This window comes from Denticeps clupeoides, chromosome 9 (assembly GCF_900700375.1).
Source record: "Denticeps clupeoides chromosome 9, fDenClu1.1, whole genome shotgun sequence".
NCBI lineage: Eukaryota > Metazoa > Chordata > Actinopteri > Clupeiformes > Denticipitidae > Denticeps > Denticeps clupeoides.
Window position 1 is genome coordinate 18,530,344 of NC_041715.1, and position 69,231 is coordinate 18,599,574.

The 69,231-nt window shown below is 42.9% G+C and overlaps 6 protein-coding genes across 13 annotated transcripts; 3 read left to right on the plus strand and 3 right to left on the minus strand.

The window, feature by feature from the left end:
• Positions 1-8,196: 8,196 nt before the first annotated feature.
• dnajb11 (DnaJ heat shock protein family (Hsp40) member B11) lies at positions 8,197-12,515 on the minus strand. Of its 3 annotated transcripts, none has more exons than XM_028991157.1 (10): positions 12,253-12,515; positions 11,398-11,554; positions 10,981-11,078; positions 10,566-10,698; positions 10,353-10,495; positions 10,190-10,272; positions 9,968-10,025; positions 9,673-9,784; positions 9,297-9,456; positions 8,197-8,881 (listed from the first exon to the last, which is right to left on the minus strand). In XM_028991157.1, exons 1-10 carry the CDS (start codon positions 12,360-12,362, stop codon positions 8,817-8,819), a joined length of 1,119 nt encoding a protein of 372 aa, XP_028846990.1. In that variant the 5' UTR covers positions 12,363-12,515; the 3' UTR covers positions 8,197-8,816. The 3 variants fall into 3 exon arrangements, with proteins under 3 accessions (XP_028846990.1, XP_028846991.1, XP_028846992.1); XM_028991158.1 differs by lacking the exon at positions 12,253-12,515 and adding an exon at positions 11,868-12,175; XM_028991159.1 differs by lacking the exon at positions 12,253-12,515 and adding an exon at positions 11,650-11,749.
• tbccd1 (TBCC domain containing 1) lies at positions 12,075-18,056 on the plus strand. Of its 3 annotated transcripts, none has more exons than XM_028991156.1 (7): positions 12,075-12,457; positions 13,187-13,518; positions 13,963-14,067; positions 14,766-15,132; positions 15,201-15,387; positions 16,051-16,554; positions 17,672-18,056. In XM_028991156.1, the coding sequence occupies exons 2-7, from the start codon at positions 13,189-13,191 to the stop codon at positions 17,871-17,873; spliced, it is 1,695 nt and encodes a 564-aa protein (XP_028846989.1). In that variant the 5' UTR covers positions 12,075-12,457; positions 13,187-13,188; the 3' UTR covers positions 17,874-18,056. The 3 variants fall into 3 exon arrangements, with proteins under 3 accessions (XP_028846989.1, XP_028846988.1, XP_028846987.1); XM_028991155.1 differs by having other exon boundaries at positions 12,075-12,477; positions 13,915-14,067; positions 17,672-18,055; XM_028991154.1 differs by having other exon boundaries at positions 13,915-14,067; positions 17,672-18,055.
• lcmt2 (leucine carboxyl methyltransferase 2) lies at positions 17,111-30,681 on the minus strand. 2 transcript variants are annotated; one of them, XM_028991152.1, is made up of 14 exons: positions 30,432-30,681; positions 29,785-29,909; positions 29,630-29,711; positions 28,081-28,270; positions 27,844-28,000; positions 25,454-25,643; positions 25,260-25,367; positions 25,096-25,183; positions 24,186-24,419; positions 23,675-23,902; positions 23,412-23,509; positions 23,041-23,228; positions 20,566-20,691; positions 17,111-20,476 (listed from the first exon to the last, which is right to left on the minus strand). In XM_028991152.1, exons 1-14 carry the CDS (start codon positions 30,489-30,491, stop codon positions 20,329-20,331), a joined length of 2,022 nt encoding a protein of 673 aa, XP_028846985.1. In that variant the 5' UTR covers positions 30,492-30,681; the 3' UTR covers positions 17,111-20,328. The 2 variants fall into 2 exon arrangements, with proteins under 2 accessions (XP_028846985.1, XP_028846984.1); XM_028991151.1 differs by having other exon boundaries at positions 20,556-20,691.
• Positions 18,442-20,160, plus strand: LOC114796714 (gamma-crystallin S-like). The gene is made up of 3 exons (XM_028991160.1): positions 18,442-18,595; positions 18,945-19,187; positions 19,760-20,160. The coding sequence occupies exons 1-3, from the start codon at positions 18,497-18,499 to the stop codon at positions 20,030-20,032; spliced, it is 615 nt and encodes a 204-aa protein (XP_028846993.1). The 5' UTR covers positions 18,442-18,496; the 3' UTR covers positions 20,033-20,160.
• A 383-nt stretch (positions 30,682-31,064) lies between the features above and the next one.
• Positions 31,065-43,453, plus strand: parp14rs3 (poly(ADP-ribose) polymerase family member 14-related sequence 3). Of its 2 annotated transcripts, XM_028991150.1 has the most exons (27): positions 31,065-31,294; positions 31,380-31,510; positions 31,685-31,715; positions 31,821-31,892; positions 32,015-32,173; positions 32,257-32,493; positions 33,570-33,806; positions 34,127-35,628; positions 35,702-35,765; positions 35,852-35,956; positions 36,156-36,218; positions 36,312-36,488; positions 36,567-36,733; positions 36,830-36,860; positions 36,939-37,043; positions 37,147-37,209; positions 37,291-37,467; positions 37,548-37,720; positions 38,281-38,365; positions 38,563-38,682; positions 38,772-38,834; positions 38,914-39,090; positions 39,885-40,064; positions 40,156-40,788; positions 41,520-41,683; positions 41,754-41,928; positions 42,580-43,453. In XM_028991150.1, the coding sequence occupies exons 1-27, from the start codon at positions 31,123-31,125 to the stop codon at positions 42,873-42,875; spliced, it is 5,559 nt and encodes a 1,852-aa protein (XP_028846983.1). In that variant the 5' UTR covers positions 31,065-31,122; the 3' UTR covers positions 42,876-43,453. The 2 variants fall into 2 exon arrangements, with proteins under 2 accessions (XP_028846983.1, XP_028846982.1); XM_028991149.1 differs by having other exon boundaries at positions 31,380-31,715.
• Positions 43,454-43,457: 4 nt separating this feature from the next.
• On the minus strand, positions 43,458-51,665 carry ubxn4 (UBX domain protein 4). 2 transcript variants are annotated; one of them, XM_028991161.1, is made up of 13 exons: positions 51,403-51,665; positions 50,751-50,853; positions 50,652-50,680; positions 49,751-49,869; positions 49,411-49,537; positions 48,571-48,709; positions 47,962-48,016; positions 47,408-47,572; positions 46,274-46,401; positions 45,684-45,786; positions 45,463-45,594; positions 44,925-45,154; positions 43,458-44,130 (listed from the first exon to the last, which is right to left on the minus strand). In XM_028991161.1, the coding sequence occupies exons 1-13, from the start codon at positions 51,482-51,484 to the stop codon at positions 43,992-43,994; spliced, it is 1,551 nt and encodes a 516-aa protein (XP_028846994.1). In that variant the 5' UTR covers positions 51,485-51,665; the 3' UTR covers positions 43,458-43,991. The 2 variants fall into 2 exon arrangements, with proteins under 2 accessions (XP_028846994.1, XP_028846995.1); XM_028991162.1 differs by having other exon boundaries at positions 48,571-48,706; positions 51,403-51,646.
• Between the last annotated feature and the right edge of the window lie 17,566 nt (positions 51,666-69,231).

Below are 69,231 nucleotides of genomic sequence, written 5' to 3' on the forward strand. Positions count from 1 at the left end.
TGAACTTGGCAGGTTTTATTGCTTCCGTAATCAATGCAACAGTTTTCTAATAACCAACGAGGCTTTTAAAGTGACAGACGTGGGTTAACAAACGCAACTTTCCCTTCATCCTCAGATCTAATAGTTGCAGGTAAAGTTCTGCAGACTCTTCCAGCAACCAGAGTCACTTACAACATCAACAATGTCTGGACTGGAGTTTTCACCAAGTTGATGTTTTTTTAATGACCTGAACTATAGTTTCCCATCATTCTCAGTTTTTTTAATGGTAATCTAAACATATGTGTGTGTATGTGCAGTAGGTTAATGTATATGACGGTGTCATCAGGGACCAGGGACACCCAGCAGTCACCCAGCGGTTCTCCTGGTAGACGACACGGCACCGCTGCTGCATGAGCTGGTAAAAGTTTTCGCCACCGAGCCGCCAAACTTTTCAATTCATAAATCTCTACCCAGTATGATTTTTTATTTATATATATATATATATATATATATATATATATATATATATATATATATATATATATATATATATATATATATATATATATATATATTAAAAAAAAAAAAAAAAATACATACATGGTCTACAACCATGACAGATGCACAATGCTGTTTAACACTCCCATCTCATGACCTTTACATTTCAAAACCTTTTTGGTCTTGTGCTTTCATACATGTGGTGTTGCACTCGGTTGTATTTTGTAGTGTCTCCATCTAGTGGATGAAAGGATCCGCACAGCCAAGCCTCAACCCTCTGGCTGAGTTCGAATTCTTCATCTAAAGCCTGCAGAACCAGAGCCGTGGTGCTGGAGACCAAGCAGTAACCGGCAAGGAAGAGCTACTGATAAAAATAAATAAATAAACTCTCGCAATATATATAGATTTTTGGGGTTTTGAGTTCTCTGGGTTTCTAATTCTCCCCAAGCCGAGGAACGTTAATAGACAATCAGTCTAAACACACATGAAACTGCAGTTAAGATGTTATCAGCAGTGACAAGAGGGGCTCCTGCCTCGGGCCTGATGGGCCGGGACTCCTACTAAACGTCTAACCTGGTGAAGGAGGCCGTCGCTCTCAAGGCCCCTCAGAGTGACGCTTTCGGTTTACATTTCAGCTCAAGTTCGGAACACACACATTAAGAATCAGACGGGAGCGCGGCGCACGCTCGTTCTGCGTCTGCGGGACCCGCGCAGCAGATCGGAGAAGACAAGGGCGAGCAGGTTTCAGGTTCCCCCCGGCGATGGTTCATAAAGCAACAAAAATACAGAAACGCCATCGTTTCTCAACGTTTTCCATGGCTGTTAAAAAAAAACGTTCACGGCCGTTGTTGATTTGATTGTTGCCTGTGTTACGGGCGGGGGGGGTGACTTTGAGGCTGACTCTGTTGATAAAGAGGTCAGAGGTCATGGTAAGGCTGTGATGCCGTGTTTGCTTTTGCTATGTTGCCCTTGGACAGGTTAACACAGCAGCCTGCTTGTCGGTGGTTTTGGAGGAGAGGTGGGGGGTGGGGGGTTCCGGCACCCACCCCAACCAAACCCTACCTCGCCCACCACTGCTGCCCCCTACAGGACATTGTGTCTACAGACGAGGGATTTTTGCAGAATCAAACATAAAATCAAACATAAAAAGCATCCGCTTCATAATCATTATTTGTACAGTCAGCAGCTTGAAACTGGGTTTCCGTGGCATCTGTCTTTCACGTTCACCTTCCCTTCAGAATCATGCGCAGTAATGCGAACAAGGAAAAAACGGCCTGAAATCTAAGCATAAGTGTTTGGGAATATTTTAAAGCTTTTATGTATGATGCTCCGGATAAATGCTGTAAATGTAAATGTAATGTGACTTCCGTTAATCGCTCGAAGACCCTCTCTGCCGAGTTCCCTGGTGATAAACCCATAGGTGCTGAGTCCAAATGGCAGCAGCAGGAGACCGAAAGAGGCACGTTTACATACATTTGTGTGTAATTGAAGAGTACAGACAGGCCAGTTACTCGAGACGTCTGCTGGCTCCCGAATCCTGACATTTTGATCTGTTAGATACTTTCACCGGGGGCTTTGCGTGTCCCACGGGAGGCCGGCCTGTGCCCCCCAGCAACGTGGCTCCCCACAGGAACCCTAATGCAGAACACATTGAGGCCGATGGCCTGGGCCGGGCTGGATGGAGAGCAGGCCAGGCTCTTAATCAGACATTATTTATGGCACTGGTTGCTTTAAATCAACAAGGGCAGGAACTGGGGCCAGCCTTTATGGGTTTATAACTGCTGTCAAAATAATCACATACAGATATATTCATCAGGCCCCGCAGACCCACCCCCACCCGCCACTTCAGCTTTATTCTTTCCCGCGACTTGTTCTCGGCTTACTGGAACCAGTTCGGCCCGGTCAGGTCGTGATCTGTGATCTGGGCGGCTGTTGGGAAGATTTTGCATGGTGAAGTGATAAAAAAGCCTTTCATGACTATTAGATAAACTCTGTATGTACCCCCAAAAAAGCGATGTCCAGCGTCTCCAGTTCAGAGTGAACAGTGTGCTCCTGTATTGAATAAAGGGACTGTTGGTCAGATGAACATGTGGTGTGTTGTTATTGTTCATGGTACACGTGTTTAACATGAAAGAGCTCAGGCTCCATTAACTGAAATAAAGCAGAAAATGTGAGAATTCTGACCAAATTCAACTTCATTCTGCCCCTGGAAGAAGATGAGTTTCTCAGACTCGAAGTCTTCAGAGCGCAGAATGAATCAAATGATGTTACATTACATTCACTTGGCAGAAGAACGACCCTCAACTGCTGGTGGTCAAGCAGGAGGTGAGAGCAAGTTCAAAATTTTGGTCTACCAGTCGTGGGTCAAAGAAAGAGCTGTTGAAAGAGGTCCATGATACCTGGAGATGTGGGGTAATGAGTGGTAATGAGTGAACAGAACTGGAAATCGGAGTAAAGAACCCGGTGGTTCTCTCGACCGTTTTCTCTTTTTACAGACACCTGACTGTCTCATGCTGGGTCAGACAGGCACTGACAACAGAGCAAACATGCAGCTTCACTGCCTTCTGACCAGTTTATCTAATCTCGGCCAGACGATGAGCTGGACTTTGGGTCGTCCTCCGTCCACCTGTCCCCTTTGTTTGAATGGAAATAAAACCTTTTGAAATGGGGCAGGAGGAGAAGATAGAGACTTATGACCTCACTGCATTTATTACAACTTAAAGGCAGAGGCATCATTCACGACTGAGTGGACAGTCCAAGTCAACACAACCGAGAACTTCTCAAACATTTCTACCTCTGCCTACACACACTAATGCAGACACACAAAAACACACACACACAGGCGTAACCAGAGGGAGCCCTGTTTTTAGGGCCTGCCTGCCCACTGTCAGTCTAAGTGGTCCTGACAGCCGACCACACAGTTATTAACTGTGATCCGTCACCACAGGGCCTGGACACAGCCACAAAGTGTGTGTGTTTGTGTGTGTGCACAGTGTGTACATGTGTGTGTTTATGTTTACTGTGTGTGTGTGTGTGGGGGGGGTGTCTATGTGCATTATGTTAGTATATGTATGTCTGTGTGAGTGTGTGTGTGTGTGCGCAGTGTATAAATACATGAATATGTTTGTATAACTTGTGCAGTGTGTATATGTGTGTGTATGATGAAACACACAAAGGCTGCTTTCACCACCCTGTTCTCCTTCCTGCTCTGCAGCATGCCTGTGCTGGGTTTTATATGCGCATATTTTAATATTCCCATTCCGACAGAGGGCTGGAAAGCCCTGCTGGACCATGTGGAAGCCTCAGCCAGGCAGCAGGCAGAGCGTGGCACTGCGAGTCAGTCGTACAGATGTTGTGGTGACCTCAGAGCCTCTGACCGATGTTGGACAGATGGACCGAGTCAGACACCATCCAAGTGTTCGGCCTGGACTGACCTGGTGGAACCGTGCCCCGCACTTCCCATCATCTGAGGTCCAGCTCACTGTTAGATCTGAAGCTTTCATTGATACTGTAGAAGGCAGAGTCCCCGGCGTGCCAGGGGACCGTGCCGGTTCTCCGCAGACGTCCTCAGAGCCAGAGCTCGGCTGAGACACGGCTGACATGCATTATTTCACACAAGGGCTGCCTTTTGTTTGCTTCACGCTCCAAGCAACAAAATTGCTGGATTTGTCCATCAAGTTTTTTCTTGTTTTCTTCCTCTGTGCCGCTGCTGGTGTGCTGATAATCACACACAGATAAACCGGATCTGTCTGCAGTCGCAATAAATGGTGAACGCTGAGAAGGAAAAATCAACATATCCACCACATAAAACACATTAACAGAAAAATATGTCCAATTTGTTCCATTTTAAGTTACCTTTCAAAACTATGATCACAAAATAATCAAAAGAGTGTTCAAAGCATTTACACTTAACGGGAATGTTTTGGAGCAGCTTTCTGAGCTGTAGCAGGTAAGGAGCATTTGCCAATGTCACATTCATTATTTCTCCGACTATATCAAGTTTGTGGTGTGTTTTATGAATAAAGGGAGGGAAATCAAGAACAATATGACAGGACCTCAGTTTATTAACAGGGAAACAATGTCCTTTTTTAATCCCTCCACCACTTACTAGAACAACAAGAACTGAAGAAAATCAGTGACACGTTTATCATTACTTGGCTGTTCAGTTCCTTGTTTCTTACTGCAGCGTTGATATTTCAAGCTGTATAAAAAATAAACTGGATGGCCAGAATGAACTCATCTTACACCTCTCCTTCATTTCACTAGGCAGGTTCTGCAGCACTGGGGAATGAGCAATCCCCATTTAAACCAGACTGGACCCATAATTATTATATTGAAAGACAATATAATCACATGTTGAAGAAAACAATGCATTGAAATAGAATAAAACCATTGTTATGTTTTTATTTTATATATATATATATATATATATATATATATATATATATATATATATATATTTTTTTTTTTTTTTTTTTTTTTTTTTTTTTTTTTTTTAACTCACTGAATATATTTTTTGATATATCTTTACTTACTGAACTGGTTAAATGATATCGATTCAGTTTGGATCTTTCATATATGACACAATACCTGCATATATTATTAAGCTCTTGGTGAATTCTCTTTTTAAAATCTTATTGAATTACAAAATAGATTGGTAGTGACAAAAGTGTAATGAACCTTTTTACAATATAAACCATCAAATTATATTATATACATGTGTACAAAAGAGATACTGTCTAAATAGAGTGCAAAATAAAAAAATGTGTGCAGAAGGTGTGGTCTAGTGGTCAGAGATCTGTGAACAGTTGAAAGCAATGCACCAAAAGCAAAGACGATTCCCATACTCGTGTGTGTGTGTGGGTTTGTGACCCCAGCTCTCCTTCATCTGAGCTACTCACTTCACATCATGGCACAAGTATCTGCTAAAAGAAGGTGACGCAAGGTCAACTATGCGGGAAAGAGTAAATCACCAGACATCTGTGACCGGAGGAAAGTGAGGCTGACTGGTGAAGACGCTGCTCTGTGAGGCCAGCGGCGCGTCAGCAGCTATTCACTCCCAGGAGCAGTGACACAAATGACATCATGACCGATGAACAGGAAATATGAGGAAGAGGGAGAGAGATTGCTGATAGAGACCCCCCAAACACACAAGGGTGACTCTCTTTCACAGTCAAAGATAACCACACTGTAAAGGTTGCTGCCTCTGGACCGCCCCTGGACCACCCCTGGGGTTGGGGGGGGGCGTTCAGTCTCGCGGGCGTACCTTCAGGCGGAGCTTCAGATGTAGTCTGATGGCTTTTGAGTGTAAATGAAACCACCTGGGTCACACACAGACTCAGAGTGTGTGGGGCAGTGAGCTCAGAGTCACTGAGACCAGCACACAACACGCAATTCATAAAGTACCACATACAACCCATTCACATTCATAAACGCACTCAGATCCTTATATTACCACAAACATTCATAAAGAACACACACACAATTCTACATTTCCACACAGACACAGTGGGTACGGAAAGTATTCAGAGACCCCCTTTTCACTTTGTTATATTGCAGCCATTTGCTAAAATCATTTAACTTAATTTTCTTTCCTTCATTAACATGCAAGAAAAACTGAAATATCACATGGCCCTAAGTATTCAGGCCCTTTACTGTGACACTCATTTATTTAACTCAGGTTCTCTCCATTTCTTCTGATCATCCTTGAGATGGTTCTACACCTTCATTTGAGTCCAGCTGTGTTTGATTATACTGGTTGGACTTGAGTATAAAGCCACACCCCTGTATATATAAGACCTTACAGCTCACGATGCATGTCAGAGCAAATGAGAATCATGAGGTCAAAAGAACTGCCTGAAGAGCTCAGATACAGAATTGTGGCAAGACACAGATCTGGCCAAGGTTATAAAAAAGTTTCTGCTGCACTGATGGTTCCTAAGAGCACAGTGGCCTCCATAATCCTTAAACGGAATGTGTTAGGGGAGAAGAGCCTTGGTGAGAGAGGTAAAGAAGAACCCAAAGATCACTGTGGCTGAGCTTCAGAGATGCAGTCGGGTAGAAAGTCAACAATCACTGTAGCCCTCCACCAATCGGGCTTTATGGCAGAGTGGCCTGACAGAAGCCTCTCCTCAGTGCAAGACATATGAAAGCCCACATGGAGTTTTCTATTAAAAAAAAAAACCCAAATAAGAAGATTCTCTGGTCTGATGAGCCCAAGATAACTTTTTGGCCTTAATTCTAAATGGTATGTGCTCATAACACTGTCCCAACAGCATGGTGGTGGCAGCATCATGCTGTGGGGGTGTGTTGCAGCTGAAGGGACAGGACGACTGGTTTCAATCGACGGAAAGATGAATGAGCCCATGTACAGGGATATCCTGGACTACAACCTTCTCCAGAGTGCTCAGGACCTCAGACTGGGCCAAAGGCTTACCTTCCAACAGAACAGCACACGGCTAAAATAATGGAGTGGCTTCTCAACAACACTTTTGACGCTTCTTGATTGGCCCAGCCAGAGCCCTGATCTCTGGAGAGACCTAAAAATGGCTGCCCACCACGTTTACCATCCAACCTGCCAGAATTTGAGAGGATCCCCAAATCCAGGTGTGAAAAATGTGTCCCAAGACTTATGGCTGTATAAGATCAAAAGGGAGCTTCTAATTAATTCTTGTGATTATTTCAGTTTTTCTTTGTTAATAAGTCAGCAAAAATGTCAACAATTCTGTGTTTTTCTATCAATATTGGGTGCTGTGTGTACATTTAGGGGGAAAAAGAACTTAGAATTTAGCAAATGGCTGCAATATAACAAAGAGTGAAATTTAAGGGGGTCGGAATACTTTCCAGGTTCACTGTACACATTCAAACACACTTGTGAACATTTCATTGTTAACATACTGCTATCTAGTGGACAAAGTGTCTGGCTTTATGTCTGATTTTCAGTATTTTGGGACTTACAAAATTGACAATCAATTAGATCCTGTGTGGGGAAAAAAAAGTGAATGTTAATACATTTTCATTGAAACAATCTGTTAACATTGCTGTGGGAAAATTGTTAAATTTTCTGTTAAATTGACACCATTTTTTTTTATTTATTCTTGATGATAATTATGTCTTATCACACAAAGCTTTATGCAAAAACCAGGTTCATGTGTGACCAGGTAGTGAAATGGTATCTGTGTTCTGGCAGAAAAGCAATTTTTCATATGGTATCAGATACTGATCTTATTCCAAGAATGAGGCTGCCCACAGGTTCCTTTCAGAACACAGTGTCTAAATAGTAACTGGTGACTTGATTCCATTCAAATGATTTTATGGAATTTTCTTTTTTAATTTTCATGTTAAATCACTAAATTAAATAAATATTAAGCACATAAGAACACAATGGTCAACAAAATCTCATTATTATCTCAAGTATTTTTGTTGTAAAGCAGGGTTCATTTCAGTCTTATCTTGAGTAACCCCAAACTCAGTGTGTGCAGTCTAATTTAAATTATTCTATCCACATCCAGCTTTGTCTTGTGACATTTGGTACCTGATGCAGAAACCAGATTTGACTGTGTGCACTGGGTCCTGTGCTGTGGTGTGTCACATGTGATAACTAATCTCTTTCACCTCATTAACCAACCTGCCACCTATAAACACAATAAACATAGAATATAAAAAATATAAGTAAATAAAAATGATGTCAAATGGTAGCAGGATCAGACATCTCTGGGCTGGGCATTATAAACATTTAATCAAGTTTTTCCATTTGAAAAATTACATTAATTGCCCCGCCCTCCCCCACACACTCAAAATGAGTGTCCCGCTGCTCTTTCTGTGCGGACAGTTCAGGCAGAAGAGGAATCCTTCAGGGAACAGGGACCGGGCCAGAGAGAGACGAGAGAGTGTCAGTCCATCCACCCAGCAACAGCCACTGAGGGAAGGAGGCGTCCAAAACACTCCCTTCCAGTCGGACCAATCAACTGAGTGAAAATCTGATGTGTTCAAGGATGTAAAATCCTTCAGAATAAATTCACATTCCAAATGTTTTCCAACGTGATCTCCAGAGGCAGACTTTGGCTGCTATTCACTGGTGCTGAAACAAATTAGCAGGTTAACAACTGAATGGCTGCTGATGTGGGGCCAGAAGGTGATAAAAACAGAGGTCAAGAGGAAAGAAAGAGTACACTACAACAAAATACTAACTGAAGATGAGGTGGGACACAAATAAAAATGTAAAAAAAAAAAAAAATGCAACCACTATAACCAAATGTCAGCCAATCCTGAAGAGAGTCTAAAAGTAATAAATATGGCCCGATGTTCTGAGTGTGAGCATTTGAGATCCTTTCGGTGCCTCAGTAGCCCTGCAGTCCATTATAAACTTTCTGTACTGGCATCTGGTTTAGCAGGTTCCTGATTCCTGTAAACAAATGATAAACAAAGTCACAGTGAACAAGAAAAAGCAGCAATATTCATTTAAAGCAGGGAAAACCCTGGATTGTCATTGGACAATTTTAATGTTTCATTAAAGCTCACTTGAGAAACAGATAAATCATCTACATGGAGCTGCCCAATATGGTTGTCCCATGGTATGATTTTTCATATGACATTTCAGTACTGGTGAGTGCTGGTAGTAGCCTAGTGTATAAAACACTCATCTCTGAACCAGAAGACCACAAAGACCCAGGTTAAAACCCCACTTACTACCATTGTGCCCCTGAGCAAAACACTTAACCCTGAGTGTCTCCTGGGGGACTGTCCCTGTCACTACTGATTGTAAGGTGCTCTTGATAAGGGTGTCTGACAAATGTTGTAAATGTAAATATAGGACTTACCTTCTTTCTGACGTTCGTCCAGCGTTTCCCGTGGGAAGTCAACGTCAAAGGTAACAATAAGTGAGCCACGGATGTTCACATTGTCAAAGTTGGGCAGCCCCTCGCCCTTTTTCCACAGACGAGCCCCTGGCTTAGTGATCTTGTCCCTTGCAATGTGAACCTTTCAGACAAACAAAAGGCAGTGAGTCGTACAATTTTTAAAACTACACCATACATTGATATATTTGTGTGTATGTACACATATCTGTAAAAAAAATCTGTATAGGGACAGGATTGCTATGTATAACTGTGCCTTGTGTGTGTGGATGATTATGTGACTAAATAAGCTACTCGAAGCTTAAATTTCCCTTAAGACCAATTAAAGAAAAAGAAATGCCTTGTGTCCATCCAGATGCACAACGTCCATCTCAAATCCAACCAGTGCCTCCACAAGTGAAATGGTGACGTTGGTGTACAGGTCATCCCCTCGCCGTTCAAACACTGGGTGTCTAAAACCAGAGGAAAAAAATAACCACTGATGAGGAACATTCTCCTATGTCAAAATGCGAGACACTTCAGTAGAAATCAGCTTCACGTGTTGATATCTGGTAAAAAGTTACAAGAAATATGCTAAATACTACAGTAAAATAAATACACCTGATTAACTAAAATACTCTGAATTCAGAACTCACTTCAGAACTTTAATGCGGAAACGCAAATCTCCAGGTTCTCCGTCAACGTGAGGTTCACCTACATGTGGAAGTGCAATACTGAATCATTTCGAAAAAATTGTAGAGAGTAAACAAAAATGTCAAATTAATGAACCATTTCTAATCTTACATCACAGCCTTCAATTGGCATTTATGTTGTGTTTTCCATAAATACTACAAAGTAAAAAATGAAAATAGAGAGACCTTCTCCGATGAATGGATACTCCATGTCATCCCTCACTCCTTGCTCAATCTCCACCTCCAGCGTGCGCTCTTCATTCACTAATCTGCGGAGCAAACAGGAGCCTGTTAAAGGTGAACGGCTGCCAACCTGCTTCACACCGATAAAATGCGAGGAAGACTTTACCGAATATTGGCGCACTCATCACAGACCACTTCCTGGGTCATCTGGAAGCGCCCAGGGCCCAGCTGTGTTGTTCTCATTTCCTGCCTGCAGTTGCATTTCCTTTTCCCCGGAGCCTCTTTGGCTACTGGCTTGTTTCTTATCACCTGGGACAGGAGCAAAATATCAGCTGCTGGAGCAACAAGCAGGGTTTTGAACATTGCCATCTATTCATACCTCAACAAAATTTCCAGAATAAACTTCTTCAAGGGTCACTTCAAGGTCCAAAACAATGTCATTGCCCCTTGGAATATTCCGGTCTTGCTGTGGACGTTGACCTCCAAACATGAACCCAAAATCCCCGAAAAAGCTGCAATAAACAAAGCAGGAGAGATCTGGGCACCAATAATTCAGAAATGCACCGCCCTGTAAAGTTCAAATCTTACAGTCTTTCATTTCTTCAATTGCAATTTCATCATCTCTCTCTGGTTTCAGCTCTGAACATAAATCCTGGAGATCCAGTTTTAGACGAATATATTAAAAACATATTACATAAGTCAGACCTCAAGAGAGGGCAATTCTTCAATTGTTAATTTATAATACACATAAACGTCCCAACAATAATGATAATGACTGTGATTCTCTTACTGACCTGGAGAAGATGTCTCCATGAGAGCTGTGATGACCCTCCTTCAGACCCTCCTCACCGTAAGCATCATACTGCTTCCGCTTCTCTTCATCTGACAGCACCTGGGCCAGACAAAATATCCAACACCAGTCACGACACTAGACTACCACAAAAGACGAACTTCATCCTAAACACACCTACACATTCAAAAAGCCGCACCTTTCAAGATCTGTTGCTGTCAACCTACACCTATTGATGAACCAGGAGGAGTGACGTAGAGGCGGCGACTGGCCAATCAGCATCAGCCACATGATCATCGCGTCCAATCATACGCTTCTCACATTTCCCCACAACAAGCCCCGTGCCGCCGGACACATTTCATATATGTTGCACTGGGCCGCATATAAAGCATCCCGAAAGCCACAAGTCAGACCAGCCTACCTCATACGCAGCCCCCAGGTCTGCAAACTTGTCCTGGGCGCTCGGGTCGTCCTGGTTTCTGTCGGGGTGGAGCTGCAGGGCCAGTTTTCTGTAAGCTTTTTTGATGTCTTTGACAGAAGCGGACTTGCTGACGCCCAGAATCTTGTAAAAGTCTCTCCTGCATATAAACATTAATGAGAAATTACTGATTAATGTGTGTGTGTGTGTGTGTGTGTGTGTGACAGCTCAGGCGCATGCTGCTGGTGCTTTTACTCTCGGCTCATGTCGTGTCCTTTTAAAGTAGCCCAAAATGCGGAGAAATAAATTAGACGAAGTGTTTCGCGCACGCACACACACACACACACACACACACACACACACACACACACACACACACACACACACACACATACACGCATACACGCGCACACGGACACGCAGACCAATCACCGAGGAACATGTGTACAGCCGCACCGGCACGACCCACTTACCCCGCGCACACCGCCGCCACCAAGTACAAGAGTAGGCAGCACACGCCGGACACTTTCATTCGTCTGGACGCCATGTTCCCCCGAAATTAATTTAAAAAGCACACAAGCCCGGCTTTCTGTCAGTGAGCGGTACCGGTTAACAGCAGGAAAAGCTCGGCGTCTAAGCCCCGCCTCTTCCGGTTCTGAAGCAGAAGTCCCGCCCCTTCAACCGTCCAGGGCGAAGAGCAGCGACGTCTTAAAGAAACATTCCCTTTTTCAGATTTACGTGTATTAGTTGGCTAAGCAGCGTTCCAAATTAGTGTATGCGTAGCTTTTGTATTAATAGAGACCTAACTGAAACCAAAACTCAATAAACCCGCATCCGGAAGAAAAAAAACCTCGTTACATCACGCTCGGCGTCCCTGTCGCAGGTGCGCGCGCACGCTGTAGTCCAGGGCGATGGGTCCCGCGCGCGCGCTCACGAGCCGCGACAGGAAAGTTTTCTTCTGGTTTCATGAACTGATGATGATGATGATGATGATGGTCTGACGAAGCCGCGTCCTTCCCGGGGCATCGGGCGCCAGAGCGGCGGAGTAGATGGTAACGCAGAGGTAACGTCCAGCAGCTCCGGGTAAAGCGGAACGGGACATTTCTGTCGATTTCAATTGAACCCCCTCTGCCATTAATACAACATCCAGACAACGTTTTACTTCAGGAACGTCTTTTCTCTGGTGTGAGGCGTGGCGAATTCGCCAAATAAATAATGTCCAGCTAGAATCGCTTTGCGACTGATGTTGGCAGATGGCATTTTAGTTTAGGCCTTTTCATGAGTCAGAACACCACAAGACAAGATTTATTCGTTAGCTGAAGCCATGCTTGTCCTCTTATTAAACAGTCATATTTTATGTCCAAGGTCCCAGTTGGATAACTGGACAGTCAGATCATCTGATTTTGGAGTTTTTGTAAATGTGGCCCCTGTGTGTGTTACAGGTGTATGTCATGTTAATGTTGGTGAAGTGAAAGTGAAGTGATTGTCATTGTGAAACACTGCAACACAGCACACGGAGTCACAACGAAATGTGTCCTCTGCTTTTAACCATCACCCTTGGTGAGCAGTGGGCAGCCATGACAGGCGCCTGGGGAGCAGCGTGTGTGGACGGTGCTTTGTTCAGTGGCACCTTGATGGTTCAGGATTCGAACCTGCAACCTTCTGATTAGGTGTCCGATTCCTGCTAGGCCACCACTGCCACAATATCTCTGAGATGGTAGATGGATGGATTGTATTGTCTGTCAGTGTATAATATGAGTAGTGTTCCGACCGCCGTGCTTCCTCTGTGCAGAAATGGAGCAGAGCGGTGTGTCGGTGTGGCCCCGGCTGGAGCCCTTCCTGCTGGGGACTCTGCAGGTGACCCCCTCGACCAAGCTGAGCGCACACTACCTTCGCAAGATGGCGGCGTACGTGCGCACGCGGGACGGCTGCTACCCGCGCCTGGGCTGGCCCATGTGGCGGCACATCGCCTGCGGGAAGCTGCTCCTGCCGGAGGAGCTGGCCTGGCTCTACTTTGAGACGTTCGAGCTGCTGGTGGCCCGCAGCCCAGAGGAGAGGCTGGAGCGCGCCGAGGCGCTGTCCCAGTGCTCCTCTCCAAAGGAGCTGGACCGACAGCGCAGCAAGGTCAGTCGCCCAGCAAGAGCCCCAGTACATGCCACATCGAGCAGGCGACCTCTGAACTCCCTAGTCGAGGGAATCTGGCTTCAAGTAGGTTATACACAGGAAACGGGAGAAATTTTGAATTGGATTTTTGCAATGACAAAGGTCACGTCAATATCAGGCACAATGTTTAGCACTTCTTGAGGCATCACAAATTGATTATCAAACCTGAATTACCATGAATACCACTTTTATTCAAAATGATAAGAAAAATGTAATACAATTATTTGCATTCTATTCACATTAAACATTCATAAATGTTTCATTTATGGCCATAAACATTTTTAAACTGGAACCGGGCCGTGTCATCCGTTCCCTAGTCCTCCTCTCACATTGTCCCTGTTTCTCGTCTTCCTCCAGCTGTCTGTCAACACAGTGCAGTTCCTCCTCTTCTTGTACCTGCAGCAGTTCAACCACATCTCTCTCCGCACCTCTCTGATTGGTGAGGAGTGGCCAAGCCAGCGCTCTCGGTGGCTTTCTGACCGAGAGACCAAGACCAGCTCCCAGAACAAGGTGAACCTCATCTCCATCGTAAGCGTTTATTTTAGAGCTGGATCATAAATCCATGATATAGATTTTTCTTCTCTGCACTCATGTCTTTTTTTATTCACAAATAAAGGACATTTTATTGCATAAGATGGCTTACAGATATTAGATAGAGAGAATATGCCGACCGTAAAAAGTTCACTATATAAATAAATAGTCTGGAAAAGGCAGTGAAAAACCATTTAGAGTATTAAAAATATCTATATACATAAACATATATTTGTGTGTGTCAGAATATATGTAAGTGTACATTTACAGAGAGGATCAATATACACATATTGCGCATAAGAACAATGGAAACGCTGTATTGGATGCGTGTGTGGGACATCGTGGGGGACTTCTTGTGGGGTCTCCTGCATGGGGTGGGACATGTTGTCCAACAGGGATGACCGTGTGAGAGTATGAGAGGTTATTGGTAATATTACACCCATGCTCTGTACTGCAGAAACTGTATGTTGTTCCCATTTTGCTAACTGGAGGGAACAGGATGAACTAGGACAGTTAGGTCTTATTCAGTTTCCTTGTTTAGTCAGATTTAGCTCATGTATTGTGTTATTCAGATTTTGGGGCCAGCTTGCCCCACCCGACTCCTGCATAAAAACAGGTTTGGCGTGAAAATGCGGCTGGAGCTTTGCAGTAATTTTTGAACGCCCCCCTCCCAACAGAACTGGGATGACCAGGCCCACCTCACCTTCGTCCAGACTCACCTGTCTGAGCTGCTGGTTCTGCTCCTGGAGCCTGAGCAGTTGACCAGCTTGGGCCAGAAGCTCTGTGAGACCCAGCTATCCCAGGATTCACTGCAGGGACTCAGCCTGCTGTTGGAGGGCGCCACAGGCCACGGCCGCCCAGTACAGCCCCTCCATCGTCTGCTGTCCCACTCCCCTCTGCAGGCACAGGCTGGCTTCTCCAAACTGAGCCGCGGCTACGTCCTGCACCGCCTCAAAGCTTGGCTGCGTCAGACGCTCCGAGTGAACCCCTTTGGCGTCTTGGCCTGCCTGCGCTCCGGGAAGAAGATGTACTGGACCCAGCAAGGTACCTTCACGCCCCCTGCACCCGAGAGATGCCTCAGCGCGGTTAAACAATGTGTCTCTTCTGTTCAGTGGAAGGTGCTGTGAAAAGGGCTAAAATCGTCCAGAACGTGGACATGGTGCCTCCCGGCAACAAGATTGTACTCTGGTCTCAGGTCTACAGACAGACCCTGGCGAAGGACTCTGAGACGTTGTCTGGGGCCAATGTGAAGCTGCAGAGCTGCAACGAGGCCTTCATCTACCTCCTGTCTCCTCTCAAGTAAATCCTCCTCTCCAAACGTATCAGCTACATGCAGATAGCTCACATATGTCATAGTTAACATAGTTAGCAGCAAAGGAAGCAGACTCAAAACCGAAAGGTTGTGGGTTCGAATCCCGAATCACCAAGGTGTCAGTGGGCAAAGTACCATCCCCACACACTGCTCCCCGGGCACCTGTGATGGCTGCACACTGCTCACCAAGGCCTCGTCCACACAAACCAGGCGTTTTTCTGGCATTCTTGACATCAGGTGAGAGAGGGCAAATAAAAAGTGTCCACACGGGCGTTCAGCACCAGCGTTCAGCCTTCTGCGCATTCAAACGGCATCAAATAAACGCTGTTAAACAGCACATTTACATTTACAGCATTTATCAGACGCCCTTATCCAGAGCGACTTACAATCAGTAGTTACAGGGGACAGTCTCCCTGGAGCAATTTAGGGTTAAGTGTCTTGCTCAGGGACACAATGGTAGTAAGTGGGATTCGAACCCGGGTCTTCTGGTTCATAGGCGAGTGTGTGACCCACTAGGCTACTACCTACTACCAGCACCAGACCTAAGGGTGGCCTAAGGGTGACTGGTTAAATGCAGAGGACACATTTCGTTGTGTGCCATCACAATGACTAAAACACTCACTTTGACTTCCATTGCTGATGTGTTGCAGGTCCGTGACCGTGGACAAGTGTCGAAACTGCACTGTGGTTCTGGGCGCAGTGGAAAGCCTTGTGCACGTCCAGAGCTGCGAGAACGTACGTCTGGTGTGCGTGGCAGGACGACTGACTGTAGGGGCGTCCACCCGCTGCACCTTCCACATCCTCACGCCAATGCGACCACTGCTTCTACCCAGCAACAGCTCCCTCACGCTTGGGCCCTTTCATGCACACTATCCTTTACTGGAGGACCACATGGCCAGCGTTGGCCTGGCCGTAGTACCAAACTTGTGGGACCAGCCACTGCTGCTGGGGACGGAGGGCAGCACCCCTGATGCCGGCTGCTACCGTATTCTGCCTCCTGCAGAGCTCTGGCCCCTGGCGGTGCCGTTCCAGATGGAGGGGGACACCTGCGAGGTGCCTGGTGGGCTTCCCCCGTCTTACCAGAAGGTCGTGGAGACACGGAAGTGCCGGGTGCAGGAGTGGTACAGGAGTGTGAATGAGGCTCATCTGAGCAGGTGAGAGGTCTTGAAGTGTTTAAAACATAGTAGAGTTCTTCATTCCTAAACCCAATGAAATAAAGTCGAACGAGAAGCTGCAGGCTTAAGATTTTTGTCTTAAAAGTGACCGAGTTAAATAAACATTTATTTCTCTGAACCGCCATGGCACAAGCGGTTATGAGAGTGAACAGGAAGTTGGCAGGAGAATCTCAGCAGATTTACAGCAGATACAGCAGAGCAGATACAGCAGAAGCAGGACCTCGGTATACATTTTCCAGGGTCTGTGGAATGTGGACAGGGATTCTCAAGAGTTACCTCTCTATTCTAACTGAACAGCGGTTTGGAAAGGTGTTTTTATAATATATTTTACTAATTAGGTTAAGTTTAGAGTTAAATGGTTTTTAAAATACTGCAGACCCAATAAATCCAATAAAACAAGCCTCCAATCCGTCAATAATCCGCCGATTGCTGCGCACTTCCAGCTTTACTAAGTGCAGCGTTCATGGAAATGACCAGGGGCAGTCCGAGCCTCTTTGGTGCCCTGTGCAAAAAAAGTCATTATAAATTAGAAAAATCACACAATACTATTTTTTTAATGTTAACTCTACAGCTGAATACAGAAAATCCAACTATTTAATATAATCACTCACATCACACAAATACCTGGTATTTCACTGGCCTTATGAGTGTGGCAGAAAGTCCACTTTCAGTAGAATTGCCCAGATATCGTTTTATCTCGTATATGGTTATAAGATATGCTGTTTATTATACAATTTCCTGCTGCAGCGCCTTTGCAATGGACACGTTACCTTTTCACAGTTACATATAAATTTACTTATCAAATTATATTCTGCAATATATACTGTCTATGGTTACATATATATCGCAATATGAATTTTATGTCATATCGCACAGCCCTAATGTAACAGAGCATGCTGCAGTCCCTGTACCATTGACATATATTTTTCATAAATAGGTTGAAATATAGTAATTATTACAAATGTATTGAATTTAAACTGTTTTAACACAAATTACTTGAATAAAGGCTTTAAAGGCCTCATCACTTTTAAGCACTTTAGAAACGGAAATGAGAAATGCATTCTGGGTTGTCTCCTAAACTCTGCTGGTCTTTCAGGGCGCAGAAGCAGCAAATCCAGGTCCTGGTGGAACAGAAGTTTTACGAGTGGCTGTCAGAGACAGGTCATCGTCTGGAGCTGGACACCCTCACGCCCACAAGCCCCTCTGATGTCAGCTCCATCTCTGACCGGTCCTGGGACGCCACTCTCACCAAGGCACAGCCCAACAGTCAGAGCAGGGGGGCAACAGCAGCTTTTTAGAGCCGAAGCACTTTCTGTTTAGTGTGGCGTACCTCAGCATTTCAGTCATCTGGTCCAAGTTCTTCTCCTTGATAACTTTTATCTGATACGTTTAGAAATGTATAATGGTCCTATTCCCTCCACAATTTTTCATTTTGCTCTGTTTGAAGCCTTTTGTCTATTTAGTTGATGCAAATAAATATCTATATTTGGAAACTGAATTCTTTGTGGTGCATCTGAATTATTGGCTGTGTTCCGATCGGTGTTCTGCACACCAACGTCTTTAGACGTTCCATGGCTGGACCGCTGTCTCCAGCCTTGGTCAGCTGCACATCTTCACTAAAAGACCTTGATGGAGGGGATTGGGGAAAAGAGCTGAGGTAGGAGGTCCGAGTGCTGGAGCAGAAACATCCAGCGCATCGGGGCCACTGTGGCTGGCACCACCCTTGGCGCCAGGCGGACGTGCCCGGGTGCGTGCATTTCAGCTCGGCAGCAGCGCGTGGGTGAATGGCTGGACTCTCTGGTTGACAATCATGCTGTAATCCTGCTTTGTGTTTCTGAAAAAGCTCAATAGCGCCAGAATCACTGACTCAATTTTTGGATCTCATTTTCATGACAAAGCGATTGTCACCACCTCTGCCACAATGCCAGAGGGACAGGTATATAAAAAAGCTTCAGTGATGGGTTCCCACTCATCCGGACTTCGGCGGCAACCCCACATGTCCATGTCCAAAATGGGAAAAGTGAGTACTAAGCCGGACGTGGACATTTAACTGGCACGACCAGTCAGAAGAAGGAGAAATCTGGGCCGTGCTGACTGAGATGTTTCTCTTCAGATGTCTATTAGATCATTATGATTTGTGATTCAGGCTTGATCTTTAGTTTGTTGGTTGGTTAGTTTGAGTTCTATGGCGTCATGGTAATCTGGAAGGTCGGCATGGCTCATGCAGAGTTGCCTTCCAACATTGCCTTATTTGGTTGGACCTAGCAGAAGGCATGGAATGTGCCGTAACAGGTCTGCACGGTGTAAATCCTGATGGCTCCATTCCCAGCCTTCCCTGTTGACGTTTCTTTGCGGCCCTGATCTTCCAGATCATCTTCTACGAGGACAAGAACTTCCAGGGGCGCCGGTATGAGTGCGACAGCGACTGCTCCGACTTCCACGCCTACCTGAGCCGCTGCAACTCCATCCGAGTGGAGAGTGGGGCTTGGGTGGTTTATGAGCGCCCCAACTACATGGGCTACCAGTACGTGCTGACCAGGGGGGAGTACCCGGAGTACCTGCGCTGGATGGGACTCAATGATCGCCTGAGCTCCTGCAAGATCGTTCACTTCGTAAGTTACATCGGCGCAGCTCCATACAGGCGTGACATACCCAGAATTTCTCCGAATGCCCTTGAACCTTGATTGGGTAAAGCTCAATGACCCTGCTTTCCTATCGACCAACCAAGAGCCTCAGGGCTCAGCCGAAACATCAATACCGGCGCTGACTGTACGAGGGTACAGTCGGGCCAACACCTGCCCAAATGTGGCTACAAATTCCCTGAATGTGAACCAGTTAATGCAAGAAATGAAAACGATGAAAGTATACAGTCAATCATTCGTATACATGGATGAAGAACACTTTTTTTTTTTTTTAGATTGTCTAGTAAACATCTACAGCTAAACATGTGGCAGCTTCACTTTTTACAGTCAACGCACTGGTGTCAGAATGTCTGATTAAATGTGGTCCAACCGGTGTCGGTGTTAAGCATTCAACACCAGTGCAGTTAGAACAGTACAGTTTTGTTCTTTAGCAGGGATGGGGAACCTCATCCAACGACCCTTTCAATCCGTTAATAATAATAAACTCCCACGTTGTCGGTCGAGAGGTCATTCCAGAAACCACTCCCCTCTCCTTTCTGCAGGCCAGTGGGACCCAGTATAAGATCCAGCTATTTGACAAGGCGGAGTTTGGGGGACAGGCTTTCGAAGCGGCCGAGGACTGTCCATCAGTCCTAGAACGTTTCCGCCTGCGGGAGGTGCATTCCTGCAAGGTCCTCGAGGGTTTCTGGGTCTTCTATGAACACCCCAACTACCGTGGGCGCCAGTACTTCCTGGAGAAGGGGGAGTACAGGAAGCCAGTGGACTGGGGCGCTGTTTGTCCCACCGTGCAGTCCTTCCGACGCCTCACAGAGTGACCACTGCCATCCACACCAAAACTCTATGGACAAAAAACAAAGCTATAGGGCCATATATCAATGTTTTCTCTCATGCTGTGAATCAAGCTGAGGTCTTATTTGGAATAAATCCCATATGACGAACTAAATTGTGGTGAATGAATTTGGTGAATTTCATACAGAAACATTTCATACAGATAAATATAAATCTCTCTCTTAATGATCTCAAAACCCCAACGACTTCTCTTCAGGGTGGCTCTGAAACAGGAACACACCACACCTAGAACATCAGGAATGAGTGTTGGGGAAGGCAGGGCTCAAGTCCACAGTGACGGGATGGAGGTTAAAGTGAGTCCCAAAGGAGAAGCAGTTTCCTCCTCCTCCCAGCAGGGTAACTTCTGGCTTGTCAGGGTCCACCAGCTCAGAGCAGAATGAATGTAGCATGACGGGCCACTGTAAAGAAGACTGGAGTGGGAAAAAGGGAGGAGCCTTTAGGAACTCATAGTATTTACATGAGGAAATTGAGCTGAGATGAGCATCTAACCGTGTCTAACCGAAACTCCGCAGAAACCCCACTCGTCAGATTTATGACTGCAACGCCAGGCACACTTTCAGCCTGTATCCAAACTCCACCCATCACCACAAGGTTCTGACCAATCACATGGGCAGTATGGGAATATCTGTCAAAAGACAAACACACATTCACAAATTTTTTAAAAAAAAATAGCCTATCCTTCATAAACCATTAACGCCCAAGCATAATATAGGCTGGAGTTTTTAAAAAATCTAGCCTTTGACCCTTTTTCCTGTCAAAAACTTTTTGATTCAAGAATGGACTCTTCACTTGAGATCATTTGATTGTATTGAACATTAGATGGTATTGCATTGGACAATTTAAGAGACATTTAAGAGAAGAGGAGTGATAATCTTTGAGTGGTTCAGTGAGTTTAAAAAAAGAAAAGAAAAAGAAAATCACAATTTATGTTGCCTCGAGGCTTCTATTAATCAGTCCACCTATTATCGTATCACTTTCTAGACTACTGCGCAGCACAGTTTTAAGGCAGTTTGATTTATTTTATGCTCTATGGCAATGGCAGAAAATTAAGATATGTGTGTGTGAAAGGTTGCAGCACCTGAAACAAAAGCATCCTCACGTGAAATGCACTTCTTCAAGCGGACTCGGAGCTTCTACAAGGAATCATATTTTTATGATTGCTAACTGATTTGTAGATTGTGTTATTGGGCAGGGCATTTCTTCACGATCAATAAAATGGCAGAAATTAGCATCTTTTTACGTTAAAGTGAGACACTGTATCCAAACTTCCTGGAATCTACCACATATTGATGTGCGCAAATTACATAAAATATTCCAAAAACTAGAGCAAGCAAACAAGATCATGCACGCGAGACACTATTGTGCACATCACACACTCACACGCCCGAATGAGAGAGATAGCGAGAGAGAGCGTGAGTACGTGTGGACCCCTGTGTATGATTCTGATTCTACAAATAGCATCTGATTGGCTTATTTTGCAAAGCAAACTCATCAGATTTCAGTGTGGGCGGGCTTTTATTTAACTTCTCGAGATGGTTGTGATGAACTGATAACTTATCAGTACAGTGGAGCATCATGGGCCTGAATTTCACAAGTTGAATTTGACCAAGCTGAATAATATTATTTAAAATTTTGTTGCTTATTGGCATTGGAAATTATACACTGAAATTATTTTCAGCAAAATTGTAGAGGCAAAATATTCAGAAACATTGGTTTTCTATTGGTATTGAAACAATTCAAAGGCTGATACAATTTCAAAATCTGAAAAGTTGGATTATTAGTATTAATTGAATTGTTCATTTATATTTTCTTTTTACAATTTTGTACCTTTGTACTCATGTCTATAGTAGAAGGTACACAACTTTTTCTTTTTTATTAAAATAAAACTAAGGACAAATAGGTTAACCTATGTTTTTCATGTACATCTGTTACGTCCTGGTATATTTGGTGTGTTTCTGTTCGGTGTGCCCACCTGTTCCTGCTGTGGACAGACAGAATAAAAGGAGCTTCATTTTCCTTTTTCGGGGCTGCGCTTGCCATGCCATCCACCCCGCCCGACTTCCTAGTATTTCTCTTTTGCATCACTTCCGGTTTCCACTACGCTTCACCTAGGAGGCCAGCGTCGATGTTTGTTTTTCTGTTTTCCGGTTTTGTTTGTCGTTATTTGTTGTAATTTGTTTCGTATGTATTTCTTCTTTATTTATATACTTATTTGTTAATAAAATACTTGTTCATTTTCTCTGTTTCATCTTAGTAGATTTTCGTTGCACTTTGCACGAAACCTGCGCTTTTTACTTTGCACAAAATCTCTGCTCCTTTTGCACACCTTCTACCTACCTGTTACACATATTTTATGTTAAAGACATAAAAGTGTAATATTTGGTTATGTTTGCAATATTTGCATATTGGTTTTCATTGTATACTTGCAACATTTGCAATACTGTGGTCTGTAGCCGTCGCAAAAAGCATTTCACTGCATATAATACTGTGTATGACTGTGTATGTGACAAATAAAATTGAATTTGAATTTTTGTCATTTCTTTTTCATAGGCCGGAACCCCTAGACTGGCTCGTAACATCATAAACATTTCACAGAAAGGTTGATTAAATGGCTTAGTTCTGGAGATATTAACCCTCAGCTTTTAATATAATGAAAGAGTTGAGGTTGAATAAACTCTTTGTTGGGAATAACAGCAAATTACTTGCTCATTTAAGAGGCCTTTCACGTTGCACAACACACTTTTGATATAGTACCCAATAAAAAATAGACAGACCGAGTACTCAAACACAAAAATATTAGATAGTTGCAGCCCTACACAATATTTCCAACTTAATTTGTTTTCCCAAATAAAACATTTTACTATGATCTGACTTCACTATACCAGTTTTATAATAAATATGACATTTTTCTCAGGCACTAAATCAAGCAGTGTGGAGCCTAAAATTGCATTCATGTACAGTGCATGTTTCATACCTGGGCACCACAGGATGCTGCAGCTGGAGCTTCTCCCAGCGGAAACCTGCAGATGTGGGTTTCAGGAAGAATAAATCTCCAAATGGATTTGCCCCTCTCCCCAAACCACCAAATATCACCACCCCACCCCCGTAGGCACAGGCAGAATGGGAGTGGCGAGGTTCAGGGGAGTCACCTTCCACTAGCACCTGCAACAGTTTTCCCAGTATGAAAATTTGATTCAAAGGAAAAGGTACCTCAAAGTACAATTAATTCAGTAATTTATTATTTAGTTAATTAATTAAATGTATACGCTGTTTTTGCATACATTTGTTTAAACATAAATGCTGTCTAAATTGCCAGATTGATTTCTGGAGGAACATTTCAAACACCTCTAGCCACGTCTTGTCTTCCAAAGACAGAAAACAGGCATCTCCCAAAACTGGCTCCACCTCACTGCGTCCCCCAAATATAAACACACAGGCTTTACCTGAAAAATACACAAGAACACATCCTGTACAACACAGAGGACAGCCTGAATACTGAAGGCACAGAGGCGTGGGTAAATTTCAGCAAGCGAAGTTATGGCTACATCTAGATTAAGTGGCAAACAAATCAAATTTGACATGAGGCTGTGACTGGCACGGTTACCCACCAGCATGGCTCAGTGACACTGCTGTGTGTCGCCACCTGGGAAGTGGGGCGGAGCCAAGGCAGTGCATCTCCTCAACAGACATCTTCACCTGGTCTGTGCCGGAGGCAGGGGCTGTCTCATATTTTATCTGAAGAATGGTGGGACAAGGTCTCAGCGGAGACGAGCGGCCACCAAAAACCAGCAACCCCCCACCCGGCATGGCGGTCAATGTGTGGTAAAGACGGACACCTGAAAGACAAACCAGTCAACTCAACATGGTCCATCTTTTATCTTATTTCAACCTAGCACTAAATGCAGCACAATGTGCTAAATGTGGGGCTTTTTAAGTAGTGTAATTTAAATTAATTCAAGTTTTATCTAAATAAATATGTGTTTTATATATTTTATATCTGTATATATTTTTAACTATGAATAATTTTTTTGTCACAAAGAACTCAATCTTTAATGATCTTTAGCATGTTTAGCATATAACGGCAGGTCCAAAAATAATAGACGCTTGAGAAGCCCTCACCCCAATCTGATGAACACTCCACACAGGCATCTCTCCAGCCACCCAGACCGCCAAACAGCACCCTGACCGCCGTCCCTCGGCCAGCTCTGCCATACCCACCGGTGAGCATCAAGAGTCCAGGACCCAGCAGGACAGATGCCATGCCCACCCTCTCTACACACAGCTTCCCAGGCACGGGCACGACGGTCAGATCCGGAGGTTCGAGGACCAGTTTCAGCTGTTGAACGGGAAACCCTGAGAACATAACCATTTAGGTTTGGTATGATGATTGCAGAAGGCAGCAACTTCATTCATAAAGCACATTTTAAACCCAGAGGCAATTAAACATGCTTAACACAAGCAGTAATAGAACTGTTCTCATCATGTTGCATGGATACTACAGCTTCTGTGAGGCTGAAACTCCCAACCCACCATGTGAAGAATTAATACTACACCAAAAAGAGATTATACACAGAGTCCACTTCAGATTCCTTATAATCATCTGACTTCTGCTAAAAAATGTACTCAGTGATATACTGAAACAGAGTTGGCTACTGCTAGCTGCTGCTGTACTATACGATACATTTTGCCAGTCAGAATATTTTTAATAACTTTGATTTTTTGTAGCTTTAAGATTATGTGTTCATTCTCAATATTATCTGAACCAATCGTTTAATTATAAATGATATTCTTTGAAAATAGCATGCATTATTCATACTGATTACAGACACTATTCATTATTAAAATGATTACAGATTAGCTCGTACACAACTAATTTAGCTTATGAATAATACAGATTTTAACTCACTTTAAAATAAACTGCATGGTTGTCTCACAAATTAGACATTATTTAATGTCTGTTTAAAGATAATGTCTTCTTTTTTCAAATTAAACAAAATTAAAATGATGTACATCAGAGGGACGGGCTTACCAAGCGGAGGGCAGATCAGTGATTGGCTGGACATAGAGCCTCTAGTAGCTGTGAGGATGAAGTAGTGAGAACATTTCTGATGCCACTCCTGATGATACAGATCACAGAAAAAGTCAGTCAGTGTGGTTAAACTGCAATGCTCAGCAGCAGGCTGCTAACTGTACCTCAAACTCATCAAATGGCTCCAGGCTTTCCACTCTTCGCCTCTCCTGCTCTGGAATGAGGCTCAGGTAAAACTGGTTCATGTCCAGACACACTGCATGATCCCAGCCCTGCCAACACAGTCACTTACTGCACACACACTACATGTATATTTTAAAACATCCGAACAGATCGAGATTTTTCAGCGGACCAGTACCTTGTTTAAAAACCTCTGTGTTTGTGCTGTGGTGTCAGGATAAGTAGTGAGAGCATGCAAGGTGGAATTCAGCTTCAGAAAGTGATCCTGCATGACCCTACCAAAAGGGTCAAGGGGTCGAATCTGCTCGTACAGCACAAATGTGGACTGTAGGAATACTCTGGCTGCCCAGCCAATCACAGCATCTGACCTAGGATGAACAGACATAATCATGGCCACATGGGACCAGCTATATGGAATGAAGAGGAATCACATTCATACAATACACCATCTGGCTCAGTAATACTAACAGGAATAGTCAATAGGGCTGCAATTATCAAATATTTTTCTGTTTGAGTGCTCGCTTGAGTGCTTGTTTTTATTCCTAAAAAAAGGTTTTTATTTAAACTCAACACTTTCATTTGATCAAAGCTTAAAACCCAAGGCTTACTGTCTCCAGAACCAAGCCACCGAATCAACCTTTCTATGAAAAATGTATGATGTACATAAAAAAAATGACTATGAAATACAACTTCACAATCATAGGTTAACCTATTTGTCCTTAGTATTATTTTAATAAAAAAGTGGTGTACCCCATGCTGTAGCCCATCAAAGGTACAAAATAGTAAAAGAAAATATAAATAAACAATTCAGGTACTACTAATAATATAACTTAAACAGATTTAGAAATGTTATCAGCCTTTGAACATTGTTACTGAATAATTTCAGTGTATAATTTCCAATGCCAACGAGCAATACAATTTTAAATAATATTATTCAGCTTGCTCAAATTCAACTGATAACAGTTATTAGTTCATCATAATCTCCTCCCACCCACACTGAAATCTGACTGGTTTGCTTTGCAAAATAAGCCAATCAGGATGCTGTTAGTCTGTGGAATCGGAAACACACGCAGTGGTCCACACGTACACATACACACACACACTTTTTCACACCACTGTAAATGTGAAACAGTGACTATAGTCCGCATGTACTGCTCTTATAAACTGCAGTATTATTAAGCAAAATTTCTAAATTCTAGAGTCATTTTACTCATTTTTCAAAATGATCAAAATCCCTGTCCCGACATTATTAATGCTGTAAATGACTAATGACTAAATCTAAATGGCTGTTAATTAAGGAATATCTGCAGAAACATCTCTCAATTACAATTTCTTTTTCACATAGCAATATTTTCTCTTCAAGCTTGCTCTTTACACAGAAAACAAGGACATTTCAAAATGACCTAAAAGAAATTTGAACAGCAGCGTTTGAATTAACAGCACAACTGCACTGCATAGGCGCTCACACTAAATCTAAGTGTATGTAACTGGTTGACATTTTAACCCAGCTCCTGGGTTAAAATGTCAAATGTCATCTATTATGCGGACAACCAGACCAGATGATTCGCTGTGGCAACACCTTACAGGAGCAGCCAAAGGACGATGAATGCTGTTCATAGACTTCAGTTCAGCATTCAGCACCAGGCTGGGCCTAAACATCTCCCTCTGCAACTGGATCCTGGACTTACTGACTGAGAGACCTCAGCATCTCCAGCAACTCCACCCTGAGCACTGGAGCTCCTCAGGGTTGTGTGCTAAGTCCAATGCTGTTCACCCTGCTGACCTACAACTGTGCAGCACACATGCAAAGCTCCAACCACATCATCAAGTTCGCCAATGACATGACCGTGGTGGGTCTCATCAGCAAGAATAATGAGTCAGCCTACAGAGAGGCGGTGCACCGACTGACTTGTGTGGAGATTGTAAATGTAAAAAAAGATAGTCAAGAACACAAAGTTCCTCAGTGTTCATTTAGAGGAGAACCTCTTCTGGAATCTCAACACCAGCTCAACAGCCAAAAAAAGCCCAACAGCATCTCTACTTCCTGTGGAGGGAGAGGAAAACCCATCTCCCACCACCCATCCTCACCACCTCCTATAGAAGGACCATTTAGAGCATTCTGATCAGCTGCATCACTGTCTAGTTTGGGAACTGCACCATATCGGATCATCAGAGTCTCTCTTTCCTTCATATTGGACATTTACCAGACATGATACAACAGGAAAGCCACCAGTATTGTGAAGGACTCTTGATGTACTCTTCACTCTCCTACCATCTGGAAAAAGTTACCCAAGCATTGGGGCCCTCACTGCCAGACTGTGCAATAGCTTCTTTTCACAGGCCATCAGACAGCTAAACACTCAGTGACTTTCCACTCTGGACTGCGTGTGCGCACTGTTCCATTTTGCACAGCAATATTTGCACTGTTTTACTTCGCACATTTATTATTCATTTCACCTGTTTAGCGCTGTCTGTCTCATTGTTGGCTACATGTTTTTGGTTAAATATTACTCTTGCACTGCCTGTGTCCCCTGTTTGTAATTTACGTTTTACGTTTGGGCCACTCACCACTGCGTCTCCATGTAGGTGAGTGCCACCTCAGACAGCAGCAGTGTTGGGTTGTCCCACTGCAGTCCTGCCCCAATCAAGGCTTCCTCCACAGCCTTTTCATTTCTCAAATCCACCCCCAGCAAACGATACTGAGTACTGGACACATATAGTTGGTCTGGACACAAACATACAGCACGTTATAAAAAAAATACAGCAAGCGGTAAGGCTGAGGATGTTCTGCAGTAGCTGCTGGACCTGTGATTTCAGATGGTTTGAGATTCTGGTCTATCAAGCTTTCTGTCAGTCGAGGGTCAGCACCGATCAGGGCAGCTTTACGTCGGGACACGTCAGGGAAATCCAGCTCAAACACCACCACTCGTTCCAGGACTCCCTCTGCATGCAGCCGAAAGTAGAGGGAGTCAAACCCAGCACCCAGTGACAGAACCTAACAGACATAAAGATCAAAAGGAAGCAAGCAGTTTATGAGCCCTCTTATTCTATTCTCATAAAAAAGGGCTTTAGTGTCAGTCCAGTCGTATTTTGTCTGCATTAGTTTTAACATAGGATATGGACAACACCACAAATCTACAGGGTCAAACACATGGATGACATAACTAACAATAATTAAGGTAATGGACAAACTAAAATGTTATGACGCTGCACCAAAGCAGTTTTTTGCTTTTATATCGGTCTTCTTGCTAGTCCCCTAATACTGTATCTGAAGTTTCCAAAATTCCAGCCACTTTTATCCAGTCCCACAATAAGATTTCCCCAGGATGTTTGTTCTTTGTTTCTGTGTCTGTAGCTTTAAATGCTAATGAGGAGAAAAGCGGCCTATAGAAGTTGAGGGGGCATTTGCGGAAATTACATCATACACACCATTCACCAACAACAATGTTTGTGCAGATAGAAAATCTAAATACTCTTTGAACCTATCGCCATTTCTAGACACATAGACATAGATAGGTCCATAGACAGGCTAGGGGCACCTTTAATACACATAAAACAGAGCCTGTATATCTCTTAAATACCAACTAGATCTCCATTAGCTGCTTCTCAGGACATGACTTAGCACTCTTGAAACAAGGTGAAAGAGATTGTCATCGTGAAACACTGCAGCACAGCACAAATGTGTCCTCTGCTTTTAACAATCACCCTTAGTGAGCAGCCATGAAAGGCGCCAGGGAAGCAGTGTGTGGGGAAGGTAATTTACAGATCCATTTCCTTAACCACTACGCCAACTATTTAACACTGCAATTAAATGGCTTTTTGAAAATGTATTTATGACAAATATGATTAATAAATGCAATACGTATGGAAAACAAATAGATAAAAAAAAAACAGTAACAGTAAACAGTAGTGATAAGTAATTATTGGGGTAGAACATGTTTTATCCCTGACGACAGTGGTTAATATGCTACAATAAATATTGTTGCAACCAGCACTGTTCCCAACTCAGCTTCACTGCCCTTCTGTCTAAAAATTTGAGTTTCAGACAGCGTCATTCTCAGACTTACTAATCCCCATTGGCTTACTTATCTTTAGTAAAGTTTTCTATAATGTTTATTCTATTGTACAATAGGTGATTGTGATTGGGTGATTGTTAAAGGCAGAGGACACATTTTGTTGCGTCACCGTTTTGTTGCTGCAGTGTTTCACAATGACAATCACTTCACTTTTGTCTTAATTGTAGTCTTATTTGTCTCTCCTGCATGTCATGTAATATCATTCAAATAAAAAAAAGAGAAATAGTGCAGAGACAAATATACCACGGTGCACAGAACTATGAGTGGAACAATCTTACCTGCCTCCTTCCGCAGTGTGCTGTGACCTGCAGAAACTGTCGTACACACTGATCAACAGCCCTCCATCGAACATAATAACCTCTGGGAAAAAAAAAAATATTAAAGCAGCACGTCAACAAGTTCCTGGACAACGGGTTTCAAAATTCGGCTTCACCTGTTGATGAGGGGAGATCTGCGCGGGGCCTTGCAAACAAAGCGCCTCTGGAAGTCATCGTGGAAGTAGAGCTGCGTGGCGGCGGACGCTTTGCTCAGAACGCTGCTGTCATTGGTCCCCTGTACCTGCAGGCGCACACAGTTTCACTCAGAACTGTTCATGAAGGGACTATCTAAACGTGTGCAACACACAAATTATAATGATTTTAAAACGAAGTTGGCTAGCGGATAAGAAAGGGGCTACAGGAGGTTATCAGAAAGATGTGGGTTCAAATCCCGATACGCCAAAGTGCCACTGAGCAAAGTACCATATCCACACACACTGCTCCCCGGGCGCCTGTCATGGCTGCACACTGCTCACTCGGGGTTTGGTTAAATACAGAGAACACATTTCGTTGTGTCACCATGTGCTGTGCTGTAGTGTTTCACAATGACAATCACTTGACTTAAGTGAATTACAAAAAATAAACTGTCAAGAATTTAATGTTCTCCTACAAGCAAAACACATACACACATAATGTAACAGTTCAATAAAAAAGAAATGCTTTAATAAACGGTTAAGGTAAATCAATATATAATCAAACACGCAGCCACAACCTTATTTAGCAGGAATGAGTTTGTCTGTTTGATTAAATGTCTCGGACTTACAGCGATATCCTGCTTTTCGTGTTTATTCTTTGGTAAACGTGCTTGTTGCACTGGCGACATGTCTGAGGGTAGCTAGCCGTCCTCCGGCTAAAACGCACGCTGTTTACGCCTCGCTCTTCTCCCGTGTTTCATGGCGTCAGGAGGCTAAAGTTGCATTAGCGCCCCCAGCCGGCGTGGAGCGGAAACAAAAATCTGTGCTGAAGAACAGGTTATAGATGCGGGCTCTTTTAATATGTATATTATTTATTATGGACGGTCATCCACTGACAATACTACAGTCAAACACATATCAATTTTACCACTATTATTTTCTGAACACTCCTGGCTAAGACCACTAGAGGGAGCCAACATACCAGTAGTTCGTGTTTGAGAAGCGAGGGTGTAGGAGTTAAACGTAAAACAGAAAAGGATTACAAATGATAAAAATCAAAATATTGTGGTATATTAACATAAAACATTTTTTATAATAAATATTCCCTGGAATGCACTGATGCACGTCGATCTGGACTAGAGCATCTGCAAACAGTCCTTTTGATAATGCAATCATCGAGTAACATCAGTTATTACCTGATGCATGTAAAGGTGCATGTAAAAAGTTAAATCGAAAGTGCATTTGTTCGCAGACCGGGGCTTTCCATCACAGTCAACAAGGTTTCGTTTTCGTGCGTTTCGTTTTCGTGAGTCCCGGGACATGGCAGAAAAAACGCTGCTCCTGGAGGGTCTTCCCGACGACCTGGACAAGATCAAACCGAAGCTGGAGTTGTACTTCAGAAACAAGAGACGGTCCGGAGAGGAAGTCAGAGAAATCCGGAGTCACCCGACAGACGCGAGGAAGGCGCTCCTGGTTTACTTGGAAAATGACGGTGAGGAGGAGGTAGAATCTCGGTCTCAAGTCTGTGCGAAGTAAAATCCTAAATCGATCAGGTGTGTTGCTGCCTCCCCCGCCAGCCTGGGACAGGGTTCTGCGGAGAGAGCCGCACACCGTGCCGCTGAGCGACTTCGGGCCGGTGCAGGTGCGGGTGAAGCCGCTGGAGGATGAAGCTCCGTCCGCCAAAAAGCCCCGCTGCCCGAGACAGAACGTAATCAGCTCTTTTATCCACTTATTGAACCTCACGACTAACGTGAGACGTTTTAACCACAATGTTCGCTCGCCTGTTATCGTTAGTAGTGTCTTTATTAGTGGTCACTTTCGTTTCCAAACGTTATCCTTCAGCAAACGTATTTTAATGCTCCTCTTGTCGCCTGTAACGCAGCCTCCTGGACCAGGGACGCCGGGCGGGAAAAGTAAGGCTGTTTGCGATCGTTATTAACTCCGTATTAAAACGCGTTGAAAACCCACCGGGAAGTGGGCGAGTGTCATGTGACTAACGCGAGGTCACGTGGTTTCAGGTGAGCGTGACGTCAGGAACCCAGCGGTTCGGGCTGGAAGCGAGGTGCCACTCCAGCCTGCTGGTGAGGCTGGTATGTTTTTTTTTTTGATACCTTGGACTGGTTTTCAGGTTTGAACTTGAAGTTTATTCAAGTTTCAAGTGCAGAAAATGCCAAAAGCATTTCTTTTAAACAGTGCCGTGGTGTGATTTCAGGCCCAGAACCTGAGGAGGAACAGGATGGAATGTTCTTGGTCGTGAGCAGCAGGGAGAAGAGGCCGTTGCTCTCACTGTACTTGGAGCAGTTCACTGACCGCTTTGAAATCATGAAGCACGGCAAGAACAAATGGATGGTCAAATTTGCCAACAAGTCCGGTAGAGCAGGCTTCAGTCTTCACGAATCTCCACTTGAAAACGTTCTGCTGAATCAGCAGCTGGATCTGTCTGTCTTTCCTCAGATGCAGAGAAGATCCTGGCCAAGGAGCGGCATGATCTGGAGATATGCGTGGAGCCGTACAGCCCGGGGGGCGCGGCGGGACGACTGGACCCTCGGCGCTTCATCCTGAGCGGATTCAGCGCGGACTGGAAAGTCAAGATGTTTTCAGTCTTTATTGGCAGCTGCAGCAAGGGGGCTGAGCACACATGGGAGGTTCTGGATGAGGAGAACATAGTGGTCACCTTCCAGAGAGACATCGGTGGGTTTTAAGCTGGCCTGGCCTGTCTTTACTCTCCGTGAGTCTGTAGGAGAACGATACTTATACCTGATTCAGTAAGAATCTGAATTGTGAATGTCAGTAACAAAATTATTTAAAATACTTGACACAATTGAAAATTGTGGAAATGTTTAATATTTCCTGACATGTCCCATTACTTGACAAGGCAGCTCTGGCATCATCTTTAGCACATGCAGCACATGACTTTCGATCAGTTCCTGGTGACGGCTCAGTGATTTAAGGACAGGAATCAAGTTACAGGAATGTCCTGAACGTAATGAAAACCAGGATCCTGGCGTGCATGTAAACACTAAGTAGTTCTTGATGGAATGAAGAAATGAATTCTTGCTAGTTATCTTTTTTTTTGGTATGTTTTGGTAAACACAGAAGATGAACTTTTATTATTTTATTAGACATCATACTTCCTCATTCTGTACCATTTAAAATGCCTCTTACCAATACCTCACACACCCATGAATACAGCGGCATCCGTTTCGGGCAGCGGTGGCCCAGAGGTTAAGGAAGCGGCCCCGTAATCAGAATGCCGGTTCGAATGTCGATCCGCCAAGGTGCCGCTGAGGTGCTGCTGAGCAAAGCACCGTCCCCACACACTGCTCCCTGGGCGCCTGTCATGGCTGCCCACTGCCCATGGGTTAAATACAGAAGACACATTTTGTTGTGTCACCGTTTGCTGTGCCGCAGTGTTTCACAATGACAACCTCTTCACTTTCACTTCACTTCTTGTTTACTTACTTTTTCCACACTCCTGATGACCCTTGTCCATGGGGTGTGCCAGACATCTTAAAAATGTGTGTGTGTGTGTGTGTGTGTGTGTGTGTGTGTGTGTGTGTGTGTGTGTGTGTGTGTGTGTGTGTGTGTGAATATGACCCATGAGCTAAGTTTTGTATCGCATTCCTATATCACCCATAAATAAGAAGATCTGAGATCTAAAACAATATCAGTTATGAAATGACATTAACTTGATATAATGTTCACTGGGAAAAATCTAACATTTTGTTCAAATTATTATAAGCACTGACAGTAATTTCTTATTCTAGAAATAATCCCATTTTTGGAGAAGATCTCCACAAAGAAGTTACAAGGCCAGCAGATGGAAGTGTCCCGGCTGGAGCTCACCAGCTCTGTGTTGGTGCAGGGTGACATGCACAAGGTGTCTGAGGACGCACTGACACTGTACTTCAGCAACACCAAACGCAGTGGAGGCGGATCCATCAAGGTCATCAACTCGGCTGATGGGAGAATGAGCAGAATCGTCGAATTTCAGCACTGTAATGGTGCGTTGTATGGGATAAATGAGCCAGAGTAGTTAAAACATTTAGTTACGTTTCTTACCAGATCTGATCAGATATCATGTAGACAGTATCCTTTTATGTCATAGAGTGTCATAAAATGTGATAAAATTCAGTGAGATTGGGAGAGTGAGGTTGGATTGTACTGAATTTATATAGGATCTATATCCCCTATAGGTTAAAATCTTACTAAGGACCCATTTTTCACAATCTACAGCTTGAGTCACATTGTCAGCACGTTTTTTAAGGCCGTAACGGTATGAAATGTAATGTAGCTCATCTGTGAACCTCTCTGTACATCTCAGATGCATATAAAGTGGCACAGCGGCATCACCGCCTTTGTGAGACAGACCTGCATGCCCAGCTGTTTTACCCCAGCTGGCAGAAGGCTTTAACTGGGAGAACTCCGACTCTGGACGTCCCCACAGAGGTGGCCATTTCTGTCAGTGAGCACATCTTTGAATACATCACACAGACCAAAGAATGTGAAGAAGACTTCCGGAACTCTCTGGCCAGGTTCCATGTCAGTGTTTCTTTTGATAGACGCAATGGGCCATCTCATGTAGTACTGAAAAGTCACGTCGATCCAGAGTCTCTGGCGGCTCTGATGCTGGGTTCCTCCTGGAGAAGCGAACTTCAGAGAGAAGTTGAAGCTCTTCTGGGTAAATACAGTGTGGCTCAGCTGGACATCAAGCTAGACGTTTGGAAAATGATAGAAGATGAAGGTGCAGGCCTGAGGCATCATGACACCCTGGTCAACTACTTTAGTAACGTTGCTAAAGTGGTGGTTGTGGGTGCTGAAAGCGCCGTAAAAAAACGTGTTGAAGCCATAAAGTCCATGGTAGCTAAGGCCAGTTCAGAACTGGAGCGAGAAAGGAACACGGTTCAACGAAAGATCCCAGCGGCATCTTCAGAGGAGCTGGGATTTATATGGGAACTTGTCCACGACAAACTGAAAAATGTTGAATTTAGCAAAGATGAGGCTGACTTGACTTTTATTCTCAAAGGCTTAAGGCACCATGTAGCTTTTGCAGAAGACACCCTGAAAGACATTCAGCGCAACCTCATCTGTCTTCCATTGGACCTGTCACTGCATCTCAACAACTTCCTTAATTCATTTGACCTTAAACTATTTGAGCGACAGTACTTGACCGTGGACAAGCTAGTTGTTTCACTGGTGGAAAAAGACGGAGGCATTCAGGTACTTGGGCAGAAGGACGATGCACAGAGGGCAGTGGAGATAACAAAAGAAACCCTGACCGAACAGACGATCCATCTGACTCGAGACCAAGTCTCACTAACAGGAACCGCCTGCTGGGACGATTTCCTGAACGTTCTGCAGGACAAGGAGGAATTCTGCCATGCCCCCGTGCTCCTCGTGGATGACGACGTTATTACAGTTTCTGGATTTTCCAGAGCAGTGGGTGATGTTTCCAAGCAGCTGATGGGCTTCTTTGAAAATTGGCAATATGTGACAGAGAAAGTGCCCCTTAAATCAGTTAAAGAGGGAGAGTTTTTCCAGTCGATTCTTTCTGAAGATCTGGACGAGCTGGAGGCTACAGTGTCTTGCATAGCTGAGTTTCCCCCTCGCCTGAAGATTACAGCACCAAGATGCCATATGGAAAAGGCAGAATCTGTGGTGAAGCAAAAACTGGCCTCAGTTGTGACTGAGGTGCTCACCTATTCACGCGCAGGCGAGTCTAAAGTCCTCCAGAAGAACCAGGACTTTCTCCAGACTTATGCCAAGGAAATGGGATGCAGGCTGTACTTACAGCAGTTACAGCAGCCACCCAGTAACCTGATTACGGTAAGTGTCCATCTCACAAGTAGGCCATGTTTTCTTGGCCTCACGGTTGTTGAAAATGCCTCTCCTTCACCAGCCAACCAGCCACGCAGCAGTAGGAGCAGCTTCATCACTGGGCCAGACTAAAGTAGACACTGAAGGTGAATATTGGTAAAAACCGACTGTCATATTTATTTTCATATCATTATTTTGACATTACTCATCGGTCACATTCATGTGTGGACAGTATACATCAGTGGAGTTCTGGTAGTCCTTGAAAAGGGAGACATAACCAGGACAAAGGTGGACATCCTGGTGAATTCCACCAGTCAGAGTCTTGATCTAAACACAGGTATAACCATGAATTACCATCTACCCATTGATATAATATGAAAGGAAATAATTATACAAGACATTTTTGTTTTATGAATATGAAACAGTATTTGCTGAAGAATATTTCACTACCACTTTGAAGCGTTTGTCAATTTATTACAAGTATTTGCCACTACTTCTAATTATTACTGAGGTGTATTTCTGATTTATTGAAAAAGGCGTGTCTGGAGCCATTCTAAAAGCTGCAGGAAGTTCAGTGGTAGACGAGTGTGCTAAATATGGCAAGTCAAGCTGCTCCATCTCCATTTACCTCCTTTTTTTTCATCGGCATGTTGAGTTACTATAGCTCAGCTAACATTAACTGTGTTAATTAGGTACTCAAACACATGATGCTGTGGTTCTTACCAGCGGCGGGAATCTTTCATGTTATCACATCGCTCACGTGGTTGGACCACGCAATACCTCTGACATCACTTCCTCAACTGAGAAGGTCTTAGGTCTGTGTGAAGGCCAGCTTGCCTCAACCCTCGCTTTTCCGGCCATTGGGACAGGTGAGAAGCTGTGTGTTCCTCGTTTCTTCTCCTCTCTGAATGACCATACGCTAACAGCCATCGACATGATGTCTGCAGGACGGGGTGAAATTTCTCCGGAAGATTCCATCCGCGCCATACTCACAGGGCTGGAGAATCATTTGTCATCCAATGCTCCATCATGCATTAAAGCATTACACCTCATAGTCTATGAGCAGAATGTCTTTGACTCTTACAATGAATACCTGAAGAAAAGAAAGATGAATGTGAGATTACGTGCTTTCATTTATATTTTTTATTATAGTTGTCTTTTTTTTTTATTTTAACTCCCCTCCCTTTTTCTTTTCCCCCTTCGTCAACAGAATCCTTCCTCCCGCTTGCCTTCAAATGAAGGTATGCTGTCATAAGTCGTAAGTTCTTGAATATTACTTCTGCGTCACACTGACTGTGTCCTCGTCTGAACATCCCCAGTTAAGATTGGTGGCATAAGAATTTACGTGAAGAAAGGAGACATCACGCAGGAAACTGTCAAAGGCATCGTCAACTCTACCAATTCGGACATGTCGCTCAGGAATGGTTGGTGGATCTTCAGTCACTAATGATATATTAAAACATTTTAATGCTGTCTCCTTCTATACTGTTTATGATGATTTTATTCCTCATGCACTTCACGTTTTAGGGGTGTCTGGGGTGATATTCAATGCTGCTGGACCCTCTGTCGAACAGGAGACTAAAACTTGCGGTGGGTTTGAGACACCTAAATTCCATTTCAGGAAAGTCTTTGCAGTTTGGGTTTTAGAACCTCTCTGTGCCCATCTTTAAGGTCCATTAAAGGGAAATGATGCCAAAGTGACCACGGCTGGCAATCTGCACTGTGACTTCATCCTCCATATGTTGGGCCCTCACTCTTCAGCTGAGGTTCAGGCTCGAGTGAAGGGGGTGTTAGAGCTGTGCGAGCAGAAAAACATCACAACCGTGTCCTTTCCTGCAGTTGGCACGGGTAAGGACATCATCAGCACAGAAAATGCACTCACGTTAACAGTTGTTGTAATTTAGAGTTCACCTCTGGTTTCTTTAAAGGTGGAGGTGGAATAAAAGGCCCAGATGCCGTCTTGGCCATGCTGCAGGGCTTCCAGGACCATTCATCCCAGTGCGCCAACTCCGTAATAAAACTTGCCTACATAGTCATTGACCGGGACGCCGTCTTTCAGGAGTTTCTGCAGGGGCTTAAACAGTGGACGTCCAGAAAACAGGTATCAGCATTTTAATAACAATCTTAAACAACTGATTAGCTCTGAGCATAATTTAGTTATTATCGTGTTCTTATACAGTCACAACCTCTTGGCTAAAGGTTATAGTGACATAAAACAAATATTAATTCCTTCCCAAAGAAAGAAGGTAAAAATCGCATGGTCAGAATAGCATAAAACAAAAAAATTTTGTATTCCTCCTCAGCAACCCTCAATCAACACCTGACCTCCACAACCCTTCCTGCAGAAAAAAAAACCTCTGAAGCAGCCCACCTCAGCATACCAAATTACAGATCAGGAAATTACAATTACATTTACGCCATTTACCAGACGCCCTAATCCAGAGCGCCTTCCAATCAGTAGTTACAGGGACAGTCCCCCCCTGGAGACACTCAGGGTTAAGTGTCTTAATCTTACTGTGACTTTGTTATCTTTTTGTTCATAGGCGCCGACTAGGCTACTACCTTCCATGTAGCACAGAAGTCAAAATAACACTGAAAACGGTCTTGTAGGCTCACGGTTGAATCAATTAACCGTGGATAACGTTACATTCCGCACTACAGGATGAAGACGGTGCAGATGAGGAAGTGGAAGAGGAGAATATGGAGGACGATGATGCATCAGAGGAAGAAGACAATAACTCAAGTGGTTAGTTTCAAATGTTTCAGCTTGGAGGTCGGGATTGCTGAGGATAGAGCACCCCGTCACATATAACAAGTTTTGATTTGTTTGTCACCAGTTGAGTCTGTGCATGGTTAATGTTATAAGCTTGTCCACACCTTGTGAGAAGAGGTTTCAAGGCTAAAAAAAAATGTCGTAACTAATTCTTAACCTTTTCTGCACAGCAAGTAACATTGATGTACTTATTGGGCCACTGAAAGTCAAGGCCTTCTGTGGTGACATCACACAAGAGACGACAGATGCCATCGTCAGCAGCACCAACACCAGCCTCAACCTATCCTCTGGTACGGAAGCTGCTTCCTTTCTAACAGTCTTCTCACTTGAGGGTATTCCGTTCCACACTGGTTTCTCACCCGCGTTGGCCCTCCTGTAGGTGTCTCAGGGGCCATTCTCAAAGCTGCAGGACAGACAGTGGTGGATGAGTGCAACTCGAAGGGTACGGAGTTCACCTTGCAAAAACAAGAACAATAAAACCCTAACTAGCAACTCACCTTTATCTATATCATAACCTTAAGGTAACCAGCCCAGTGACGGCGTGGTCCTGACCAAAGCAGGAAATCTTGCAACCAAGAACATTGTCCACATGGTCGGGCAGACCAAAGAGAAGTGCATCACAAGTGCAATGTATAAAGTGTTGAAGCTCTGTGAAGACAACAAAATTCAATCGGTGTCCTTCCCTGCATTTGGTACAGGTAGGCCAGCACCGACTGTACCTGATTCCTTCCCTGTAGCCCCTTTGCCAGGTTGCGGCACCCACAATGTGGGGGTGGTGAGATTCAGAAGGTCTTGCCTGCCTACCGCTGTCAGGCTGTAAAACAGCGGACCACACATACATAGACACACACCAACCAACAGAACACCATTTCCATTTTTCTTCTGTGCAATATGTGTTTAGCTACCCACTCGGTACATATGTACACTTACTCATAATCTATGTGTACAGGCATTCACAAATATTTTTTACATATATTCATTATACTCATCTACACTTTTTCCAGACTATTTATATTATATTTTTATATTATACGATTGGCATATTCTCATATGCTATCTTTTTTTTTTTTTTTGCTGCCCTTATCTTGTACTGTCCACATTCTTCCGTGACCAGGTAATTACTTGTGGGACTAATAAAGGATCATCTTTTCTAATCTTATCTTATTGGAAGCAGCATTAACTTTTCAGAAATCTGTTAAAATTCACCCCTTTTTTTCTCACCAAATCCTGTTCTTACCAATGATGTTAAATGGAAGGATCACAATGTCGCTAATTAGAATGTTGACCAGTTTTTAAAAATAAAAATAATCCGTATACTTATATTTCAAGATTGCTTTAGTAGCTAGTCATAACCGCAGTTATTTACTCATTTCATTACGACGTGATTATTTCAAGTTCTGATTCCATATTAACAAATTAATGCAGCTCTAACAATGTGCATAAAGAAGCAGTGGCAGTGTTTTAATATTCTCGTCCTGACCGTGTTTTTTAGGTGCTGGAAACTTGGGAGCAGCGCAAGTAGCTCAGGCCATGATCGACGCCATCAGCAACTTTGTGGTCGACTGCCCAAAATCTGTCACACTTGTTCATATTGTCATATTCCAGTCAAAGATGATGGCAGACTTTGAAGGGGCTATTAAGAATTTCAAAAAGATCACCACTAACTCTTCACGTGAGTGCAGAATAATTGATAGTATATTTTTGTATAGTATAGTATAATTCTTTTTTTTTTTTTAATACAGTTTCCTTGTGTTGTCTTTCAGCAAGCAAAAGGCCAAAGTTAACAAGTCCTCAGACGAGCCCTGCCAAAGCAACCCAGAGTCTTGCTTCAGTCAGTTCAGGTAATTTGGTGTTCCCCACCACGTTAGTAGAAGTCTACACATCGTCAGAAGACAGCCTGGCCCAGTTTAGGAAGATCCTGCAGGACCTGATCTCAGAAGAGTGCACCAGCAAAGACCTGCCATCAAGCCACTTCTGCAGCCTTCAGCCAGATGACACGAAGGCCATCGTGGACCTCAGTCGGAGCAGCGAGGTGCAGCTGCTCATGACAACTCCAGAAACACTGAGCATATCTGGGAAAAAGGATGACGTTCTTGCTGCAGAGCTGAAGATCAGGGACCTCCTTCAGGCGGCAAAGGACAGGGTGAGTCGGCAGAAGGAGGAGCAGCGACTGAGCAAGATTCTTTGCTGGGAAGAGGCACGGGGGGAATCGTGGAAACCACTGGGCTCGCGCCTCAGTTATAACCTTGAGAAGGCTTTCCAGGGGAAAGAGAAAACATTTACCTTCCAGCAGCAGGGCGAGACCCGTACGGTGGATCTGAATAAGAAGACTCTAACAGACGGTAAAGGGAGGAGCAGGAATATCAGAAGAACTCTGCTAGGTGACTCTGACACAGGTAAGGAAACTTGGCTCCAGAGGTGCTTGCTGTTGTAATGGTATTAAATGAGGCAAATGAGAGGCCACAGAAAGATTTAAGACAGCATCTGAAAATGGCGATAAAGCGTTATTAGCACCCATACTAGTAAGACATTATTACAAACAGAATGGAATCAGACAGACAATTCTCAATCAGATTCATCAAGCGGGTCAGCACTAGCCCTGCCAAAAAAAAAAGGGTCGCATACTCTACAATTTGGTCAGACCACCTTTAGCATCTATTTTAGCATGCTAGTACTCAGATGAGCGTATGCAAAACCACAACATTCATTTTGGTTCAGAGTTGAATACATTTATCAACGAGAGTTTATGTTGATGATGGAGGTAGAGAGTTAAACTAGTGGGTAAATTCTTCTCCAGCCCATGCCAGAGACTCTCAACTGTTAGAGCTCTGGCACCCTGAAATATACCTGCTGCTACCAGAGAAGAAATATAACAATTGATGGACAAGTGTTGTCATTCGGTATCTTTATGTTGTCATCTGTCCGACTGTTGGTGAGACCTGACCATCAAAACACCGTCTCCACAGTGTGATCAGACACCTGATCAGATACCTGATCAATACTGATCTTAAGCTCAAAAAAGTGCTACATCCTTGCAAGGTGGCAGACTGGATTGTACCATTTCACATGGTGTGGGTGTGTAAATGATTGAGGCTGAAAAGGGATGCTCTCCTGTCACTCTTCACAGCCATCGTCCAGCCTCCACCAACATGGACACTGATGGACAGCAAGGATTTGGAGATCATCACCCTTCTGCCAACTTCTGAAGAGTATAAAAGAATTGAAAAGAGCTTTCTGAAATCCAGCATGAACCCTGATCCAGCATATGCCCAAAAGTTCCAGGTTGTTGAGGTAAAATCAAGTCACAACTTGCTCTTTACAGTCAAAACCACAATACAACATGTACAAAATATTTCAACAGATCCAAAGGATACAGAGCCGAAGCCAGTGGCATAGGTACGCAGTGTGGAAACAGACTGTGGACAAAAGACACCCCAACCAAGAGAACCAGCGGTATCTCTATCATGGCACAACCAAGGACATTGCACAAAGAATCAGCATGCATGGCTTCAACAGGAGCTTCTGTGGCAGGAACGGTACAGTGCAAAGCTTTTTCTACTCTGTGTGTGTGAAACAGAATTGTTTTCTCGTTGCTGTACATGAGGCGTCAAGTGTCCATACTTAAAATAAATGTTGTCACTTAAACCATTTTACATAATGCATTTTCACAATCGTGATCATGTTGAGAAAATAGTCTTGATTTCATTTACATTTCATTTAAGCAAATTAAAGCACATTAGAAGTGCATAACTATAAAAGTACAAATTCAGCAAGAACTATAGCCTCACATATTTGGCCTCAATAAATCACTTATATTTAAATAAGTTTACACAATGTGTATGTTTTTAGCTATACAGGGTTTTTGTGCTTTCCCTGAATGTGTTTCTATGACACATTTTTCCTTATGACTTTTCTTTTATATTTCTTATTATAACTGTCAGACATTCAATAGTCACAATGACTTTCTTTCGTTGACAAATGCATTCTGTGGATGTAATTAATATCAAAAAGTGAAATATGATGTAAGTGCTTCTGTGGACTAAATGTTTTTTTTTTTGTCGATACAATGCTGATTTTGTCATATTATAATTCAGTTTGTGTGCTGTTTGACCCTGGGCTCTGTATAGCTGTATATTGAATTAACCATTTGTATATGTAATAAAAAATGCTCTTCTTTTCTCCTACAGCAACTGTCCACGGTGCAGGCACATACTTCGCCAAAGAGGCTCATTATTCATGCCATGACAACTACTCGAACCCGGACACCAATGGGCTGAAGTACATATACAGAGCGCGAGTGTTGACAGGATCTCCATGCAAATCTCGACGTGACATGAAAGAGCCGGACCCTCTGGACCCCAGCAACCCACAGGCTGGTTTGTACGACTGCGCTGTAGACAACCTGAAGAATCCGTTCATCTTCGTGGTGTTCTGCGATGCCGGAGCTTACCCAGATTACCTCATCACCTTTAAGGGAGTCTGAATGTTCAGGGTTGGACTTTATGGTGCAAAAATATAGACTTGGGTCCATATTTTTTACATTTGATAAGCACCAAATGTATTAATATTATATAAAAAAAAAAAACCTGGATGTTTACAAATGTGCCAGATCTGTAAAATATTTAATTATATTTCAATATAAAAAAAGAAACAATGGCAAATGGGACTTCAAGTTTTTCTTATTATTTTTCTTATAAAGGGGGCTCCTGAAAAGCATTATTATTTGTTTAACCTGACTACTGTGTTATGATATTCTTCAATAATAAAATTTTTTAACTTTATTATTGTACCAAATATGAATGTTACTTGATGTATAGTACACTTTGAGAGTGTAATTTAATTGAATATCTACCTTGCATCATATTACAGGTTACAGTTTAGAACAACATTAAATACCCACGTTTTCCAGAAAGGCCAGTCCGTTCTTAAAGTGAACGTAGTGGATTCAGGAAAAATGGAAGAGTACAATTTAGGTTCTGCTAATGCATCCGGTAATTTTTCTATTTATTCTATTAAACGTGGTCTTGCATTCGCCCATAAATAAAGACAGATTTGGAGACAGTTGCCTTCTTCATTGAAAAATGTCTTTATTTCTTCAGCTGTTCAACAGAAGCTGTAAACGTATCCATTGTCATCTAGTAGAAAACTGCATGTTCACTCGTAGCCGCCAACAATAAGAGAAGAAACCATTCAAACATTCACTGGTGTCAAGGCCCTTTCTCCCACTCAGCATGATGCCCTTTAGTTCTGCTGTTCGATCAGTTTCCCCATGTTTTACAGTACAGCGCATTGTTAAATCCTGTACAATGGCACTTGCCCATACACTTTCAACAACATTTCCGAGTTGGCAGATTAGCCCAGAGTCCATTAGGTTATTTACTGGGAATTATTTAATGATGAAAGAACTTAAGCATCACTGTTTCTACCCATGCAGAGGATTAAACAAGAAAAATGCATGGAGCTAGGATACCCCCAACCCAAAAGCAAACAAAGGATTTTGTGAGTTCTAAAACCAGCATAATCCCCATTAAGACTGAGACACTCGACAAACGTCAACCTGGTGAGGGTAGAAAGAAAAGTAAAAGAGAGACGAGCTTCACTACATCTGCTGAGTGGAGTTTCCATTCCACGTGTTGTTATCATCTTCACTGTCTTCTTGAGTCCGTAGTCTGTAAATTTTCCCATCTCTTTTGAAGTCCTCTGGTCTCTTTTCCAGAACTCTTTTGCGAATGGTATCCCTATGAGAGTTAAAACAGTAATACGTTTCTCTGTTAGTATGGAGGTTACTAGTTCCTGACGAAATTCTGGCTGAAAGGATTTCTGAGTGATAAAGTATTGTCTACAGCTGCCACTTGATCAATATCAAACAAATCAATAAAAAAATCTGATCCATTTGAGCAATAACATGAAGAAACCAGCCAAATATTGTTAACATCCTGTGTAGGGTCTGACCTATGAGCCCATTCATTCCAGCCGGAGACAATCCCTACACAAAAGATGGAGATGGACAGCGTAGGATATTTAGGACCAATTTGGATGGCGCATTTTTTGCGTGTCGCATTTACGTTCTTCTCCAACGGAGATGTGTGGCTGCCTAATCGCTCAAAAAAAAAAAAAAGGGGGTCCACAAAGCACCTGCATTTGGATGCTCCTTGTCACTATGTAAATCAGACATGACCAAAATGAAAAACGTAAAGCATGCACACAGTACCATGAGGCAGCATTTGGTGCGCATCATCTAATGATGAACCATTTATTTCACAGGCTGCAGCGTATTTCATTCAATTTTATACCAGTCAATATTATACCCATCCCAGCCTCTTTCACACACATCATAGCAAGCTGGGTAAACTACATATGCAGTTCAATTCGCAACTGTAAATCCAGTCATAAATCATTCCTGAGGTAGAGAACGGAGTTTGAGACCTACTGTACTAGTGGCTTGAGACCCTTTAGTATAATCCGAGAATTGACTTTATACATTTGACTGATCATATACTTTCAGAATACAACAGAGTACATGAAAACTCACCTCTTTGGTTCTCCAGCTGGAGCAGAGGGAGAAGCTGTAGTGGAGCCCTGCTGGGTTCCCCCTGCTGCTGCTGCTGTTGATGATGATGATGCTGATGGTGGTTGTGGGCTAAAGATAAAACCACTGAGGAACCTCCAGAAAGCCAATAGGGGGTACAGCAGAGTGTGTAGCATGGCCCAGAAGCCCCCGCTGGATGATTGGACAACTGTTTGGGCTGGTCTGCTTGACTGCTGCAGAGTCCATGCAGAACAGAAAGTTTACATTTTAAAGTGAAAATGACTGTTTCTGTGCACACAACAAAATGTATCCTCTGCATTTAACCAATCACCCTTAGTGAGCAGTGTGTGGGGATGGGACCTTGATCAAAGTGACCTCAGTGGCTCCTTGGCAGATTGGAATTTGAACTCGCAACCCTTCGGTTACGAGTCCATATCCTTACCAGGCCACCACTGCCCCAGAAGAAAAGACATAATAATACTTTAATAGTCAGTTCCAATAGGCTTAAGATAAATGAAGTAGTTAAAATTTCACTACTCACAGGAAGCACCACAATGGAGGCACTAGGAGCCAGTTCCAACTCTAACAGGGTCTTCTCCAAATCCTCTCCAACAAACTCCCGTCGGGGGAACATTGTTGCCAAGGAGAAGCGTCCATAGCGGTTACCCAACTCCTGTAAAAAGGAGTATGTGGTGCAGTGAGAACAGAACCATGAACATTTAATCTAAAATGTAATCAAAATGTATTGTAATGAATACAAACCTGTGCGGCGAACTGCCGGGCCTCATGGAGGGGTGTGTTTGAGGGGAACTGATTGGTAAAAGACGAGCCGTCGGGTAGCCGGAACTGAATCCTTGCAACAGCACTGCACACAAAAATGACAACAGTCAATTATTTATTAATATGAGGAATCAATATAATATTATTTGCCAACATTTCCCCAATACACTGAGCTTCCATCCTGTTTAATGCTATCTGGAATAATAGCTTTTGAAAGCATACTTTTCTCATTAAATCACACAATCAGAAAATGGGCAATCACTTAATACCAATAATCTGCACCAGTTTTTGTCAATGTATTAATCCCAAATTATTTTTAGCAAATGTTTTGCAGATGTATTTATTACCTTTAAGCAGCCCAGTGATTTAGAAACCCTCGCAAGACTAGACTGGCAAACCATATATCTGTACTCTGAATCAATATGTTCAAAACTATTACTATCTTTTGGTGCCAGATGTCATTACCCAAACAGTAAATCTGTAAGAAAATATTACATTTCTGAAACCTCAGACCGTGTGAATAAAACTGAACTGAGTGAATGTTGGCAGATTCAATTACAGTAGTCTCGCACCTGCGCTCCCGCTGCGCCGCATCTCTCCGAGCGTCCATCTCTAACTGTCTGGCCTGCAGGGCTGTAGCTTGGGCCAACTGTACCTCTTCCTGTGTCTTGGCATAGCGAGCAGCTCGGTCAGCACGGTCCTGAGGACAGATTGACATGATTAAAGAGGTGATTTTACTTTGTGAGATTATTTGACATTAATATGAGTTCCTCTAGCCTGTCCTGTAGTGGCTAGAGATGGTGACGGGTGTAAAGAGTGCTTTGGCCATTCTGTTTCACTGTTCAGAGAGAGGCAGCTCAGACGGTTGGATCTGGAATTTGTCCCTTTATCATCTTCATAAGGGGAAAGGTTACCTCTCATTTCTCATGCTTTGTTTGCCCAGAGAATTTCCCACCCCTCCCCTTCAACATTATCTCCACCATTTTGATGGCTTCAAAACGTGTGAAGCACTGCACTTGCTTGGTGATTGCATTTACATTTACATTTACAGCATTTATCAGACGCCCTTATCCAGAGCGACTTACAATCAGTAGTTACAGAGACAGTCTCCCTGGAGCAACTTAGGGTTAAGTGTCTTGCTCAGGGACACAATGGCAGTAAGTGGGATTCGAACCCGGGTCTTCTGGTTCATAGGCGAGTGTGTTACCCACTAGGCTACTACCACCCTGATTGGATGTAAAAATGTTGGGGACCCTTTAAGAACACACTGACAAGGCCTGCCCACATTTGGTTTGATTAAATCTAGTACTTATGCTAATGAACAGGTAGAGAAATAAGAATTTCAGGAAAATTTGCTACTTACACATTGGCACCTCACCAGATTCTATAAAAAAAGCTAGCAAATATGAAGCATACATTTTTGAGTTGTCATTCTAGGTTCACTTTGTAGGAACTCAAATCAAGCTCAGTATGATCAATTTAAATAGAAATTGCTTTCAATAGATATGATTTATGCAACATGAATAACCATGGACAGTTTGTTAGATTTATGCAGATTTTATGCAACAACTTATGATTATCCATTAAATGATACATAAATATTGTCGAGCCTTCGCAACAGAGTTAAGGGGCGTCTACTTTCAACTGAACATATTCTGATACAGAATGTTTTTTTGCTGTCTATTTAAAAAAAAATAAATAAATACCAAGGCGATCTGCTGCTTGACACGCTCCCTAGCAGCTTTCTCCTCAGCCTTCTCCCGGTTCCGCTCCTCCAGAAGCCTCTTTGTCTTCTCATCCTCCTGCTTCCGCTTGAAGTCAAGCATGTCCTTTCCCAGCTTCCTCCGTTCCAGCTCCTTCTTAATATCATTCTAAATGGACAGAATATGAAATGAAGTTGAAGTGTGAAACATAGTCATTGTGAAACATAGCACATGGTGACACAACGGAATGTGTCCTCTGCTTTTAACCATCACCCTTGGTGAGCAGTGAAGGGCACCCGGGGAGCAGTGTGTGGGGATGGTGCTTTGCTCAGTGGAACCTTGGCAGTTCGGGATTCAAACAAACAACCTTCTGATTATGGATCCACTTCCTTTCCCGCTAGGCAACCACTGCCCCAGCTCACTTTCTCAAAGTATAAGATGAAGACAGTAAAAGGCTTTTTGTGTTTATGTGACGTCAGCGCAGCACAACATTAGAGGAATTTTTCTGGTAATAAAAAATGCTAATGTGATGCAAAATTTGTGTGTCTGGCACTAACCTCCTCTTCGCCTTTCTTCTTTTGCTCTCTTCTTTCTTCCAGCTTCCGTGTGAGACTTAATCAATGATAAAATAAAAATGGACCATTTAACGACATTAGCAAGCCAGTTGCAGTTTATGAGAAGACTCTAATAGTCATTTCTCCATATAGGTGAACAGGTATGACTATACATTAATAACGGAGACAGTGAAGGCAATTTAATTATACATCAAACATAATTGAAAAATATGCCACTTTTAATTTTCAGTGTAAAAAAATTAACAACAATGGCCGGGACACTGCAGCATTTCCCAAAAAATCTTCTAAAAAGCATGTTTACTTAACACTTAACCCTGAGTGTCTCCAAGCGGTCCTTGTAACTTCTGATTCTAAGCGCTCTGGCTAATGTAAGTACACGATGAGTGTTAACCAATGTGCTGTGACGGAAGCCACACTCACAAGTAGAAAGTCACAGATTTAGATACGGTTATGAGATTTGTGAAAATATACTATTAAATTATTTTTTAAAAAAGTGTTTCTGTGGGCAGCTGGGTGCCCAGGCATTTTACACATTGGATGGTAGCAGATAATGATAATGATGATGATGATGATGACAGGGTCTGAACTCACCGCTCCACCTTGGCATCCAGAGCTTCATCTGGTTGTGAGGCTGTTGAAGCTTCGTCAGAAGACTGGCTCCGGTCATCACTGTTCACCGTCCCGTGAGTCTCTGCACCGCTTTCCTCTCTCGGCATCGACAGTGATTCTGCTGAAGTCAAGGAGAAACTTTACTGATCACAGCAGAATTCCTTTAATGACCCATAAGCTCTGGTGCACAACCTTCAGAACCTGACAACAACAGGCCTGTACACCACACACAATCACCACGTTACAACCTCTGCTTTGGTCTATTTGTAAAGTTTTAGGACCACTGTGTGGAATGAGTGGTGCTTATTTCAGAAGCCATGCTGACAGCTTCTGGATGCTGCATCATGTGGCAATGTTGCACCTGATGAGAATTAAAGTAAAATTTTAATATCATAACTTTTTGTGGTTCAAGATCTCAAACCCTTAATTATTTATAAAGTGAAGAGATTGTCACTTGTGATACACAGCAGCACAGCACACAGTTTGTCCTCTGCTTTTAACCATCACCCTGAGTGAGCAGTGGGCAGCCATGACAGGTGCCCAGGGAGCAGTGTGTGGGGACGGTGCTTTGCTCAGTGGCACCTTGGCGGATCGGGATACAAACCGGCAACCTTCTGTTTACGGGGCCACTTCCTTAACTTCTAGGCCACCACTGCCTAGCCTATATATGCCTTTACCCATGATGACCCTGAGGTTTAAAACTAGAATTCAATCACAATCTAAGAAATTAAGACAACTTGTGACTCCATTGTTTCCTTAAGTGACAGTGGATTGGCTAGAAGGCCCACATGTGCTGTGTGATTGAAGTGGGCAGGATCTCACCTTTTGAGGGGGCAGCGACAGCAGCAGCAGGTTTTTCTGAGGGTTCTGTAGGACTGATGGGTGAATGGGGGGCTGTGCTGGTGGAGAGTGGCGGCTCCTCCACAGGTCCCACCTGCTGTTTATGCATCTTCAGACACAGAAACGCTGTATTTTAAACTCACACTTCTACAGTATCTCCATGGTCTACAACATAGATTTCCACAGACCAAGAGAGACTCTTGAACAACATTAAAATTGATGTACAGTTCAATGGCAACTAGGCAAGGCCTCAAATTCTCAAAATCCACAGCACACTGCACCATTCTAGAGGTTTTCACAGAGCCAGCAGTGCACATCTGACCTGCAGGACTTTGTGGATCCTCTCAGTGAGTTCTTCAGCTGACACGCTGCCAGCGATGACCTCCAGAGGAATCCCATTCTCACCAATGAAGAAGCTGGATGGGATGCACACAACTGGATCTTTCATTCACCAAATGTTAAGGAGGAACCTCAGGTACCCACATTACACCAATGTATTTATTAGCACTTCTCTCATATTCGTTGAGTTAAGTCAGTTGTACAAATAGCATTGCACAACTTCTGTGAATATGCTGTTTTCATGTACAACCCAAATTACATAGAAGCTGCAATGTTCCTTAAATTTGAATAAAATGAAAACTAAAATACTTTCAAAATCTCATTAGTCAACATTTTATTCACAGTAGACGTGAACATTTTTCTAATTGGTCAATTGTACACCTTTATCCACTAAATGAACTCTAGAAAGAAACTATGAATGCTCAAGTGTATAAAACTTTTTAGAGAAACACATGTTCCCATCCAGACAACGTCTTTCAATGAGGACATTGTGTATCTCAGAAGGACAATATAAAACCACGTACTGCAGCTATTACAACTGCATGGCTTTGAGTCCAGATGCTAAATTGTCCTGCCTGCAGTCCAGACCTATCACCTACTGAGAAAACTGGGTGCATTAAATAAAAAAATGTCAAAAGACAACCATGAACTCAAACTCTTCACATTATAAAATGAGCTAATTTTGTTCATAAAATTGTAAAATTTGCACTGCTATCAACTTTTTCAGGCAAACAAAAATCTGTTTTTAATCCATCACACTTGGTGAGCAGTGGGCAGCCATGACAGGCGCCCAAGGAGCAGGGTGTGCTCTACACATCTGAACATACATTTCATATCAGCATCTGACTAATACCATAGCACTAGAAAGGTCCTTGTAAGGATACAGATTTGGGAGAACTGGATGCAGGTTTCACTGGAAGAAAATAAAACATGGTAAGGTTGTGCAGGGTTACCGTGGGCTGGGGTTGCTATAAATCTCCTACCTTTTGCCATCAACTTTGATGGCTACACAGGAGCCGTTTGTAACTTCGGCCACTCGGTCATCCTCCCAGCTCAATGTCATCTGGCCAGACTGCTCATCATCACCTCGATTCGGCAGAGTAACAAGCGATTAGACAACTTATTAACCATTTCAGATACAAAGGACCTGAAATTCAGTGTGCTGGGTAACTGCAGTGTCATAAGCCAAAGCGTGTTTGGTGCGAGCAGCGTTATCATGTTAAATGTGTTTGGTGCGAGCAGCGTTATCATGTTAAATGTGTTTGGTGCGAGCAGCGTTATCATGTTAAATGTGTTTGGTGCGAGCAGCGTTATCATGTTAAATGTGTTTGGTACGAGCACTATTTTGGCTGCTCCGATGATCAGATGACAGCGTTGGCAGCGTCCGCCAGCCAGCGCGCTACCGATGACAGTTCGTCATAAAGGGTTGATAATAAAAGTGATTATAAAACCACGGGCGTGAGCTGCTTTAACATCTATTTACTTCTGTGAAACGTCATAATCTGATATGAGAGTGAAGAGAATGTCCGTCTTCACCTGACTGAAGCTAGCGCTAATGGCTAGGCCCACTCTCCTCTCATCCAGGCTAACGAGTCATGCTATCAGTGTGCAGAGAGTGTATGAAGATGAAAATACCTGTTATAACGACGACGAATATGGCATTGTGCTGTTTGGCGAAGGCGATGGCAGCTGGAATGGAGCCCTCAAACCAGCGCATTTTGACGAAATCTGTTAATGGAGATCAGTGTCTGTGGAGAAGTCGTTGCATTAAATCCACACAGCAGTCAGCTAGAACCACCAGCCTCATCACGGAAGTGGCAGCAAAGCACCCTGGGAGTTGTAGTTCCATGGCGTCTACATGACATTTCAGTCATTCCTGGGAATAGGCACAAATGGCAGCATTATGCTGGGGAAATACATGTTTAAAGATATACTGTTAATTCTTATAACAGGCCAATCCTTGCAACAATGTGTGTATATAACAATTTTAGTAGATAATATCATTTGTAATTTAATGTAATATGTAAAGGTAAAAAAACATGTAATTTATACCACACACACAAACATAAAAGCATCAGTTTTAGACATGAATTTAAAAAATGTATTGTTTCAGTAATAAAAAGAACAATAACAAATGAAAAGACTTAACAAAGAAACAAGACCTAAATCAACAGATATCATCCATGAGCATGACATGATATTCTAAAATGTAATACTGCTTTGCACAAATTTTGGTGGATAGCTAATGTGTAATGTTAATTTAGAGAATTTTTCCAAAACCATGAGGATGCAGGAATTCTTTATTTACATCCTCATTTTAAGCATCAACAGAAACAGCCATTGGTCAACATTAAAATTAAAAACAGTGGAGTAGTTCTGTTTTTTCAGCTATAATTCTTTTCTTTAGACATTTATCTCATTTTGTTTTTAGAAGCGATATGGGGTTGATCTGTTATGGCTGACACATCTGATTTAATATAAGTAGCATTAGCTCCTTTTTATAATCAGGACATGAAATGGGGTGTTCAGAATATAGTTAACCCTTTTTACTTTAAAATATGTTTTTTTGTAAATGTCTTTGACAAACTATAGATAACTATTGAATCCAATGTTTTTAACCATGCTACTGTGTATTTCTTCAGTCCCAAGCCCAGGTAAATGCGTCAGGAAGGGCATTCAGCGTTCCCAAACCTGTACAATTGCCAGGCCAATTGAGTGGACAGCCAGAACGACTGATCCACCATGGCGACCCCTAATGTGAGCAGCCAAAGAGGAAAGATCTTTTTACTTTATCATGAGATGCTTTTTGAATGCTTTTAAAATATTTCGTAAAAGTTTGAAATTATGAATTGTTATCTGGGACATGATAACAAATATCAGTGATGATCTGTCAGTTTCTACATTTCTTTGATCAACATAATCTAATGCAAAGGCCCATGTAATAAATCACCCTCCCCTTCCTTCACATTAGGTGGCCTAGTGGGTAAGGAAACAGACCTGTAATTGGAAGGTTGCCGGGTTGAATCCTGAGCCGCTCACTAAGGAGATTGGTTAAAAGCAGAGAACACTTTTCATTGTGTGCACCATTTGCTGTGCTGCAGTGTATGACAGTTACTTATTTTTCACTTTAAAATGCTGCTTTTCCTCTTGCTGTTTAGTTCTTGCTGAGTTTCACAACCCCGTCTCATCACGTTTATATTAGCTTTTCACTAAAACTGGAGTAAAAAATTGCTCTGCTCATTTCAAACAATAGGTGGTGCAATAGGACCTTCAGATTCAGATTCTAGTGGTCTGGGAATTTGTGAATGCATTTAATAACTACTGATACCTGGTGTGGCTTAACTCTCAATTTTGTGCCATAGATGTGCATTAACCATGTAAATGAGCTTTGTCTCTTTATTTCATGCAATAAATACCTGCACAACCCAAAATGTTTTCCTTGTTTGTCATAAAAGATCATGTGTTGGAAAAACTGCTGCTGACAATTAGACATTACAATACCAACACCCACATTTTTATCTCCCCTATTAATCTGCTTGCAACATATTCTAATTTCCAGAGAAGAATCAATCATGAATAATTGCAAAAGGGTGATACTGTGACATTGTGGCTGGTGGCCACTGCATTACTGTAGGATGTGGGTGAGTCGTGCTGTCTTCTTATTGCTTCTACCTGTGTCTCATAATTTGAGTTTGGTTCCTTTGTTCTTTGCTTCATCTTATGTACATACATCCACATTACCAAAGTTCTATTTTCTGGCCTTCTGACTACCTTAAAATAAACATGTTCCTTTGCAACTGTGCCCTCTGGTTGTCAAGTGTGACAGATACACAAAGAGAACTTGTTCAAACTATTACAATATAATGATCTAATCCAGGCCTAATGCCTAATTAAACCACAGACGCAACAGGCTCATACTCAAGGGGGGGAGTCGGGGGACAACATTGCTGAGACTCATCAATAAACAGAACCAAATGTAAGCAGCAAAACACTTTACAGTTCAAAACACAATGGAATTGCCAATTGAGCACTTTAATGCAAATGTCTTAATTTCCCATGGACACCCCTGCAGCTCCTCCGCATGCTGACCTAATTTCCCACAGTCAGAGTGGCATCATTGCCACCACTGGACACAAAAAGTATTTTTCACATGGGAAACGCACATGGAAAATGAAGCCATCCAATTTAGAGTGACAGTGTTGTGTGTCCCCCAGGCCCTTTTGGCAGATGGGTAATTTTTTCTTCACAGTAAGCTACTTTGAGGTTATCACGAAGACACAAGAGCTGGAACTGAGGCATATTTCACAAATGGCCCGGTCAAAGGGGAATTGAGATGAAAAGCAGCACAGTGTTAGATCAGACAGGGATTAGGCTGGCAGACCTGTGGGCCTGTAGGTCATGGCCCATGGACACCTTGCTGTGTATTACATTTCATCTCAATCAAGGTCATACTGTGATATTTATACACAGAGAGCATAAAACCATATTTTAAATGATGATAGAAAATATGAGATTGGGACAAACTAGATGTACCCTTTTGTTTTACAGTTCATTAAAAACATTACTTTTTATGTGTTTATGCACAAATCTACAAATACAATTATGCAGAAGATCATGATAAGCTTACATTGTCTTTCTGGGCATCATCAAACAGGAACCCAAAGAACAGGAGACTTCTGAAAATCTTCAAGGTTCATTTGTTCACAGCTTAATAACAATATTTCACTATAAGATTATTAATCAGGCCCAGATCCAAATTGAAGGAGCAGCTGAATTGTTGAATGATGTACAATATTACATACAACAATTTAAAATCTGACCACTTCTCCTGAATTTTATCAAGACAAAGACCAATAAGAAAAATGATTGGCCTGTATTTCAGCCATATTTACAGAGATACACAAACAATGCTGCATTGAAATCTCATATACATTTGAATTTGAATTAAAATTGTTAAATGATGCAAGGGCAGAATAAGTAATCATTGTGATTCAAGTTTCTTTCCAAAATCTGCATGAAATGAAATCATTATGGCCTGTCATGTTCGACACTGTGAAGTGGCAGAAATGTTATTTCTGAAGTGCAGATGACTGAAACAGTGTGATGATGTGATAATCATGAGTAACTATAGCAGCCTGCAGCATAAGGCAATTCACACCGAATGGGGACATAAAAGTAAATTAGAACTTGAGGACCTGTAAAAACCCTTTAAAGTTAAGCAGGGAACAGAACAGAAAACAGAAACAGAATTAGCAGAACTGAGAAACACCTATTTAATATGCAAATTATGCAAGTACCTTACATTGTAATTCCATTCAATTCATTGTAACCATCATTTTCTCACCGGGGTTCCCCAAGGCTCAGCACTGGGACCACTACTCTACTTATTTTTACTTATCTACGTTTTTTTACTTATTGTTAGTTTTACTTTATTTTTATTTATATTCCTAAATGTATGTCTGTCTCTGTGCACTTGTTTTATGTCTTGTACATAAAATACATTTTATGTCTTTTCCTCTGTGCAGTGTCCTTCTGGATTCTGATTCCACAAATATCTGCATCACCACCTGGGCTGAAATATCTGTTCTCATGGCTTTTTCTACACGGTCCGGAGTTTCGTATTGTCAATGTTGTGTGCCTGATTGCCCTGACAGTTTTCATATGTGTAGTCATATAAATGTGTGCCTATTGTATCCTTCTTAGGTCATGAGTGTTGTCATGTCTTGGTAGGTGCTTGTGTTTTTTGTATTAAACCCCTTTTTGCTGTAAGTGAGCACTTTTTAACTGTATGGTGCATGTTGTCAATGTATTATGGGCTTATGTTATGTTATGTCTGTTTTCTGCACGGGTGCCGACGACACATCACTCATACTGACTACACATCCCCCGTTGCAGTCATTAGCTTAGCTTTTTCAAATAAACACAACACACCGTAGGTTACCAGTTTCATTAATTTATTTACTTATTGTTAACCATCCTAGTGAACAGTGAGTTACCCACTGCTTCAGCTTCAGTATCCATTTATAGTTCCACACAATTACGCATACACACCGTTCACATTTTCACTGTGGTTTTCTGGTCCAGCAGCAAAAATATTCCCCATAGAAATGCACGCCCTTGGAGAACGGTGCCATTATAGGCCAGCTTGGGACATGGGAAAAGGGTGTTTGTGTGATGTACTTATGAAGTGTCTGTCTGCTGTGTTTATTTTGTTAATGTATAAGTATGATTTGAGTCATGTCCTTTGTTTTATGAAATGGTAAATTGTGAATATGTACGGGGATATGCTGATATATAGAAATCTAGAGTTGACCTGGTTATGACCGCCTGCTTCCCCCCGTGCCATCTTGAGCTCACCTAATAAGGCTATGATAGTGGGGTGTATTTAAGGGTACAGCGTAGAAGGCCAGGGGCCTTTGTGTGGGTCAAGGTCAGGTTGGTGGTTCAGGGATTGAGGAGCCTTAGTGTAACAGCTTGCTGTGAGGCTGTGAATCGGTATCTTTTGTACATATGTATATATTGATGCCTATGATGGCCGGTTAGGGTAGTAGCCTAGTGGGTAACACACTCGTCTATGAACCAGAAGACCCAGGTTCAAATCCAATTTACTACCATTGTGTCCCTGAGCAAGACACATAACCCTAAGTTGCTCCAGGGGGTACTGTCCCTGTAACTACTGATTGTAAGTCGCTCTGGATAAGGGCGTCTGATAAATGCTGTAAATGTAAATGTTTATGTTTTTCTACAGTATTTTTGTCAGAATTTTTGAGCTCTTTGTGCAGATCCAGATGAACCAGTTTCAGGAGGTCCTGGAGGCTGAAAAATGGGGTGGTGAGAATGGGGGTCAGCATTTGGCTGAAACTCGTTCATCTGAGCCGTAGGATCAGCAGCAGCCAGTCTCCACATGCATCCAAGCAGCCGATCTGCCAGGGCCATCCCCAGCAGCCTGCACTGCCAAAGTTGGAGGAGAGTGACGACATTGAGCAATTTGAAAGGCTGGTGGCAGTGTACCTCCTGCCCTATCTTACGGGGTGGGTGCGAGCGGCCTATGTAGATCTACCGGGAGAGGTTTCGAGATCCATACATCTGCCCAGGGGAAATGCCCAGGGAGCTGTATCATCGACTGAAACTCACGAGGCAGGGGGGAAAGGAAGCTGAGGGTTTGGTGTGTGAATGGGAATGAACATGTTTATCCTGTAGCGGAGGATGGGGGTCAGGCTTTCAGGTTAACAGCAGGGTACAGGAGAGATTAAGTTATCCAGTGGTGTTGGGCCAGGATGTTTTTATACTTCCAAAGTTGTTGCAGGCCTCTTGGCCCCTTAGCATTTGTGTTACCTGAGCAAAGTTGAAGGACATCCTTCAACGGCTGTGATGCCCTATAGTGGGCAGAACTTAACCCACTTATGCAACCGAAAGTGCTTAAGACCCGCAGGCAGAGGCAGAGGGAGAAGTTATGGGGAACAATGCAGAAGATGTCAGAACCTGAGGTGGGTTCAGAGGAAGTTGGGGCTGGATTATGGGAGCTTCCCAGTAATTTTAGCAGTCTGCAGAGGGAGGATGACACCTTAAGAGGGGCATTTAGTAAGGTCATAGAACTTGAGGGGGTGGTAACAGGAGCACCTAAAGCTTTATCTAGGGAATACTATTTTATTAAGGAAGGTCTACTTTATCATCAACCAGAAGGGTTGAGCGCAGAGCAGCTGGTGGTCCCAGAAGGTCTTCGGGCCAAGGTGTTAGATCTAGGACATGACATCCCATGGGCCGGACATCTGGGTAGTGTTAAGACCCTTGAGAGAATAGCCACACGTTTTTACTGGCCGGGGTTGTACACAGAGGTCCAGCAGTATTGTAGGGGTTGTCCCACATGTAGCATGTAAAACCTGCACCACTTATGTCATTCCCTATAAATGGTAAGCCATTCCAGTGCATTGGTGTAGAAATTGTTGGACCCCTGGAGAGAACCCAGTCAGGTCACAGGCTCATTATGGTAGTGTGTGACTATGCGACAAGATACCCTGAGGCATTTCCCATGCGTAAAGTAATGGCCAGTGCTATTGCTTGGGTACTTTTGCAATTATTTTCACGTGTTGCCCTACCGCAGGAGGTGCTCACTGATCTAGGCACGGCTTTCCTATCACGAGCACTTAGGCAAATGTACAGTATGTTGGGGATTAAGAATATAAGGATGACTCCCTACCACCCACAAACAGATGGGGTGGCAGAGCGATATAACTGGACTCTGTAAGGCATGCTGCAAAAGATTGTTGCAGCCAATGAGAAAGACTGGGACATGTGGTTGCTCTACCTCCTGTTTGCTTATAGGGAGGTACCTCAGGCCACCACTGGATTTTCGCCCTTTGAACTTTTGAATGGACGCCAGATGAGAGGGCCACTGGATCTGCTGTAAGAATCCTAGGAACAGCCTCGTCCAACAGGAAGTAGCAGTGTCATCATCAGTGTCATCAGAATGTGGGACAAGATGGAGGAGCTGGCGGGCCAAGTCAAAGACAACCTGGAGCAGGTCCAGGAGTCAAAGGCCCAGCGGTATGACAAGTCAGCCTGCAATGGACTCTCCAGCTGGGACAGAAAGTTCTGCTGTTCTTGCCTACAGCTTTTGGCCAGGTAGTAGGGGCCTTACAGGGGGTGTCGTCAGTTGGGACCAGTTACTTATGAATTTGAGATGCCAGAGCAGCGCAAATCCAGACAGACATTCCATGTCAACCTGCTGAAGGAGTGGCAGGAGCAGGGCCTGCCTCTGAGTCAGCAGCTGTTGGTGCAAGCAGTGATGGGAGGGATGATCTATCAGAGCAGTTCTTCTCATTGAGGGCTACAACCATCCAGGGTGGTAGTAGCCTAGAGGGGGCCACACTCGCTTATGAACCAGAAGACACAGGTTCAAATCGTGCTAACTACCATTGTGTCCCTGAGCAAAGAGACTTAAGCCTAAAATTGTTCCAGGGGGACTGTCACTGTAAATGCTGATTGTAAGTCGCTCTGGATAAGGGCGTCTGATAAATGCAAAAAAGTGTGCCCTGGAGGCATGAGGCATGTTTTGGGGAAAGGGGGATCTGTCCACAAAGGGACAAGGTGGATGCCCTCTGGGACTGTCCAAGGCCACAGACCAAGAAGGCGTTGCGTTCCTTTCTGGGGCATGTGGGTTGGTACATATGTTTCATTCCCAACTTTTCCTCTTACAGACCTGATCCGGAAGTCTGGTACCAACCAGATTCAGTGGGGTGAGTAACAGGAAAAAGCATTCGAGGACCTCAAATGGGTTTTACTCTTTACAGTCCATACTGATGCCTCTGGGGTTGGGCTGGGGGCAGTCCTCCTTCAGGGGGAAGGGGCTGAGCAGAGGCCTGTGGCTTACATAAGCCGCAAGCTCTTCCCATGTTAAACAAGGTACTCAGTGGTGGAGCTAGAGTTCCTGGCAGTAAAGTGGGCTTTGGACTCGTTAAAATATTACCTGTTGGCACGGAAAGCGCAGCCCCGAAACAGGAAACTGAGGCCCCTTTTATTCTGGCTGTCCACAGCAGGACCAGGCATCCTGCAAACACAACACAAACACAGAACAGACACAGTGTTCATTACTGGAACTCTAGTTCTTTCTCTCCTGGAGAAAATTTTAAAAATATTACCTCCCTGAATATTCACCACAATTCAAATTATTATGCAAGTTATATATTTTAGTAGTCAAAATAGTCAATTGCAAATGACATTCAGCAGTCATCAACCATTAGAGTAAAATTTGAATGTTACTGAACAAACATCCCATTGAAAACTTGAAATGCTCTGTTTTAAATGATTATGCACAAACAAAACACTTGTGCTTGCAAATACTTTGTTCTTTTCATATTAGATTGTTATCTTCACAACTGCATTGCATTGATTCTGAAGATTGTGCTCTCAAAATGAATGTGCAAATGCATCATGTTTTGCTGCTTCCTATGCACTTCCCATGTAAACAGTCCTGGACGGAGAGTACAGATGTCCATGTTGCAGCTACAGCACTACAGGACAAAAAAGGGAGGTGTGGTGTGATGGAGGATTTAAAAGAAATATGTTTGAATGTGGACTATACTCATTTAATTGCATCTCAAAATTAAGATATACAAGCTGTAGTTTCTGTGATAAGAAGTGATGAGAATGTTCAATTTATCAATATGAGTGTATATATGAGTACATGTGTGTAAGCGTACTACAAGAGACAAATTTAGTAAAATGCTTGTGAGCCAATAATCATATTTTTGTAAAATTTATTTTGAATTTATAAAATTCATCAAACAGAGAGAAATGTACACCTGCTAAATTTAAACAGATGATTCAGCGCCAAGCACCAGTGTCGTCCAGGCATCTGTCACAATAAGTCTGGAGCCCGAAAACTGGCCTCCATTTTCAGCTTTCCGACCATGCGTCCTGACTTGAGAAAATCAAAGCACACACAACAAAGATTCATATTTAACACGTTTTAGAACTGTTAAATGATGTCTTGTCTTTGTCTAATGTGGTTGCATGACCATGAACCTGGGTGTAAGAGAATGAATGGATTGGTGGGGGTATAGGAGTTTTGTGGTGTTAAAAATAGCAACATAAAGTGTTGGGGATGTTGATGCTGGCTCCAGGGCTGTGCGGACGACTCCAAAGTAGTTGTCTCAGAGGTGGTATGCACCTCTGGATAATGTCCTTTCCCTGCCTGAATCTCTGGTGGGGTTCGAGGCCAATAGGGTCCAAGGTGGTCATGATGTAGTACCACGACTCAGTTCCTTCTGATCAGTCACCTCCTGTTCAGGTGCAGGGCCTAACATCAAATCCACTGTAGCGTGTATCTCGTGTCCAAACATAAGGGTTGTGGGAGTGCACCTGGTGGACTCTTGGACTCCCATCTGATATGACAACAGGACCAGAAGTAGGTGCTGATTGCAAACTCGCTGCTGGCAGCTAGCCAGGATGGCCAGCTGGGTTGCGATGGTGCAATTGAAGCGTTCAACAACCCATAACACTAAGGATGCATTGGTCCTTGCCTTCTTGACCCCCCCATCGACAAGACTTCAGAAAATACTTCAGCCTCAAAGTACCAACCCTGGTCACTGTGGAGCTCTTTAGTTGCCCCAAAGTGACAGAACATCTCATTCACCACACACCTGGCAGTGGTAACTCTAGTCAGGGACTGCATAGGCATTGGGCCACCAGTATGTAGCAGTTGCCTCGTTCATGATGGGGAATGGGGTCCAGTACATTGACAGCCACCCTTTCCATGGAAACTCCCGCCCAGTACTCATGCTGGGTAGAACCCTTCTGTGCTGTGCAGGTGTTGCAGTGATGCACAAATAGTTTCACAACCTGGTGACACCAGCAAAACTGGGATTGGAGATGACTGAGAGTCTTGTCCATTGTGGTGTACAAAGTTGACCACTTTGATTAGATTGATTTAGCAGTGTAGTTGTTAATCAATTGGGGATTTGACCATCTGGATTTTATCCTCTGGTTCTTGGGGTGCAGGAGGTCTGTTATCTTCCAGCGTCATGAACCAAGGAGACAGGATGATCTGGCTTGAGAAAATAGTGCATCTTAATGCTGACTCAAGCTACACATAAAATGGTGGCATCCAACCTGTTTATGTTCCCTACATCTTCCTCCAGAATTTCTTAGATTTTTTTGCTCAGCCACAAGATGCTTGGTAAGTGGCAGGCAATGGGCCACAGATGGTTGGGTTTCTCATTACCAGTGACAATATTCTGCTGTACCAAGTGTGTATGTGTACATACATCTTAAATATGTGTGAACATGCATCTTTGGCAGTGAAATTGTCAGCAAACTGATCCAGTAGTTCTCTCAGTTTTCTGGACCGTTTCTAGACCATCACAGCTCCGGTGGTATGGATCTTTGATGGGTTGCTTGATCTCAGCTATTGGTGGTGGAGTCAGATTTCGTGGAGGCGAGGACACCATTTCTGAACGTGTGTGATTTGAGGGGCTCCTGGATGGTGGTGGGGTTCTGATCCCGCAGTTTGGAGTGTTATAGGTCCAGGTAGACAGTACACAAAAATACATTCACTATTTACATTTACAGCATTTATCAGACGCACTTATCCAGAGCAACTTACAATCAGTAGTTACAGGGACACAATGGTAGTAAAGAGGATTTGAACCTGGGTCTTCTGTATCATAGGCTACTACCACCCTATCACTATGGCCTTTCACCTGCCCAGTAGGTCTTGTCCAATTGTGCAAGTTACCTAACTTGAGAAGGTGATTGATGGTATGATTACAAATAAAGACTTAGAGGGAGTGTTCCCCCGCATTTGGTTGAGCTCACATTGTCTCCCAACCCACCAATTTAAGTGTGTTGGTTCATGGCAGAATTCTGGGCAAACCAGGGACATGGTGGACCCAGTATCCACCAGGGCTCTGCACCAAAAAAACATCAAGGTTACAGTGCCCTGCACCGATGACATCCCTCCATGGTGTTCTGGGAAAACTGCACCAGCCCTGTTAATCGTAAGCAAACTCATTGCCTTGCACCTTAACTCCTCATCATCACTTTCATTGGACTCCACTCGATGAGCCTGGTCCCTCCCACAACCGGCAACCTTCTGATTACGGGGCCGCTTCCTTAACCGCTAGGCCCCTAAACTGTGTGGTCAGCTATACCTGGATGAGGTAAGTATCTGGCACTACCCCACCATGGTAATGGGGCAGCTATCCTGTTCCTGCTGTAGCATTGCTTGATTGCCAAATGTAATGTAATATATATAATATAGACATGTATCCCACAAAAATACTCAAAAGCTTAATATGATTGTGGAGCCTTCCAGGAGCCAAGAGGCTCCATACTGTGGCATGGAAATTACATAATTTAAAACCCTGAGGTTGGGTAAGTAGACCACAGGTTATGTTCTAGCTACAGCAATCAGACTAGAGATTGAATTTAAATGGGTTAACTTGTCTCTCCATTCACAGCCAGGCTACTCTTTTTTTAGTCTGGGAAAGTCCCATCTAAGTCCCTCCTGTTTTCTTCTGTTACCTGTTCCAGTTTAAATTTGAAATGGTTGCCTCTGTGGAAGAGAATCTTCTCTCTCAGTCATCAATGATTATACACTAAAGCCTTGCTTCTCAAACCATGTTGGTTGTCTAGTGGTATGCTAATTGCCTCCTTTGTTAACCATTTAAATTGGCCTAGACTATTGTACTTTAATGTTGATCATAATGACAGGCCTTGGAGAGGCAAATATTTTCAAAACCCCTGCACTAATTAAATCTAAATTTTACAAAGAGTTATTTGACATGCTGCTCCTTTAAACCCATAAAGCATTTATTTTGATTTAGGCGATTCCTTTAAGCAGAGCAGGAGAGTGAACGCCTGTGAGGACAGAGAGGCCCACCATTTCTCCAGTTCCAGCTCTTCTGGGTCAGAGATGGTGATTTAATCAGGACATCCACATCAGCCCAGGTGCAGTCGGCCCCCACAGGAATAAGCACTGCTTGTGGGAGCAGCACTGGTTTATTAAGATTCATTGGATGTCTGTCCTTACATCTCAAGTGTGGCCTACTAAAAATGAAGGCCTTCTGGGACAGCAGGGAAAAGCCAGTCATCTTCACACTGCAGTGCCCCTCTACATTCATCTTCCGAAAAAGTAGCACAAGCAGGGGCATGTAGGGGTGGACCTGACACTGGATGGTGCCAAAAATCCTAGAAAATATTTTTCAAATATTTAATATATATATATATATTTTTTTTATGTGAATACAAAATTACAACATAGAATAAACTGTGGAGCACTATCAAATGTACATTTTGACCCATGGAAGGACAGAAGTCTTTCTATTTATGCTTAAACAGATGGATGTGCTTTAAAAGAAAGTCTATTGCTTGAACATGAACATAATATAATCATGAATCGGAATGATAATTAATCAGAAATAAATCAGTTTATTTATCTTACCCTTTAAAGCAATTTGAGTTGATCAAATAAATAAATGAATAAAATGCATACAAAATAACATTCACACTATATAAAGCATTCAAAATGACTCTTATTTAAAAGTAAGTATAGCATGGTACAATGTCTGAAAGTATGCTTATATAAAAGTAATTAAAAGCCTATCAAAAGGTTCTGGTGAATTTCACATCCCAAGCCTCCTGTCAGTGGTTTTGGTTCTGGTTCTTGGATTCCAGACCAGAACTGTTCCGAATGTAAAAGTGCAACCCTGCCACATCCATTCTTGGTTTGTCCAGGTAACTAGCCATTTGCAAGTATTGTTCTGTTTTCATAAAAAAAAAAACTTTTACCTTTACTGTTTATGTACATGGTTCAAGTAGCATGATTACAGACTGACTATGTGCTGAAAATAGACAGTCTTCTGAAGCATCTAAGGCCCTACATCATGTCAGCAATAAGATGCATTTTCCTGTGGTCGGATGAGGATTGAGGAACTGCAAAAGAGACCGGTTCACTGTGAGATTCGTAGCGCCTCTCAGACAGTGTCCCGGCCCCATATTCAGCCACTCACAGTCGGTCGGCAAGTGATTCGGCAAGTGAGAGGGCCAGTGGTTCTGCATCCTAATCCTGCAAAATGCACCACTACACCACTTACACCATTTGAACCAGCCACATGAAAATATTGCAACCTGTATCATACCCAAGTCTCAAATATATAATTAAAAAAATAATAATAATCCAGCACTTTGTCAAAAGCTGCATTCATAGAGCAATGAAAGGCAATTACAGTGAGGTTGCTAGGGGAAGGTATGGTAGTTCTGTAGTCAAATGGTTTTGTGGAAGTGGCATTTAATTGACCTTGATAATTTCATTAAATCCATTGACATCTGAAAAATGTTTCTATTGTCAGGCTAAAGTGAAAATTCTGTCAGTTTCTTTACAATATGGTGACAAGATGTTGGAATAGATGTTTCTGAGAAATGACAATGCCTGTAAATTTTATTGAAGTAGCATTACCTCTTTTGGAATATATACCAAAATTAGGAAACAAATTTAGAAATTAAAGACGGCAATGCTCCTTGCATTTGATGCAAAGTTTATTTATTGCAGCACAATCTGTAAATGTCATGATGCAATAAAATAATGATTAATACAAAGAAATGTGCACAAAGTAGAATTTTTTTTTTTAATCTGATACAACATGCTCCATCAAGAAGCCAATTAAATCAGATAATATATATATATATTTTATACACACACACACACACACACACACACACACAGACAATAACAGGAAATACACTAAAGCATGATTTGAAGTACTCAGAAAGAATATAAATCAGGCTTTCCAGACAGCAAAATGGTGACATCGCATGGCACATCTGGGAGTAACATTCCTTTACCTGAAGGGCACCTACCTCAACACTGCAGGGCCTCCAGCAGGAGTAGAGGACAAGATGGACCCAGCACAGTCAGGAATCAGAAGCTGGGTCGGAAGACGAGAAAACAAATGCTTAAAGATTTCAAAACAGACCAGATCAGCCAGACTCACCCAAGTTGCATGTTTTCAATTTACTGACATACACGCACATTCAGAATTAGTAAAGTAAATAGTAATAGTAAAGAGCAGTGGTCTATGATGTGCTGAATTTCCCAAGGAAAAGGGCACTTCCTCTTTCCACAGCAAAGAGGGTAAAGGCACAAAACTTATGTTAAAAATACATTTAGTATTGAAGCACCACATTGCATTTTTAACTTATTGCAACAATTTAAAACATTCTCAGTTATTCAGTTCAGGACTATTGATAGAGCTGGTATTCATTAGTTTGCCCACCCACAACAAAATCAACTTAATATTTTTAAAGAGTCACACTGCTAAAAACCTACAGCATTGCAACTGCACTTTATGAACACTTGTGGTGTATATTCTTTTTACTCTTTGTATGTTCTGTACATAAGATTTAGGGACTATAGTCTGGACTCAAATTCCTTGTACGTGTTTGCTGACACACTTGGCCAATAAATGCAATTCTAATTCAAAATGTATTTAATTATATATGCCAAAAATGGCTATATTTGTAAGAAATGGCAGCAATTTAAACATACAAACTGTATTTTAAAAAACCATGTGACATGTTACTGTGGCATTTTCTGTCACCTCCAAACAATAATTTCAGAAACTGCATACACACTTTTACTAGAGAAATAAGTAATGGTCTTTTTATTTTCACTCAGATGAAAAGTTCAGGTACAATAGGCAGGGCTTGTCTGTTATAGTCTTATTAGAACACGCACTACTGCAGCAGTATTACATTTGCACAATCTGCAGAAAGTGCTGCAATTTAGAATTTACTTTATAAATTTGTTAATCATGTATTATTGAAATATCTTTTTAAACATTATATTTTCCCTTAGTAAATCCATTCTTTTCTGCATTAAGTATATTATTAGTTTGAATCTAAGCTCTGTAAAATGTTCTGATGCTACAGTTTACACTTTCAGCCTTTTGCTTATTTAATGTAATTTCATAAACCCAATAAGCACACACTTTCCAGATAAATAGAATTACATTCAAGTAATTTATTGCGTCATCTGAACATGAAGTCAGCATTTGTTGAATGCAGTATGACTAATGTTTTTTTGAATGTGTCTTGTATAGTCTTGCCCACACTTTTGTGACTGACAGTGATGTCAGGCTGCCAGAGCTGGTGCACATCCCCATCGCCTCCATCTCACCAACACCACCATCATCGTGTACAATAGCCTGTGGGGAGAGAAAGAAAACATATTTTCAGATACATATTCACCATAACGACAATGCCACCAAAAACCAAAATACTGTTACGTCTGCGAGCAGCACCACGCTTGACCACTCAAACCAGAAGCCAAAAGGCAACTTGTCCAATTTCCCTCAAGTTCCTGCGGCCCAGGAGGCACGTCCAATTCACACATGCAGATCTTTTCAGTGCAGTGCCACTGTCGGCTTTTCACCTCTAATCCAAATCTTCCTCTGCCGGATCTCTGGAACGGATTTGTCACGATTCTACTGTATAAATACACGGCTAGAAAACCATGATTAATTAGATGTATTGTTCAATATATTTAATACTGAATGTAAATGTGCATTTTTCATGTATCCACAGTTATTATCACATAAGAAGAAATAAATAGGTGTGAACAAGCAATCTCTCAGTCTTCAGTTTCTTATAAGGAAGCACCACTAGATGGCGCTGCCTCGTTGTGAATGTGCAAACAAGTTTACCTTAACACACAGCCCAAGACCTATACAGAGTTACAGAAAATGTTAAACAGAAGACCAGCTAAACGAATGGCATCAATATTTTGTGACAGCCCCAGAAGACATGATGTACGCGACTGCCTGTATGACAAGTCGATATTAATAATGCATATTAGCGCTGAGTTTCACTTGGACCGGTGAAAACGAGCCCAATTAGCGCCGGACCAAACCAACAAACCATCAGGTGGAAAGAACAGCTGCGGAATTAAAAACAAATGAGGAGTGGATGCAGGCCGGGTGCGCTGGCAGTCGGAGTGGGCGGTCCTACGCCGGCGGGCGTGGGTGGTCATTTGGTGGTCAGCTCTTTATTGAGTGTGCGTGATTGGAATTGCCGGGCAGCACATTTATCAGGCTAATGGAGCCGACGCTGGGACTGCTGCATTATTTAAACCACTGATGATCTGGCATGATCAGGATTCATGAGGTCTGGAGCCTGAGATGAGACTGTCAGACGCACACAGAGAGAGAGAGAGAGACAGAGAGAGAGAGAGAGAGAGAGAGAGAGAGAGAGAGAGAGAGAGAGAGAGAGAGAAAGAGACACGACATCCGGCTTGTAAGACGAGGCTCCAAACTGTCAAAAGCCCTGGTCAAACCTCAACTCATCTCTAAATGCACCCTGATCCCTTTCATACAAATTCACTTCTGCAGGAATTGTGTGTGTTTTCTGAGATTTCCACTTGGAAAAGAGCTGCTGTGGCACCACACATCTAGGCAGCTCCCTCGTCTGAGAATAGCGAGAGGCTGGGGACGATGAACAAAAGAAGAGGCCAATATGAGAAACTAAAAATGTCAATATGACTAAATCTATGTACGTGTACTGGACGGCCAAACGTAGTAGGATGTAGGCATTATTAATCAGAAATCTTATTTCTTTATTACACTTTTGTGGCATTTTTCTGTAATTTGTTGCTCCTGTAAACGACAGTCTGGAGATACAGACGGGCCGCTGGTGAGAGTGTGGGCTTGGTCTAGCAGACGTATTGATTTAGTCAGAGAGAATAAATATGCCTTGCGTTGATCACGGTGACATACAGAACCCTGTACCTCACAGGACGCATTTCTAGATCACACACACACACACACACACAGTCTTAATAAAATATAGATGAAAACCTCTCCCCACAGTGGCATGGATTTAGAAAATAAATATCAGGCTTCACAAGTAATGAATAATCCTCATTCTGAATTTAATTTAATTACTTGCTTTTTGGTGTCAGCACAGACTTTAAAGAGCTGATTCCTGCTGTATGTCTCTCTCTCTCTCTCTCTCACACACACACACACACACACACAAAAACACACACACACACAGGTGCCATTGACATTAATATTATTCCCATCAGCCGTGGGACAACCATCATTATTACGCAGCCAATTAGATCCTTGAATGACTGGCACTTCAGCCGGCATCTCAGTAGAATACAAATGATGGGCAGCCTCACATACCATCATTTTCATCCAATTTCTGACCTTCATTATGGGGAGTGGAAAATGGAGTCTTAAAAAATATTATTATGATTATAATATTGCACAATAATATTGAATTTGCCGTTTTAATAAAATATTAAACATGAGGCCATCATTAACATAGCTGCCTGTGGCAAGACCCACCGGTGTCGGGTTCATTAATCAGTCACAGCGGCAACCTTGTCCCACTTTTTTCTGTCATCACTGACCCATTTTTACAAAATGAAAGGATCTGATGCAGAATAGGAAGGAGGGAGGGGGGCAGAAATTCAAAATGTCACCAGAGGACACCAACTGGAGTGGTCTCCACCAACTGCTGCTCCAGAGAAAAGGCGAGAACGGGGGTCCACAGCCAGATCCTCCTCTCTTATGCAGCAGCAGTCCCTCAAAAAAAAGCAATCCTATACACAGATCGTACAACACACCTATTAGATACTTCTAGAGAGCGTCAATCTGTACCTGCAGCACCAATACAGTCATGAAACATTAAATACTCCACTACACTACAGACAGAATGGATCTCAATAGAAAACACTGTAATACAGACATGAAGTATAAAATTAAATACTCCATTATACTACACTACAGACAGAATGGCTTTCAATAGAAAAACACTGTAATACAGACATGAAATATAAAATTACATACTCCATTATACTACACTACAGACAGAATGGATCTCAATAGAAAATTACTCTAATACAGACATGAAGTATAAAATTAAATACTCCATTATACTACACTACAGACAGAATGGATC

What these genes read in the sequence shown, in the direction of transcription:
- dnajb11 (XM_028991157.1), bottom strand. Translation starts at nt 12,362, where the DNA reads ATGAAACCAGAAGAAAACTTTCCTGTCGCGGCTCGTGAGCGCGCGCGC. An exon ending in ACAGGGACGCCGAGCGTGAT is followed by an intron (nt 11,555 to 12,252) that starts GTAACGAGGTTT and finishes GTTTATATGCAG; the next exon opens with GAGAGACTTTTACAAGATTC. An exon ending in GGACGAACGTCAGAAAGAAG is followed by an intron (nt 8,882 to 9,296) that starts GTAAGTCCTATA and finishes ATTTGTTTACAG; the next exon opens with GAATCAGGAACCTGCTAAAC.
- tbccd1 (XM_028991155.1), top strand. Translation starts at nt 13,189, where the DNA reads ATGGAGCAGAGCGGTGTGTCGGTGTGGCCCCGGCTGGAGCCCTTCCTG. An exon ending in TGGACCGACAGCGCAGCAAG is followed by an intron (nt 13,519 to 13,914) that starts GTCAGTCGCCCA and finishes GTCTTCCTCCAG; the next exon opens with CTGTCTGTCAACACAGTGCA. An exon ending in TACCTCCTGTCTCCTCTCAA is followed by an intron (nt 15,388 to 16,050) that starts GTAAATCCTCCT and finishes GATGTGTTGCAG; the next exon opens with GTCCGTGACCGTGGACAAGT.
- LOC114796714 (XM_028991160.1), top strand. Translation starts at nt 18,497, where the DNA reads ATGCCAGAGGGACAGGTATATAAAAAAGCTTCAGTGATGGGTTCCCAC. An exon ending in CCATGTCCAAAATGGGAAAA is followed by an intron (nt 18,596 to 18,944) that starts GTGAGTACTAAG and finishes CTGATCTTCCAG; the next exon opens with ATCATCTTCTACGAGGACAA. An exon ending in CCTGCAAGATCGTTCACTTC is followed by an intron (nt 19,188 to 19,759) that starts GTAAGTTACATC and finishes TCCTTTCTGCAG; the next exon opens with GCCAGTGGGACCCAGTATAA.
- lcmt2 (XM_028991151.1), bottom strand. Translation starts at nt 30,491, where the DNA reads ATGTCGCCAGTGCAACAAGCACGTTTACCAAAGAATAAACACGAAAAG. An exon ending in ACGAAAAGCAGGATATCGCT is followed by an intron (nt 29,910 to 30,431) that starts GTAAGTCCGAGA and finishes GTGCGCCTGCAG; the next exon opens with GTACAGGGGACCAATGACAG. An exon ending in AGTGTCACTGAGCCATGCTG is followed by an intron (nt 23,510 to 23,674) that starts GTGGGTAACCGT and finishes TGTATTTTTCAG; the next exon opens with GTAAAGCCTGTGTGTTTATA.
- parp14rs3 (XM_028991149.1), top strand. Translation starts at nt 31,123, where the DNA reads ATGGCAGAAAAAACGCTGCTCCTGGAGGGTCTTCCCGACGACCTGGAC. An exon ending in CACCTTCCAGAGAGACATCG is followed by an intron (nt 32,494 to 33,569) that starts GTGGGTTTTAAG and finishes TTCTTATTCTAG; the next exon opens with AAATAATCCCATTTTTGGAG. An exon ending in AAAAGTTCCAGGTTGTTGAG is followed by an intron (nt 41,684 to 41,753) that starts GTAAAATCAAGT and finishes ATATTTCAACAG; the next exon opens with ATCCAAAGGATACAGAGCCG.
- ubxn4 (XM_028991161.1), bottom strand. Translation starts at nt 51,484, where the DNA reads ATGCGCTGGTTTGAGGGCTCCATTCCAGCTGCCATCGCCTTCGCCAAA. An exon ending in GGATCCACAAAGTCCTGCAG is followed by an intron (nt 49,538 to 49,750) that starts GTCAGATGTGCA and finishes CTGTGTCTGAAG; the next exon opens with ATGCATAAACAGCAGGTGGG. An exon ending in AGAAGAAAGGCGAAGAGGAG is followed by an intron (nt 47,573 to 47,961) that starts GTTAGTGCCAGA and finishes CTGTCCATTTAG; the next exon opens with AATGATATTAAGAAGGAGCT.